The sequence below is a fragment of the Hyperoodon ampullatus genome (assembly GCF_949752795.1).
Source record: "Hyperoodon ampullatus genome assembly, chromosome: 6".
Classification (NCBI taxonomy): Eukaryota; Metazoa; Chordata; class Mammalia; order Artiodactyla; family Ziphiidae; genus Hyperoodon; species Hyperoodon ampullatus.
In genome coordinates, this window is record NC_136919.1 from 85,617,458 (window position 1) to 85,689,546 (window position 72,089).

Genomic DNA, 72,089 nt, shown 5'->3' on the forward strand with positions numbered 1-72,089 from the left:
TTTCACAAATTGCGTAGTGGGGCTTTTGAAAACAAAATTGTCATGCAGTGTATTTCCTTCAGTAAGTATATTCCCCCCTCCCCTGCCATTCTATCTCAGATTCTAAGGCTTGGGGGAACACCAGCAAGAACATCTGTCCCTCCAGACCAGATTTTTTGTGTAGGCCATCAGGGGGAGTGGCAGAGGCCAGGTGCCTTCAGAGAGCTGTGGACAGAGGATTTCCAGAAGGAGGGTGGAGTGGAAAAAGTGCAGACAGGCCTGGTCCTGACCACATGGTGCAGCGATTCGAGAAGACCATTCTGTACTGCAGGGAGTGTCAGTGGGAGGGCAGTGCTGAGTGTGAAGAGGGAACACAGAGAAGTCAGCAATGGGAGGATGAGTAAGGAAGCCAAAAACCTGTGGAGATGGCGTGGAAATTCAGGCAGAGTGGCTTGGTGCAAGCCCAACTGTACTGAGGTCTTGGGGCCTGAGAGGCCCATGGAGGCCTGAATTTATGGGAGGTTGCTGAGTGTTACACTGAGGCTTTAAGGGCACATCAGGGCAAGAAACCCACGAGAGACTCAGTTATAGTGGTTTTAGAGCTGATAGGAACCCTAGTTAAAAGGAACCTCATTTAATAGATGAGGAAAGTAGAATACAGAGGTTCAGTGATGAGCCGAGGCCCATCCCTTCTGTCACCCCACACGTTCATCAGATGCCTTAGTTCTAAGGGACAATTGCCCTGTGAAAAACCTTACTACATAAAGGAGCTTGGTCTCCCAGATGCTCATGAACACATAATCCAGAACCTTCTTCAAAAATATAACAATTGCTTCACAGGAAACAAATATTAGGAATCAGACTGACTGACATCAGTAGGCCCCAAAACAACTCTCTTAGAGGATAGAATTCTAAGGTATTAGGTAATGGCTGTGTCCTGTTCTTGCCAGCAGTGTATATTTTTACTTTCTTTGCATTGTGTAACTGTTTTTTCTTTTTAAACAAAACAAAAATATCAGAAGATTCCTGCAGTAAATAGAAAACTGTCTTAAACTGGCCTAAACATTGAGAACATTAAAAAAAAATTTGTAACAGAGGGAGGGCAAGCAACAGGCCTTCCATCATCAGTGGGCTCATTGTCATCAATAATACTGAGGACAGGGCCTCCTTACTGTCAGGCTGGCTTCCTCATGGTTGCAAGATGGCTGCAGCAGGTCCACGTGTCACATCCAAAATTCTCTTCTGGTATCCCTCTTTTTAGGAGTTAGAAAACTCTTTCCCAGACACTTTGCCTAACTATTTGTGTAAGTCAGCTATTGCCACAATAATGCTGAGTAACAAAGTATCCCAACATTTGTAGTAAAGAAAAAGTATATATATTCATACATAGTGCAACTGTGGTTTGGCTCTTGTAGGCTGGGCAGATCTGCTTTAATCTGCAGGGCCTTCTGGGAATAGCTCTAGGCTGTGGGTTGGCTTCAGGTCTGCTTCACAGGTGTTTGTCTTGGGGCATGGACTGAAGGACAGCTACTACTAAAGACACATCTCTTCTGATGGTGGATGATCTTGAGAGCAAGAGCCACGTCGCACTGTGTATGCACATTTAAGTCCTGTGGCTCACCATCTACTAAATCCCACTGGCCAAAGCAAGTTCCATAGGCAAGGCCCACACAAATGGGATGGAGACGTAAACTCCACTCACAGTGGGAAGAGTTGGGTAGTGATTATTAACTGAGCAATAATCCATATTATTGCACTCCCTCCTCCCAAAGCTGATTTTGTCTCATGGGACTAAGCCAGAATTTCAACTTTCTTTTTTTTTTTCTTTATAAATTTATTTATTTATTTACATTTTAGTTTTGGCTGCATTGGGTCTTCGTTGCTGCATGTGGGCTTTCTCTAGTTGCGGTGAGCGGGGGCTACTCTTCATTGGCGGTGTGCAGGCTTCTCATTGTGGTGGCTTCTCTTGTTGTGGAGCACAGGCTCTAGGCGTGTGGGCTTCAGTAGTTGTGCCATGTGGGCTCAGTAGTTGTGGCTCGTGGGCTCTGGAGCACAGGCTCAATAGTTGTGGCACATGGGCTTAGTAGCTCCGTGGCATGTGGGATCTTCCTGGACCAGGGCTCTAACCCATGTCCCTTGCATTGGCAGGCAGATTCTTAACCACTGCGCCACCAGGGAAGTCACTCTACTTTCTAAACTAATTGCTGAAGAGGGGAATGAATATTACCAATCATGCTTAAACTAATCACCCTGGGTTGTTGGGAGTCAACCCTTATGACCACTAGGGGAATCTAGTGGTAATGTGCTAGGCAGAAGCAGTCCATCAATACAATTCATCCATCATATAGAGACTCACAGTAAATAGAAACACAGGCACAGAGACTTAGTGGTAGCTGGCATTCATTGTGTGTCCTGTGGAAGGATTGAAAGTGTTCAGACATGGAAATCCTCAGGGTCTGCTTGAACCACCCCCATCTCTGGCTCCAGTCCCAAGTTCCTTGCTTTACCTCTGTATCTTCTCTGGCCTTCCCTTCTCTTGTTCTCCATTATTCTATCACTTCCCACCTTCCTTTTGGGTCCATAATGTGCTTTTGACCATGGAACCAAAGGAGTGATCCTGAGAGGCGAGATTCTATAATAACTGTAGTTAATGATAATTAACATTTTCACTGTTTTTTAAGTGCCAAGAACTGTACGGATATTTTTATCTGTATGGCCTTTACTTTTCACAATGACCTAATGAGATGGCCGCTATTATTACTGTCATTTTACGTATGGGGACATTGATGCTTCAAGAGGTCAAAGAAAGTGTCCAAGGTTACAAAATGAATAAAGGGTTGAGTTGGGATTCTAATGCAGGCGTGCCTTTCTCCAAAGTTATTCTCTTAACTTCTAAGCAAGTTTTCTATTAAGAATTTATAAATAAAAAGCACGTTAGAATAGTTTGAAGGTAGGAGAAATAATGTTCTTATTCAGAGTGAAGATCGTAAAGTTTAGTGGTCTTTTTTTTGACAGCATGGATATAGCAGAAGGCTTTAATTGAAAAAAAAATGTCAAAGTATTATTTTATGGAGTTGTTAATTGTTTTATGGAGTAAGCTCATAAAAGTCACAGACCACAAAACATAATTACAGAATGCACTTGACATCAATTACAGGAAGTATCGATTTCATTAACTCACATCTTGTCCAGAAGCTATAAATTATGGGAAATAGGGAATGTCTGCATCTTTCCCTTATGAATGGCTAATCATATATCACTCACTACTGCCTGTAAGGGGATGGTGCTGAGCTGTCATATACCATGTCACATGTCGCTCCCTTTAAGATTCAAGGAAACGTTTTTCTCTCAGAGCTCACTCTTTGAAAGACCACAAAACTCTTGAACAATTTTGCTTTTGTCTTAAGAGGACCTGTTTTTCATATAACTTTGTGATTCTCAAAATGTCTTTCAGGGATCCGTGGCGGTCCCTGAGATCTATTCAAGGAGTCCTGGAGATAAAAACTATGTCCTTCATGATACAAAGATGTCATTTGACTTTTGAACTCCCACTCTCTCATGAGTGTATGGTGGAGTTTTCCAGGGGCTGCACACATTAGGGTATCACGACAGATTGGATGTAGAAGCACATATGAGAAACCAGCTGTCTTCTATTAAGCCAGACATTAACAAGATTGGTAAAAATGTAAAGAGACATTAACAAGATTGGTAAAAATGTAAAGCCCAGTACCAGATTTACAGTCCACCTTCAGCATTTCACTGAGATCACAAGACATAAATTTTGTCGATTAATATTTCCCCGTGCCTTATCTTATGTTTTGCTTATTTCTCTTGTAAATGATTTCATTACTTATTTATTTCCCACACTGCTCCACTGAAAAATGTGGAGTCACAGCTTCAGATAGGTTACTTGGGGCTGTTGGAAATGAAACTGTTGGTGGAAAGGATGGGTTAGTCTTAGAGCATGGTATGGGGATGCAGTATTGAATATTTTCGTATAAACGTGCCCTCAAATTCAAATGCTGCATCTTCGAGACTGCAGCAAGGCTCCTCCTGGTTATTGTGGAAACCATTGCCACTCTATCTAAATGGAGGGTACTTCCGTCCTGGAGTCTCTTCACTCTCTTTTCTCTAAATTTTGCGTATCCTTTTAAGGTACAGCCTCTCTCCTTCTCTCCAGCTCTCCTTTCCCAGTCCAGTAAAGTGCTTTTCCCCTTTCCTTTCTTCTACTTTCCATTTATGTTCTCTATGACCTATTCTTAAAACATATTTTCTAATGCATTTCTTGAGTTCAGAATAAAAGGCTAGTACTCTCAGCATTACCTCATCTTCATCATTAGCCTCTTGTAACTCTCTCTGATGTAAGGGTATTGTACAATACTTGAGCTCTCTGCTAATGTGCATTACATTGGCGCTGCAATCAGTGCACATTTCAAGGGCTTCAGTCAACAACAGTACCCAAAGCTTTGAATTAGAAAAAAGTATAATTACTTTTGCAAATTGATGTCTAAATAGAGAGGGGGATACAATGGGTCTGAAGCATGCAATAAGGCACACCCTTTAACTTTAGTATTGTGTATGATGTACAGATGACTAATATTGAGCATTAGTTCATCAATTGTTACAGTTTTAATTAATGAACTAACATTTTCTTTTTGACCGAACTTGAGAATAACTTATCATCTGTCTCTCTCCTAGTTGAACTGAATTGTAAACCTTCAAAGGGGAAACTAAAACTCTGGTAATGTTCGACTCCTGTGGCATTATCTCCAGTGTAATGGGTAGTTCATTTTGGGAAAGCTTTCTGCACTCTTTGTAGTGGGGTGGAGGTTAGTTAGAGTTGAATTCAGAGGGACTGACAGCCAATTAGCCTTGAGGATACGCCACTAAAGTATGGATGAGTTGCTTGCTTTCCAAATGATGAGTTTCTCTCACTTATCTAAACTTATTTTGATAGTATATAGATGATATGAATGCTAACTTTTTTGACCACAGAATTCAGTGACATAGACCAACCACAATGAATTCATGTGAGCACAGGCCTCTCTTGAGGTCATTTTTGTAAAGATGCAACAAGTCATAATGTGATGAAAAAGAGTAAGCTCTCTAACAGACAACAGAATAACTGTATTGTTTTAAGTTTCCTAACTGTAGTTATTAAGTATTTCTTAGAAAATGATCCCTTGACTTAATACTTACAAAACCTACCACAGAAGAGCTTTCAGACAGAGTGTACTTATGGCATGGAGGAAAAAGTCCCAAAATGTGAGCTTGGTCTTTCAGGTCCTCCGTCTCCAACTTTCTAATCACATGGTACCACTTCATGCACTCTCTTCTATGACTTGCCTGTCTTTTTGTGTGAAATACCTCAGTTCTCTTCTCATTCTCCCTGTTAATATAGAGTAGTGTAGTGGCTAAGAGCTCAAGTCCCAGAGCTTGGCATCTTTGGGTCTGAATCCACTTACTGGATACTTATGAGCCATGTGGGCTTGTTGCATGACCTCTTAAGACTAAGTTCATCATTAATAATATAGGAAAGCAACAGGACAGACCTCTCAGGATTTTTAGCAGGATCAAATGACATGCTGTACATAAGTACTTAGCACCATGCCTGACATGTAATAAGCATTAAATAAGTGGGAAATATTATTATTTCTCCTTTAATATCTTAATTGAATTCAAACCTCTTCAGTGGGAAGATCTCCAGATCTCCTAAGTTGGAATTGATTTTTCATCCCCACTTCTCACGGGACACTTTTCTTGTTTTCCCAGTTTTCTTTGGATCGTGATGGCTTGTGTGCCTGCCTCATTCATTGGAGGGTGTGTGCTTTCAGGACTGAATCTGTGCCTCACTTGCCTGAGAATTTCTCACTCACCTCAGAACACTCAGCAAGGTGCCTTGCCCAGGGGATGAACTAAAACACATTCCCTGTGTGCCCTTAGCACTGTCATTTGTGCATAAAATACAATCACTGCCCTCAAGAAACTTGCCATCTGTTAGGGGAGATAAAGCTAAAACACATTTACCACTGGAGAGAGGAGAGAACTCCATGAAAGCCTGCACTGTCAAGAAATGCTTTCTGGAGGAGGGGGAGCATCTGGAGGGTCTGGATGGACTAATCCAAAAGGGGATATAGAGAGGGATATTTCTGGAAGATGGACCATGTTGATTAGAGTCTCTTAGTGCTGATAAAATTTACATACAGTGAACTGCATGGGTCTTAAAGAGTACAGTTGGATGTTTTCATAAATGTACTTGCCTGACTACCCTCATAGAGATAAAAAAATATTTCCGTGTCTCAGAAAGTTTCCCTCCTGCTCGGTTCCAGTCATTTGCCCTCCCATAGCACTCAGTTTTCTGATTTCCATTTCCATAAACCAGTTTTTCTTGTTCTAGAAATAATATAAGTGGGATCATACACTATGTATTCTTTTGAATCTAGCTTCTTTACTCATCATGTTTTTGAGATTTATCCATGTTGTTTGTCAGTAATTCATTCTTTTTTTTTTTTTTTTTTTTTTTTTTTTTGCTGTTGAACAGTATTCCATTGTTGGAATATACCACGATTTTGTTTATTTTTTTTCTGTTGGTGGATGTTTGGATCACTTTTAGTTTTTAACTATTATGAGTTATGAATAATAAACATTCTTTTCAAGTGTTTTTATGTATATTTTCATTATTTTTAGGGAAATACTGGATATGCACATTTATAGGTGAGATGTGCATTTAACTTTGAGAGACTGTCAACGTTTTAAGTGGTTGCACAATTAAACACCTCTACTAGGAAATGAAGAGAAGAAAAAAAACATTCATAATTATTCCCATATTTATCACTCTTGGTACTCTTTATTCATTCCTATAGATCTGAGTTTCCATTTGCTTTCATTTCTCTCCAAATAATTTTTTAAAACCATTTCTTAGAATTTATTATTTCTGGTGATGAATGTCTTTATCATGTTTTCAGTATCATGAAATATCATACAGAATATTTTCACTTGATATTAAATTCTAGGTTGATAGATTTCCCTCTCCTGTCCTTATTCAGTAGCTAAAAAAAATTCTATCGTTTTCTGGCCTCCACTGTTACCACTGAGAACTCAATATTCATTTTTATTATTGTTTTCCTGTATGTAACATGGCTTCTTTTCCCCTCTGAATGCTGTTATGATTCTTTTTACCTTTCGTTTTCAACTGCTTAACTATGATGTTTCCAGATGTGGTTTAAAATTTTTTTTTTTAATTCTGCTTCGAAGTCCATGAAGTCTTGGAAGAGTAAGTTAATGTTCTTCCAGGCAGTTAAGTTACTGGCTGATCCCCTTGAACTTAGAGAGGCTTGGTTTTATTAAGGTGGGTACATTTAATTTTGCTCTTAGTATTGATAGGGTGAATCCTTTAATTCAGAGATATGTACTTTAATCCTAAGATGTGTCCTTCTTGGGTTTCAATGGAAAGCCCAGGGTGTTTACCAAAACTCTCTAACTTGGAAACTCTCAAACTTCAAACTCTTCCTGCTCTACAGTGGGCAGCATCAAATATTTCTGCTCATCTCTCTCAGCCTTGCAGCTGTTGCTGTCTTCTGGGTTTCTGAAGTCTCCCTGTACAAATGTAGAAAAATCAGCCAACGATTTGAGGGGAGTGTATATATCAGATTTGGTGGGTCCTTCCTTGAATGCTTTCATTTTCTGGATTTCCTTTCTTAATCTCCAGCTACTATGGAGGCCCTGGACTCTGTTCTTAGACACTTCAAGCCAGTAAGACTGCAGTTCTGCTTGAGTTGTACCTGTCAGCATCCCTTGGGCTGAGGAGCTCATTTAAGAGAAAAGCTGTAAAAGTGATGCTCTCACCTAGTTCACGTCCTCCCTTTCAAAGGTTTACTACCCTTCAGTTTATGTATACTTCTAGTTATGCTCCAGGGCCTTCAGATCGTTTTCTATTTTTAATAATTTTTCCAGAGATTTTAATTCTTAGCTGTTGGAGACTGATTCTGATACAGTCTACTGCTCCATGACTGAAACTGCAGCCTCCTGTGTTTGTCTCCCAGTAAGGCTCTCTGATTAGAGATGAGTTTTGTGTGGAGAAAAATCAGTTTGGCTATGTGGGCTGGAGTATATAAGGCCTTAAAGGCTGGGCGATGGATATTTTATATGATGGAGTAGACAATAGGGAAAGGGTCGTGTCTGAATTATAGATAGCTTTTGTTTTTAAATATTAGAATGATGCTGACATTTATTATAATTCATGGAGAGAATTGACATGTATTCAAATGAATTGGTATGGTATTTTCATCATTTACATGACGCAAATGTCAGAACAGAAGTAAGACCCTCAATTTATCCTTGTAATTCTAAGTCCTTCCCTCCCCTTTCTCCCTGCTCTGTCTTTTCCCTCTCCCTTCCCCTCCTCCTCTGCTTCCTTGTCTCATCTTTTCTCTTTTCCCATTTTCTTTATTTTCTTCAACTTTGTGACTAATACATGAAAAAGGTACCAGAGCTATTTGAATATATTTCAGTAGTTCACATTTGGTCTTCAGAAAGAGTCCAAAATATTTTACTTAGTAAAAGCATTTGGTTTTATTTTTTTAATTTTACTATTCCCAGGGAATATTAAAATATTAAAACCAGGGAAATATTAAATTATATTAATAATATATCATTTCAAAAAAACATTGCAAAGCGCCTGCAATTACAATTGATAACTCTGTGTAAGAACTTGGAAAAGTGTTTTTTTTAATATTAATTTATTTTTGGCTGCATTGGGTCTTCGTGGCTGCTCACGGGCTTTCTCTAGTTGCGTCGAGCGGGGGCTACTCTTTGTTGCGGTACGTGGGCTTCTCATTGCTGTGGCTTCTCTTGTCGCAGAGCATGGGCTCTAGGCGCATAGGCTTCAGTAGTTGTGGCACACGGGTTTCAGTAGTTGTGGCTTGCGGGCTCTAGAGCGCTGGCTCAGTAGTTGTAGCGCATGGGCTTAGTTGCTCGGCTGCGTGTGGGATCTTCCCTGAACGACCCCTGCATTGGCAGGTGGATTCTTAACCACTGTGCCACCAGGGAAGTCCTGGAAAAGTGGTTTTGATCAAAACATGATACAAAATTTTATGTATAGTATAATGCAGACTGTGAAAACGTTATACACATGACAAAGACTGGAAGGGAAAACACAAAATGTTAATAGCTGTATGATGATAGGGTTATGAATATTTATTTCCAAACTATTTTCAAAACAGAATTTGACTCTCTTAAAATTCTTTTCTTGTTAGAGGAACTTCAGTAGGAATACATGGGGCAGTATTCTGGGTCCTTCATTTAAACATCAGGATTTGGAGTTTAAATATTCTAGGATTCAGCAAGGTTACACCTTACGACCTACAATTTAAAAAATATCTATCAACCAGGGTCTCCTGGTGACGACTTCCTTTCCCTATGCTTGGAAAGCTTGAACATGTCCCCTGGCTGATACAGGGTGCTGGTGTAATTCTGGTCATTTGTTGCCAACCTAGTGATGCTGAATAGGCAGGAGGTGGTGGCATCAGGATGTCTAGTAGAGCCTGAATCCTTTGATGTTTTTGGATGGAGAATCACAAGGTGCTGAGGGCACAAAGAGAAAAGAGGGGATGCAACCTCAGGATAGAGGGTGAAGTTTGCAACACGTGGCTGATTGATCCTGCCCATCCTCATGCTTTTCCTCCACACTCTGACACTTATGATGTGGTGCTGGGTGGAGGATGAGATCAGAGGACTGTGATGCGCTGTACTGACAGGTTCCTTGTGACGTCTATAAGTTTTGGTATTTATAAAATAAATATAAAAAAATATTTATGTTGGTGGAGGGCATGTGGCATCATAATGCTCACACCTAGGGTTATCGTGACATTTCTAAATATATCTAAACTAGAACCTGTTTTAGGCTGGTGGGGATGCTATTAGCTGGGGTAACAGGCACAAACTGGGATGTACCAGGCAAACTGAACCATAAGGTCAACCTACCTGTAACCCAGGTGGCTTTTGGACTGCACTAGGATAGTAATGTCTTCCAAGTTGGTTTTTGTCTTCCTTTGACCCGAGATCTTGGACCATCACTCTAGGCCATCAATGAAGGAATAGGTTCCTGTCCCAGATGGCACTTCCTAACTCTGGCTTTCCTCTGAGTCACTGAGGATTTTGAGCAGGGGCTGGAATGAGTAATGTGATGTTTCATGCAGAAATGTCTGCCCAAAGAATATAGGATGGACTAGAAGGGCAAGAATTGTGAGTCAGGGAACCCAAGGAAGAGGTGGCTGCAGTGACTCAGCTATTCTGTATAAACAGATAAAAAGCCCAGTTATCAGCACATCCTTTGTGGAGGGAGGGATGATAGTATCCATGCTCTTCCATAGCCTGACACCCCCTAATTTGTAACCCAGTGTGCCTTTTTTTTTTTTTTTTTTTTTTGTGGTACGCGGGCCTCTCACTGTTGTGGCCTCTCCTGTTGCGGAGCACAGGCTCCGGACACGCAGCCTCAGCGGCCATGGCTTATGGGCCTAGCTGCTCTGTGGCATGTGGGATCTTCCCGGACCGGGGCACGAACCCGTGTCCCCTGCATCGGCAGGCGGACTCTCAACCACTGCGCCACCAGGGAAGCCCCCAGTGTGCCTTTTAAACAATGCTTTTCTTTAATGGTACAGATTCATGGAGGACAAATTATTGTTTGCCTTCTTCATCATTTAGAACAACTGTTCTCCCCATGTGGTCTGCTGGCCTCTAGCAACTTGATAAGGCTCTGAGTTGACCTAAGAGCTTAGGTTTATTGTGTCCATTTATTGCTAAGAGCCTGACAATGTCACTGCTGTCACTTCCGGGGTGAAATGATAGTTGGCTTTTAAGCACTGATAAAATGTAGACCAGGTATTTGTGTTTTGTTCAAGGTGTTCCTTTTATTATATAAGCCCTGGTAAATGTTTTCGTGGTTGTTTTTTGCAGGTAGGTGTTCAGGGCAATCTTTTTCATGACGATATAGGCCGGTCAGTACTACTCTACTGAGGAAACTAGAGCCTGCAGCCTCTCAACTAGGAGAAAAATGAAAGTCTTCATCATTACCATTGTTTTGTATGAATATATTTGTTTGTAATGCTTCTTCTGAGGTTCTTGCAACATTTAGACCCATCATAATGCTGAACTGACAAGTATGTTAAAACAGTTTCTTTATACTTTTATAACATTTGTTGGAGGCATGTGTTACGTTCTGACTTCATCTCTTGCTAACTGTGTGATTTTGGTCTCGATTTGGCCTCTTGGAGACTCACTTTCACCATTATCAGTAAAATGAAGTAATTGACTAAATGACCCATCAGGCTACTTCTTGTTCTAAAATTCTATGAGTTTCTTACTTGATTTGGGAATCATCCATACAGATGTGACAATAGAAGCCACAGGCTTGAATGAGTAACCATGGGAGGATGAGAACCAAAAAATGTCTAGCTATTAGTTAGAAAAAGTGTGGTTTAATAATGGTGGTGACCATATTGTCTGACCCAAATTTTAGGGCCCAGAGACTAACAGGTACAAGTACTCTTAGAGCAATGATGGGACCAAACATCTTCAAAATCAAAGTTCTCCTGAAAAATCTACACATATGAAAACTATAGATATGGAAAGTCCACTTAACTGGGCATTGGAAGAAATAGGTTATGGTTCCCAATCTGTCACATTAACTCCCAGAGCTTCAGGGTTGTCGTTTGAAATAAAGGGAGTTGAAACAGATGGCTATCAAGATCCTTTCCTGGCCCTAAACAGTGATTCTGAACTTCCCTGAAAGAAGAGCTTTATTTAGAGTTGTTTAAATCCCTGTGCTGTCCAAGAGAGAATGTGTTCAGGGTAGGAGATGACAGCAAAGAAGAGATGATGTCCAGATAGAGACACACTGAATCTTTTCATCCTTCTTGCCCGACTGAGCTGAGAGGCTGACTAACGGAAAAAACCCTGATGTTTTTGATATATCATCAGATTCTGGTTTTGGAAATTCATCCCAGATTTAGTACGTCACCTGCTATCTTGCTAATTGTAGACAAATGCCATACAAGTGCTTAAGCTCACTGGGAGAGATTTGAGGGAAAGAAGAATACATATAATCTATCCAGTCACCCCAAATGATGTATGAAAAATACTGAGCCCCCTGCTGGTAGTATAAATGTCCCACAAAGTCCCAGTACTCATCAGGTGAAGCCTCTTACTTTGCAATGAACAGATCCTGTCTATTCCCACTGCCTGTCTACCTCCCCTCTCTCCCAAGATCCTTTGTGCTCTAAGACCCTTCAATACTCAGATCAAGGTTGTGCCTTTTCTTTAATGCATTTAGTGGCCCTTCTAATTACCCCTTTGCCTCAAAGGATGGGTGTGGAAATTAAATCAGGAAAGGATATATATTGATTCTCATTGTTCTTAGCAGTTATTTCCTATAAAGTGATTTCAAACACTGAATTAGCAAATCCTGAACTACTGCTCCTAAAGGAAATACAGAGTTAGGTTCCTGTGAGCCCCCGGTTCACATTTTTGTCAACCAGTCAATTCATGTGTTTTGTGTGGGTTTCTGTTTAAAGACACCTTATTTAATACATAGTGTTTGTTCACTGACATTGAACTCATGACCAATGGCACCATAACTCATGCTTGAATGGAGCCTCTCTAAAAAATGTATCTCTCTGTAAGGCATATCACAGCCTTCCTGCCCTTAGGAACACTAGAAAGCACTTCAGCATCATGCTTGGGGGCCATTTTAAGCAGTGAAATCACCAAAAAAAAGTGCACAAAAATGCAAAAGATGTGACACTAAATAAACTGTGAAAAAGATAGCTGTTCACAGTCTGAGAGCTGAAAGGAGGCAAAGCCTCGCCTTGTTCAGCCTCAGCTGGGAAACTGTGCACTGGGTGACTCAAATTTTCCTCCACTCTATGTATGTCTGTGAATGACCACAAAAGTGCCATGAGTATTTATTTTGGGGTTACAAGTAAATTTTAGTGAGTAGGTGAATTCATAATATGGAATCCGTGAATAATGAAAATTGCCTGTATTAATTAAGGACTTTAGAGACTGTACAGACAAATTTACACTTAATTAGGTATTCAGTGCCATTATTGGAGGATTAAAACCAACCAGCTTTTATTAATTACCTAGCAGCTACCAGAGGTAGTGCTAGGCAATTCCATGTAATCTCTCTCTTTTTAACATCAATCCTTGCAAGTAAGTAAAATGGAAACTCAGAGATTAAATTGACTAAGTTCACCCAGTTAATAAATACTTACAACCCCAAAGGCCATCTCTTTAGTTTGGGTAGCCATGGGATGGATTCTCGGATTATTCCTATCACTTAACTCGCATGAGTTTGGATTGGGTAGGGCTGGGAGGAGACAGAAGGATAAACTTGGGGCTTAGTAGAGTTATCAGGATCCCGGGGTCTGAGCACTGCCAGGAGAGAGTGCGTTGTTAAGTAGCACAGCGCTGTGATGGTGTGAGAAGCAAGTCAGCTGACCCTTAGCCTGGAGCCCGGGGGGGTCTTCCCTCCGGCGCAGCCAGAAACAGAGGAAAGAACAGCGGGAGTCCTGACCCTTGGCAGCCCAGCCAGGGGATGAGGGGCTTTGCAGTGACTTCTCTGTGATTTCTCCCTGCTGGGCCTCCCTCTTTTTTAGCCTGTCTCTCTCTGTGCTTGATTTAGATCTTCAAATTCTCATAGAGCACAGAGACCTAGGGAAAGAGGATTATGTTTAGTGCATTCTATGTGTTTTATCTCAACAGCTGAATTGTAAGGGTGCCAAAGTTCAGGGTCATGTGCTATCGTGCTGTGTTTTTGTAGCCTTTATAATACCTGGCATGCTGTCAGGCATACAGTAGATACTGTACTTAGTAAAACCAAGGTTGATTGCCTTCGTTTCTTGCTGGAGGTTTATGGCTGTGAAGTAGGTGTGATTTGGGAGTTTACATCATTGATTTTCAAAAGTGAGGACACCATCTTCTTTGGTCACCTCCTAGCAGCCCGTCTCCTTCAGCACTCTCACATTTGTCCCCGTGTGTTTCTCTCTTTCTGCCTCTCTGCCTCCGTCCCCGTGCTGGCGTTGACAGTGTCTTTCCAAAGCATCAGGTCCCTTTGTCCCCTGATCCTGTTCTTAAACTGAACAAACCCCTCACAAGAGGGCCCCGAGCCGAGTCACTTACCTCTGTCTGCAGAGGAGTCGATTTCCCCTGACAAGATTTTGTCTGGTTTTCGTGGCACAGTTAGTGACAGCCCACGCATGTAGCAGCGTGTGACCAGGCTTCTTGCCTCAAACTGTGTAGTCGTCAGAACTGTCACAGTGTCAGAACAAGTTAATTCCACGCCAGCAGAAGGGCAGGCTGTAATAATACTGAGCCCCTGGAGAGGGGGCTGCCAGGAGGTGTGTGAGCTGCAGCCGCCCAGCTGCTTTGCTCCGTGGGCAGAGATGCATGCTGCCAGGAGGGCTTCTATTCCCAGGGAGCCGGATGGGAGCAGGCTTGGTGATTTCCTGTCGATCCTGTGCTGCTCCGGGTCCTGCCAGCTGTAATCTGGGAATGACAGTTTCAACAGGGACCTTTTGAAGCTTTAAAGGACCTGTCTTTTCCTGGCAGAGGCTGAAAAGTGCTGTTGACCCTTCTAAGTTCTTCTTTTTGCCATTGTGGCTAATGAGAATGATGATGGGGTAGGTGCATATTTGTGAGTTTCCCTGGAGACGGTCGCTGAGGAGCTGTTGGCATTAAGGAGGGTTTTCTCCCGTATTCTTTAAGAAATCCTTGGTTCCGATGCTGGGTGGGGGGCAGGGGCGCGAGTCTGTGTTTCTTAGAGATGCGAGAGCTAAGAGCTCACCCAGTGTATGAAGGGAGAACAAGTACTGCTGTGTGGGGTATTTCTCCACAGCGGAAGTTTGGGGTTGTGAAGGAGAAATGCTGACGAGTATACAGACTGGGGGCTGTAGAAATTCATGGCTGCTCAGACACAAAGCACAGGCACTCAGTTAGCTGAAGTCAGAAGGCCTGGATTCCTGCTCAAGCCAGGAAGTCATAGTTACTTCTTAGATTAGGGCTTAACGATAAATGGGTTTTTTTTTTATTTTAGAAAGGGGAAGAGTAAGGAGAAACACGGAGGACTTTGCTTTCAATTAAAGAGAAGTGAAAACCAAAGATCACTTTTTTTTTCTAATGGTATATATGACACTTGGGGATGTGTGATTCCTGTTAGAACATTTGCTTCTTTAGAGCTGCTGTAGTTTCTCCTGAAGTGATTTTAGGAACTGGTGAGTAAAGAACAGTCTTTCTTCAGAAATGAAGAGTTGTCTTGTCGAAGACCTGGTGCCAGATTTACTGACTCAACCCAGCACCTACATAGACCAGCTCAGTTCAGAGACATATGGGAAAGCCTACAGATTGAGGTAGTGAAACAAGCACGGGATACATTATACCCTGTAGTTTCTACTAGTTCTTCTCTAAAAGGGAAAGCTACTCCAGAGAGAGAGATTCTAAAAGAATCTAAAAGAAATTCACAGTGTAATCCTAAATGGTACCGAGGAGGAAGAAAAGTGAGAAGTGGCTAAGGAAACCAATATGACTGCTTGAGTTATTTTCCTAAAAAGCAAATCTGATCGCGTAATATTATTGTAACAGCTCATGAATTTACATGGGATGTTCTCTTACTTCTGTGCCTTTGACATGTTCTTTGTATGTCAAACTTCACTCATTCTTTATGATTCAGATCAAAACTCCCCTTGTACAGAAAACAGTCCCCACCAACCCGCAGGAGAGTCTTGGGGCTTCTAAAGCATGTGTTTATATATCATTAGTATAGTATTGGACATCATTTGAATGTGCCTTTTTATATTTCTACCTTTTTCACTAGGCTATGTCTCACTGAGTTTAGGAACCATATAGTATTGGTCATTTTATCTGCAGTGACTAGAAAATGTCCAGCACAAAACAGATGCTAAATCTGTGGTTCAAGACTGAAGGAAGGATGCTCTCTGCGCTCTGGTGTGAGAAAGTCATGTCAACAGATGAAAGGTGGAATTTAATCAGGGTTATTTAATCAGGGTGAATTTAAAAGGGTTGATATTTGCAGTAAAATGTATACATGTAATGGTATGAACTCTTAAGAATACTATTAGAATGATTTCATGCCTTCAGTAATATTTCTTACCATAATGTAAAAAAAAAAACGTCCAGACATTTGAAGAATGCTATAGACAGTTAAAAAAATAGGGCTTACTATCAACAAAGGAATGGATAAAAAATATGTGAGATATATATATATAAAATGGAATATTACTCAGCCATAAAAAAAGAATGAAATAATGCCCTTTGTAGCAACATGGGTGGACCTAGAGATTATCATACTAAGCAAAGTAAGAAAGAGAAAGACAGATACCATATGATATCACTTACCTGTGGAATCTAAAACATAACACAAATGAACTTATCTATGAAACAGAAAGAGACTCACAGACATAGAGAACAGACTTACGGTTGCCAGGGGGTTGGGGGAGGGATAGACTGAGAGTTTGGGACCAGCAGATGCAAACTATTATATATAGAATGGATAAACAACAAGATCCTATTGTATAGCATAGGGAACTGTATTCAATACCCTGTGAGAAACCAAAATGGAAAAGAATATGAAAAAGAATATATATACATATAACTGAATCACTTTGGTGTATGCCAGAAACTAAGACAACATTGTAAATCAACTATACTTAAATTAAAAAAAAAATGGGGACTTAAAAAAGCTATGATGAACACATTGATTAGGACCAATGGCATAATGTTAGCCCATGGCAGGGAGCTAGCAGAACTGCCAGAACCTTGCTTCTGTGTACTGTATCAGGGAGCATGGTCTACGAAGACCCACAGAGTCAAGAGGATATACAAGATTATAAGAGAGATGGGGCTTCCCTGGTGGCACAGTGGTTGAGAGTCCGCCTGCTAATGCAGGGGACACGGGTTCGTGCCCCGGTCCGGGAAGATCCCACATGACGCGGAGCGGCTGGGCCCATGAGCCATGGCCACTGAGCCTGCGCATCCGGAGCCTGTGCTCCGCAACGGGAGAGGCCACAGCAGTGAGAGGCCCGCGTACCGCAAAACAAAAAAGATTGTAAGAGAGGGTCTGCCTGCTTTCAATCAGTTCAAGTCTCTGGGGCCAGAACAAAGTCCAGGATTATGAAATTAGTAGGTGATTGTGGCATCATATGGAAGACAAGGGGCCATAGTCTTATTGAGTTCTCCTCATTTTGCAGATCAGTGCAATTTTCTCCAGTCTTCCTGTCGCTACTGTTAGTGTCTGTTTCCCAGTCGGCCATTCACCTCCCAGATTACTGAAGAGCTGAAGCCCTCTCTCTGTCTCTAGAGATGGTTGCTTTTCCCGGGTAGTCTTTGCAGGGACACCAGAGTGATACAGATTTGATCCTGTCACTCCTTTGTCAAGACTGCTGCTGGGACTTTCCATTTCACCATTTCTTGTGGCTGTTTGCCCCTCATCAGTCTTTCCAGGGTTGACTCTCTCCATCCTCTCCCTCTGCCATCCCCTCCCTCCTCTGGAGGTTCCAGCCTTACTCCCCAGCTTCTCAAGTATGTGTAATTTTCTCTGAGTCTTTGCATGTGTTATATTAACTTATTCAAAAATATATTTGCTGAGCCTGGCCCTGTGTTAGGTGTTGGGGGATATAAAGGAGAATAAAAACAGAAAGGGTTGTGGTCTTTATGAGGGGCGATGGTAATTACTCAAATAACTATTAAATAATCAAACTATAACATTATCACAGGGTCAAGGAGAGAGATGGTGTCAGCCAGGTCAAAGGCTTCCCTGGCAAAGGGATGAGGGTGAATAGGCATTAAACAGGGGAAGAAGAGGAAGGAAGCGATCCCCAGCATAGGAAGGAACAAGATTTACAAAGCCCTGTTCAGCAAGGGAATCCCGTAGTGATGATGAACAGACAGGAAGTCAGCCTGTCTGGAAAGGGCAGGGCTGGGTCAGATTGTGCTCAGCTTTGTAGGCTTTGAAAAGGAATATTTGTCTTTGTGCTAAAGGTAGTTGAGAGTCACTGAAGCATTTCAAGCAGGGGCAGCAGGATAAAACATCTGGACAGGATGCTTTTGTCTGTAGAGTGAATTGGGAGAGGGAGGCTAACAGGATGTGGGGAATGCATGTGCGGGGGGTGGGCAGTTGGAGTGCTTCAGGCAGCTGATGCCCTGGTGTGGATTAGGGTGGCTGTGGAGGATGTGGAGAGTAGGGGCCTGTTTTGAGATTTCGGAGGTAAAGTTGGTAGGACTCCGTGGTGGATGAAACAGGAGGTGTGAGAAAGAAGGGCCTGTCACAGAACACTCCCAGGTATCAGGCTGGGTCACCGAATGGCAGTGGAGACAGTCCTGTAGAGGAGGAGGTGGAAGAAGACCAGATTGGTTCACGAGTTTGGTGGACAGTGTCTGAGGCGTCTCCGAGCTGGGCAAGTGGAGAGGTCAAACGAGGTCAGAGGACAGTAAGGGTCAGTGTTCTGGAGCTCAGAGGGGAGGTCAAGGCTAGAGATGAACGCTTGGAGGACAGCGTGCAGAATTAATACATGAAGCCGTGAACTTTGATGCAGTTACTTTGGGAGAGAACATGGAGTGTGAAGAAGAGAGGGCACAGGGCCAAGCCTTAAGGAAAGTCAAGATTTAATGGAGAAGGAGAGAGTGAAATGACAAAAAGCGCTAAAAGTCAGAGTAATAAGGGGACAAGTAGTGTATTGTGACGTCACAGAAGCTAAGGGACACCAGGGTTTCAAGAAAGAGGGTTTGCCAAATACACACTAGTGGCCAAGAAAAATAGAGACTAAAAAATGTCTCTTGGATTTTTTTTCAGAGGGGGATGAAATCTTTAGGTCACAGTGGGAGGGAGAGAAGATGTTAATAGCTGTGCCCTTTGCCTAAAAGACTGTTCCCCTTTCTCTTCATCTGGCTGATCCCCACTCATCCTTTAGGTCTTGGCTGACAGTCTTCTTCCAGGAAGTCCCCTGTGATGACTCTACACTTCATCTTTCTATAGTATCCACTGAATGCTTTTAAAATGTACTTCTAGAGCGTGGAGCTTGCCTGTATAAGCATATATTGTTACACTTTATAATATTTCCTTGCTGCTGCAAGGAAATTTTTTTTTCCTTTTCTATTTTCCCTGCCAGACTATCAGACCTGAGAGCATAAGAACCATGTTCATTTTACCTTGCCTAGCAAAGGGCCACACACTGAGGATGTGCTTAATACACATTTATCAACTGAATATATTAAATACTGTTGATTTTTCAAATTAGATAAGAAGCATGGGCTGCTGAGTTTTGTGGAGATATTTCTCAGATGATAAAAACACATTTTATATAGATGATCTGTGATTACTTAGAGAAACTGATTATTACTGTGAGCCAATTTGGGGTCCTAGAGAACTGGTCGTTTCAAGCTAATGGAAGAATGCTTCTTTTTTTTTTTTTAATTTTTTTTTTTGCGGTACGCGGGGCTCTCACTGCTGTGGCCTCTCCCATTGCGGAGCACAGGCTCCAGACGCGCAGGCTCAGCGGCCATGGCTCACGGGACCAGCCGCTCCGCGGCATGTGGGATCTTCCCGGACTGGGGCACGAACCCGTGTCCCCTGCATCGGCAGGTGGACTCCCAACCACTGCGCCACCAGGGAAGCCCCAAGAATGCTTCTTTTAATAGAGGTTAGGAAGTTTCTAGATCATGGGAATGTCCAGCAGTCACTCATGAGATCCCTGTAGACCCTATAGTTAGGTAGATTCTAAGCTGGCTGTGCAGGCTGGTCCATGGTTCAGTACCAATTTGGGGGGAAAAGTGTTCGGGTCTGCTCTTGGTCTCATTATGATTTGAACTAAGATAAATGGTCCGCAATCTCTATCCGAAAGGCTTGGAGGCAGCTTTGTTTTAGAATTTATAGTTTTTGTGTTTTATAATGGTAGCACAACAAACAGTGTAATATTTCTGCTCCCGTCTCTCAATCACATCAATTTGCTGAAATTCTTAAAAAGAATAATGGTAATAACATAGATAATAACAGTTATAGTTGTATCTCACTTTAAAGTTTCAAAAATGCTACATTTGATCTTCACATCAACTCTGGGAAGTAGGTACTAGCCCCATTTTATGGACTGGAGAAACTAAGGCTCTGAAATACAAAAACTGAACTATATCTTGAAAACAGATTTTTAGTCTCAAGTTAAATGTTCTTTATCTAATTTCATCTAGCCTCTCAGTTCTGAGGTATGTCCCAGGCATTTATATGTCCCTCTCTCTGATTGCATGTCTGTACATAAAAATTGGCACACGAGCTTGGGCAAGTCATTTAATGGTAAAAACCATGTTATATTTGTTTTGTATCCCCAGAGGTTCTAAAACGTAGGTACTCAGTATTTGCTGAATTAATAACCTGTGTATGTTAAGATTTCCTCACTGTGATATTAACCATATTAGAAATTAAAACTGAGAAATTGAAAAGAAATTTTAGTTCATTAAAAAAAGAATAATTTACTCATCACATTTTAATATAAAATATACTTCATGCAGTATAAATATATCTTCCAAAATAAACATAGAGAAGAATGGCATCATTTTATACCTTTGGAAATGTCTTTCATGTCTGGCTTAATAGAAGATGGCTGGATTCTCATATCTGCTTCTACATTGAATGTGTGGCTCTATGTTGTTTTTGTTGAAATATATGAAAAAAAGTAGGCACCACACAGATATGTAGTTGGAAAAGGGGGAGATATTTTAAAGCATTTTCAGGAAACTATGGATATTAATTTTGGATGCTATATTGAAACTTGAAAAATGGTAGTTTCTTTAAGGTTAGTTGTGTGGAATCTGACTGAAATCGTATTAATGAAATTTTATTATTCATTTACATTAAAATCCATTAGTCTGGGGCTTCCCTGGTGGCGCAGTGGTTGAGAGTCCGCCTGCCGATGCAGGGGACACGGGTTCGTGCCCTGGTCCAGGAAGATCCCACATGCCGCGGAGCGGCTGGGCCCGTGAGCCATGACAGCTGAGCTTGCGCGTCCGGAGCCCGTGCTCCGCAATGGGAGAGACCACAACAGTGAGAGGCCCGTGTACCGCAAAAAAAAATCCATTAGTCTGTCTTTCACTTGGAATGAAATTTTTCCCTGTGCATGATTTTGGAACATTATGCATTGTTCATTTGGTTTACTGAGTTATACAGATCTTCCAAATGTTGACACAGTTCATCATACATAAAGGAAAAAAATCACATTCATTAATATCATCACTGATTTTATCAGAAGTCTTTAAGTATTGGGAAGCTATTAATAAGCTCATGGTGGTATATACATATTCTCCAAAGTTCTGTTTTTCATTTGAAAGCTCAAATTTTATCATTGGCTAGTGATTTTAAAAAATTTTCTAAGTAAAAATATTGTTTCATGAGGAAAAGTGGTTGGTGCAATTCAAACACTTGCACATGTGCTCTTCTTTGAGCTAATCATCACACTTGGGCATGTAGCAGAAGTACTTGTATACTTCCCATTTTGTCACACAGACTATTAAAGATGTGTACTCAAGAGTTGAGATTTAATAAAAATAATTTTTTACTGCTTCATCAAGGATTCTTAAGTGAACCTATGTACTCCCCCTACCTCCCTGCCTCCCTTTTGACTGAGTACATGCCTTGATTTATGCTGAAATGCCAGCCACTTTTGCACCATCTGTGCAAATGTCAACATTCTGAACAAGGCAAATAGCATTTTAGTATGCTTATAAAAATGTTCTTGACCTCTTCAATGCCCCTGAAAGGGTGTCAGGGACCCCTTGATGTCCGTAGGCCATAATTTGAGAACTGTTGGACTAACAGTTAAACAGTCCATATGTATTGTATGGTGTTACCTACCTTCTAGTGCTATATCGTGGGAGAGGAAATGGTAAATGATCAAAGTTGGTCAGACCTGACCTCATCCTGTGGCACTGATGCTGTGGCTAGAATATACCAAGCAAATGAACAGCCATGCCTGATTCATTCATATCTCTGTCTCTTTCATCTGTTTTCTCAAATGTCTCTGGTGTTTGTACATCAACCTGAAGCTGGTTGTGACAGAGATGCTAGATATTCCTTACTTACATCCATTGTCTCTTTTTCCTAGACAACCTTTCTTGCATTAGATACAACCATCAGGCTGAGCTTTAACAATAATATTAGTGGAGGGGCTGTGTGTTACTTCCAGGCCTGACTCCGACCCATGCTACTTCATGCTCTTTTCCTCCCACTGGCTGAATGTGGATCAAGATAAAGGCCAATGAGTTGTGGGGAGGGACATTGGAATGATCATGTAAAGGAGAGCTGACTGCGTTCTGAAAACGCCTGAACCACCATTCAGGACTGTTAAGTGAGAAAGAAATAAATTTGTTTTGAACATCACATGGTTAGGTCTATTTGTTACAGCAATTAGCTTACCTTGAACACTGGCTTGAATAATAACCTTTTAATTGGAATTCACGGTGATTCATATTCCTCGATGACATGTAAATTGAAACTGTACTAAAGGGTAACATCATTAATGACTTCTTTTCACAGAGGTAGTCTAGAAAAGGACATACTTTTCTAAATTTATGGCAAACTCTGCTTTTATCCTCTCAGCAAAGATCTATTTCCAAATTAATGGGTAATGCAAGGTGTAACGAGGAACAAATATTTGTCCTTTAATTATTTGGAGGAATACAGTAGGGCATTATTACTTTACATATGCTCCAACCGAAAGTGCCAAGCCTTGGATACCCATGGGTTGTAGACAGGGAATTAAGCAGGAAATTGGAAATGTATTCCATGAAAGATACAATGAGAAAAGTAATTGCAGATAAAGTATTATGAATAGGATGACTCAGGAACTTGAGAACTGCTTTCAAAAAATGGATATAGTTTTTCAAGGGGAAGTAATTGAGTAAATTCCAAATTTAAAACCCTTGGGGAATGGGTTCTTCCATCCTAATTACTGATCCTTTCTCCTTGGTTTGTGAATATTAAGCTAATTCCCCCTAGTGTCAGTTCAATAGAGATGCAATTACAAAAATAATGGATGTGACTCAGGACATTATTAAACTTTTTTCACTTTGCTCTTATTTGTATTCAGTGCAAGTCAGCATTTTAAGCAAATAACTGTGCTATTTACATAAACGTTATTGTAGATCGTGGCACGTGCTATATGGTCTATGTCACATCGAGTCATGTTGCTTCTGTTGATTTTACAATGATCATTTCCTATCTCAGCTGCCGGCATTGATCAGTTTTCTGATTATTTCATCATTTTTAAAAACAACACCTAAATTGGGCTTTCATTAAGTTGATTTAAAAAAAAAGAAAACCTGTAAGTATATGTAATCATTAGTTTAATAAACATTGGAGACACAAAAATAGATAAGCAACTCTTGTGTTTAAGGAGCTCACAGTCCAGTGGGAGTTAACATATTATAATAGCCAACGATGCTAGGTTATGGAACAGTAACAAACAACCCTTCAAATCTCAGTGGTTTAACACAAATCAACATTTATTTTGTGCTTGCACTTCACAACCACGTAAAATTCAGCAGGAGGCAAGGTTTGGAGGAGGTCATCGACGGGTCGTGGCCACTGGTTGACCCTGGCACTTGGAGACTCCTCACCCTCTCCCCTGTCCTTGGAACATACGTTTCACCTACTGTTCCCATGCTAAGCCATTTGAAGGACATGGTCTTGAGAGAGTGAAGTGTTGAGACCATTTGGACCGAATATGTGACTGAACCCTGTTAAGGCTTCTGTATAAACTTTTCAGGTCCTGGCAGGTGGAGATTTACTTGCCTAGCAGCCACCCAAGACAAGCCTCGTAAGTTCCCTTGCTTGTGAAAACCGCCACCTACCAGTCTGGAGTGGGCTGCCTCTTTCTTCCGTCTCTCCGTGCCCTCCGTGTACGGGAGTGCCCAGTTTCAGATTTCACCAGGAGAAGCTCCCGAGGTTGCGAACCAAAGGCTCCCAGGCCCTGAGTGGCTTCATCTTGTCACGTGACCTCCACAGGGTCTCTGCGGTGGCAGAAAGGACCATGGTCAATTGCACCCTGGCTTTTAAAAGCTTCTGCCCAGAGGGGACACATGCCATTTGTACTCATATTTTGTTGGCTGAAGCAAGTCAAAAGACCGTTCCTAAGGGAGGGTGGAAAGTCCAATCCTAACATGTGCCCTGGAAGGAAAGAGAAATGGGACGTTTGTGGACAGCCGTGTGACAGCCACACGTGGAGACAGTTACAAGGTGGAAGGGCCTAGACAGTCACAGCCCCGGGAGATGGGACACCACATTAAGTGTTATGAGGGAGGTCTGCACAGCCTACTGATCTACACTGAGGTGGGTTGAACCTCAGGTTAGGGAGTGGGGCTGAGTGAAGCATCTGCTTAAAAACCCCCTCCCTAAACAAGCTCCCTTGGGCCCCTGGACTCAGGTCTCCCCCTCTCAGCGCATCCTTTCTCCTTTACGGTGCTTTTTGGTTAAGCCTCCACCTCCCCTGACAGACGATCATCTCCATGAGGGCAGGAACTGTGTCACTCTTCTTCACAGCCATGTCCAAGAAGTGTTTGTCGGGTGATAGCACTAGAGGAGCGGAATTTCAGTTAGCAAGGTCCAGTTGGCCCAAGGGTCCAGGAAGGGGAGAGCATTACAGACTGAGGGTCATCCTGCACAGAGGCACAGACACGGCAGAGGCAGGGCCGTTTGCGGAAAGGCAGGTGCTGAGTTTGTGGTCAGCTCGCTGCCCAGAAGAGACCCCTTCCACAGGCGCAGCTTCCATGCCGTTTGAAGAGAGAGGCAGCCGGTGTTCTGCTTTGAAGCCCTCTGGGTGCCTAACCCCACTTTTTCTCTTGTCTCACTGCTTTGATGAGCTCAGACCTCCAGCCGGGCGAGGCTTCTACACTGTGGATAAATGTCCACAAGGGGCTACAACCAGGCCACCAACCTCATTTTCATTTGTGAGTCAAGCCCAAACTTTAACCTTTCTGCAGAGGAGTAGATAATACATTAACACCTCACAGCCCGCCACCAGCTCCCAGGGCGCAGTAGGGTCTGCTGTCTCCTGGGTCTGAGTGGACCTCCCACTTGCTTTGGATGATCACTGCCTGGGAAATTATTTCAAACGGGAAGAAGGGGCTGTGGAGAGACTGATAGGGAAGCATCTCTAATGGAATCGGAACTGTGTTCTCCAGACACACCTTACTTAGGGATGTCTTCCTTTACAGGAAGGAAGGGAGGGCGAATTCCCCCCACCCCTCCTGAGCTATTGTGGCTGGAGTAATAAAAAACTGACCCAAGACAGACGAACTGGAGAAAAAGAAATTTTAATCATGTGCGTGGAAGTCTCATAGAAATGGGACCTAAGAAGTGGCCAAAGCAGGCAGCTTTTACACTTTCTAGACAAACAGTAAATTTATGAGGAATTGACGGGACAAAGAAACTTAGGTTTGGGATACTCAATTAGAGAAGAATCTAAACAGAGTTTGGGCTTGAGGGAGTAAATTAAAGAAGTAACAAGGTTTGTTTATACAGGCTTCTCGGCCTGGAGAATTCCCTGTCTCTGGCGGTAAGGGAGTCCTTCTAGCTCCAGATGCAGGGAGTGCACCTTTCACGTGAGAGATTTATTTCCTGCTTTCAGGGAGACAGAAAGGAGGGCCAGCGTGTCCCACTTGCATTGGCCATTTCTTAAGTAGCTTCAAAATAATCAATATGCCATTGAGGCACATCTTGGGGTGGCCTACCCTGGGCCCCAGCGCAGTCATCAGGCAATTTGATTTGGATTCCAGAGGGGTGGCAGGGGGTCTCCCCTCGCTTCCAGATACGCTCCCAGCAGTCCACCAGTTTATCGCATGGTTGCTGATGAGCAAACTCCCGACAGCTTTGTTGCGGGTTGGCAGCAACATTTTTCTAAGGTGGGAGCTGCTGATTCTTTGTCAGAAGTCTTAAATGGAGGCTTAGCGTCCATGGGAAGAAAATTGACTGTTTGATCGGGGGATGTTCACTTACATCGGAACTGAACCAATCAAACAGAAGCAGATGGTAGGCTTTATCTCTGCCCCTTGAGCACAATGCCCTGGCTAACTCTCCATGACGGTTGATGTCTGCAGCTCAAAGGAGCAGTCTGGGGATGCTACTGAATGTTTCATCTGACAAGAGGATGAAGTGATTTTTTTTTTTTTTTTTTTTTTACAACTTATGGTGATTAAATTAAATTAAATGGTTGCCTGCATATACATTTTATTCATTGCAGCACACTTACTTACTCCTCTTTTCATTTTGAGAAAGTAATAATAACTCTGGACCCTTTCAGTCTGCCCAGCTGGTATACAGAGGGCTTATACCTGCCCTGGTTGCTCCTAGTCACATGTGGCTATTTAAATTTAAATCAATTATACTTAAATAATTTAAGTTGACTTCCTCGGTTGTACTAATCACATTCAAGTGCTCCATAGCCACGTGTGGCTGGTGGCTGCCATAGTGGGCATTTTCCTCTTTCCAGAACATTCGCTGGGTAGCACTGACTGAGACCATTGTTCACTCAAATGGTAAGGCAGCCCGCTGTGATAGGAGAAGAAAATATCAGGACTTCTATTGTATTTATGCCACCTAGTTCCTGGAAGCAGACTTTGAGATGGGGAGTGTGTTAGGATGTGGCTCTCAGGGTTAACTCCTGCAGAGAGAGTGAAGGAAGGAGGGCTGGGGAGGAGAAGAGGGAGAAGCCTGGCTGTGGCACGGGCCCAGCAAAGCCCTCAGCTCACCCACAGGGAGCTGTGAGTCGGGCAAGCCTTTTAGAGACGTCTCGAATTGCTGAGATGGTTCAGCCCTTTGTACTCCTGTAAGTGACCGGTCCTGGATGCAGGCTGCCCCTGGGAAGGGGTGTGACCTTGAGCAAGAGGCTCTCTCTAGCAGCTGGGGAGTTTTTCAGGTCTGAAGCGGAATATGAGTGGTGTTTCAGTGTCTGTGCCATTTGGTTCCCTTGTATTTGTTTTGAACGTTCAAAACTCATCAGTGCAGGGGTAAGTGAATCTAACGTATAAAGGAATACATCAACATCGAAGGGGGTTCATGTTACATATAATTTACCTATCAGGATGCACACATCAAAAAGCTTGGAAATCAACTTGTCTAGACTGGGGATTGGAACCCAGATTTTATGTTTGAATGTTTAAAAAACTCTTTGCAAACTGGTGGCTAGCTGTTCTAATTCAGCAGCAGACTACTTGCTTTGTTCAGAATAGCCTTCCTCTCTCCCTTCCTCCCTCCCTCCCTCTTTCCCTCTTTCCCTTTCTTTTTTTCTTTCTTTCTTTGACATGTGAATGACTTTAGGCTGTGGACTGCTTCAGTTGGCTATAGGGCTGATATCTTACTGTTGTCTTACACTTGGTGCTTTCACACATTTATGTGGCCTATTGGGCCTCTGTAGGCCTTTGAGTTTGCAATCCCTGGTTTGCACAATAGCAGAGGGGGACAGAGTTTCCTGTGCAGAAAGCAGTAGAGGAAAAAGGGAAGGAAGTATAGTTAGGGAGGGGAAGGAACTCAGGGGCGAGGAATGGGAACAAATGAGAATAAAACGTGGAGTGGAGTTGGCTATTGTTTTTAGAAATTAATTCATACACATCACTCTCCCTGCTGGGTGAAGAGGCAAGCTGAAAAAAGTCCTAGGATATTAGAGACCAAGGCCTGTTTCCTAGGAAGAAGGAGGGAACATCATTGGCGTCTATTTCTATTAAACGAGGGGCACTTGAGTGGGTAGGTTACATGTATGTCATTTATTTTCCTTTAGTACCCACTGAGCTAGGTCTGAGTATTATGGGATAAGAAAGATGGCTCCTCCGATGCCAAGGAGATGGTTGGTGGTGAAGCTTTTAGCAGAGAAGCCCTGCAATTGTTTTTTTTCACCTTCGGAAACCTGTATTTTGATCTTGGCTCTCAAAGCTTTTGCCGCAGAGGTATTGCTATGCCAGGGACCACAAACTCCAATGTCCGCTGGAGGCTGGTGGGCAGTGAGAATGTGTGGCTCGGTGTGAGACAATAAGGAGAGATGGAGACTGTGGTGATAGGGAGAGGCCATGTTCCCTCTGCATCAGGTGGCGTCTGTGGCCACAGAGAACAATAGGACGAGTGTTACCAAATCTCTCAGTTTTCAAAGGATGCTGGGCATGTCACTGAATGCAGGAGATGTAGTGAAATGTGATATTAACATATTAGTACTCAATTCAAGAGGACTGTGGGTCAAAAAACCACATCTGGGCTACAAGTCAATTTCTGAGACTCCTGATGGCTGGGACCACTGCCCAACTTTAAGAAGGCAGAGGGGGGGCTTCCCTGGTGGCACGGTGGTTGAGAGTCCGCCTGCCGATGCAGGGGACACGGGTTCGTGCCCCGGTCTGGGAAGATCCCACATCGCGGAGCGGCTGGGCCCATGAGCCATGACCGCTGAGCCTGCGCGTCCGGAGCCTGTGCTCTGCAACGGGAGAGGCCACAGCGGTGAGAGGCCTGTGTACCAGAAAAAAAAAAAAAAAGAAGGCAGAGGGTCGGGTTTGAAAAGTTGGGGAGCCATTCACCTCCTCCTGTCTTTCAGAGGATGCTGACACTGGCGATGTCTGTTCAGAGAGTGGCAAGGACTTGTTAAATACTGGAGAGCTGGCTAGCAGGGCAACTCTGAGCAGGGGAGGCTTGAACCCCTCACTTCCAGAATCAGTAGAAGTTTGCACAGAAGCTGTTGGAGCCCTATTACCGTGATATTTCCTGACTGCTCCTTCAGCTAGTTTCAGAAAACTAAGCTATCTTCAGCCTTCAAATGCAGCCCTTGATGTACTTCTGTAGACTCCTTGGCTGTCACTGAATATAACTGCAGACTTGCAGACTGAGTGATGACTGAAAGGGCACCATCGTCACCACCTGTTAGCATAGTACATTTAGTCATTAGCAATTGATGAGGGGTTTGATCTTTGGCTTGGGAGGGGAGAGAAGCAAGAAGAGGGAAATGGTGAGGTGAGCACACCCACTTCAGGTCCCGCTTTATGATGGTGGCTTTTTTTTTTTTTTTGCATTACGTGGGCTTCTCACTGCTGTGGCCTCTCCCGTTGCGGAGCACAGGCTCTGGACGCGCAGGCCCAGCAGCCATGGCTCACGGGCCTAGCCGCTCCGCGGCATGTGGGATCTTCCCAGACCGGGGCACGAACCCGTGTCCCCTGCATCGGCAGGCGGACTCTCAACCACTGCGCCACCAGGGAAGCCCCTATGATTGTGGCTTTGCACCAGCCTTACCCTGGCCAGAAAGTTCTTATTCAGCTTGAGTTCTCCCCACAGAGGAGGACATGAAAGAGCTGAACAGTTAATTCTCCCTGAAGCAAAACCCCACAGCCCTGGGGACATTCCCTAGAGCAACACAGATCGTAACTATTGGGGAGTTAGTTTGGGGTGGTTATTATTTTGTCCTTTTGAGGAATGGGTGACGGGTGGGGACAAGATTCCAGAGTGGCAGTCTGGGATGTGTCCTCTTGTAACAGCAGCCTGGGAGAATTCCAGAACCCTCTTTCCATTACCATTGTTTGGTGCTGAAAAGAGGGCTTTTTGTGGCAATCCTTTTGTTTGAGGGTTTACTACGTAATACAAGATCCTCATAGTAGTTTCCTCTGTACAATGTTTGTAGTTTCTTAACTGTTTAACAAACTGTTTAGAGTTCCTTCTTTAGTTGTAATTTAGTTCTTCTTGACAGATCCTTTGACCTATCTTTAGAAGCTCAAAAGAGTCTCGCTGGTGTACTTAAAGATAGTTATCTTGGACCGGGTGGACCCAGATGGTAAGGGGAGCTGCCCTACAGCCCGAATGAGTAAAACCCCATCCACAGAACGTTGCCTGAACCATGCCTCTTCCTTTTTGCTGTGTCCCCTGTTACATGTGGCCACTGTACTTGGCAAATTATGCACATGTGGCCACTTCCCTGTTATATCTGACAAGCAGAGGCAAACTCATACACATCGATTCAAATAAGTCAGTAAATATGACCCTTCTACTTTGTGTGGGACAGGGAGTGGGGAACCTCAGGCCGGGATGTTCAGAGTTTGGCAATAAACACCTTTCTTAATAGGCTTTAAGCAAATTGGCTCCTTGGAGGAGAGGAGATGGAATTTCAGAAGCTCCTAAAAAAATGAGAGATGGAAATGGAAGGCTGTTCCATACTACCTTATGACATTTATCTATCCATCCATCCGTCTGTCCATCCTTCTATCCAACCGATATTTGCTAAGTTCCTGCAATAATTACTGATAAACTATAAACGTATCAAGATGATACTAGCATAACCCTGAATTGCAACTTGACTAACCACTTCTGTACCCCACTTACTTTTAGGGCTATCACCCCTCTTTTTGACACCGCTCCTTACCCCATCCTGTCTCTGTTCTGTGTCTCGGCCAGTCGTGTATCCACTGCCCTGCTGCTTCTTTGAGTGCCCCTCTAGTGTCACCTGGGTCGCCTCAAGAGGGCTCTGATATTAGCTGGCTGTGCCTTGTCAGTTCAAATCAAGTCGTGGCAGCTCAAGCCCACCCCGTGGGCAAGTGCTTGACAGCTCTCCTTGTCAGCCCACCGCTGAAAGGCAGGCAGCAGCAGTGAGCGGGAACCAGTTAATTAGCAGTGAAGACTACCAGGTTGGGATTTTTTGTTTAATGCTTAGTTAATTTCACGGTAATTGAATTTAGACTCGGCTTACAGACACGGGGTGAAAAGTTCTAATCGGAGCCCCAGCATCCTCCAGTAGGAGAATGAGAAAGCCTATTGATCTGAGGCCTGTCCGGCCTCTTCTCAGGAACTCTCTGAACGTTTGCAGGCCTGGAATTTCCCACAGGAGGAGCTTCGGGTGCAGGCCAGGCAACGGAGAATGCTGGAGCTCCTTCCTGTGTGAGGGGTAGGCACCTGCATATTTGTGCAAGGAGGAAGCAGCTCATCTTGGATGATTCCTAGGTGCTGGTCACAGGGGTGGGCTCTTCATACTCACATTCTCTCATTTCTGCCCACATCATCCTTGGGAGGTAGGTGGTGTTATTCTCGCTGTTTAGGTGATGAGGGTGAGGTTCAGAGATCCTGGGTAACTTACAGGAACCACAGTTAACTCCTGTGTTAAATCCTGGAGTAGGTCCAGGATTAGAACTTGAATGCTTCTTACTCTGAAACCCAAACTCCTTCCATTGATGCTTCAGAAGAGGAAGGAGAAGCTAGAGAAGTTGTTTGTCCATCTCTTACAGGGAAAAAAAATGGTGTTCAGAGTTTTAACTTCAAGTGGGACCTCTCCCCAGTGTGAGGAAGGATCTTGAGTGATGCTTCTCCTGGACACTCCACTCTTCCTTGTAATGAATGGTATTCATGACAAGTGCTGCAAGATGGTATTCATTCAGTGAAGCCAGCATGCTCGTAGTCTGTGTTTGGAGATTCTACATTCTGATTGTCAAAATGTCCAATGTATTAATCACGATATTTTAGTTGCCACCAGCAGAAACCCAACCAAATACAGCTTGGGTTTACAATGAATGATACCACTAATATGGCTGGGAAAAACACCAGGGTAGCGCACAGACAGGAGAGATCAGCTGGGAAGTTGGGCCTTGGGGCCTGGAGCCATGGGCGCAAAGCCTGGCCATTCAACTTTCTCATCTCTGCTAGGATCTGGTTCTATGTGGTGTCAGGACTGAATGTGTCTGTGTCCCTGAACTTCATATACTGAAGCCCTAAATCCCAGTGTGGCTGTATTTGGAGATAAGGCCTCTAAGGAAGTAATTAAGGCTAAGTGAGGTCATTAGGATAGGGCCTTGAGGTGATAGGATAGTGTCCTTATAAGAAGAGACATTAGAGCTTTCTCCCTCCCTCCCTCCCTCCTTCTTTTTCTCTCTCTGCTCATGCACAAAGAAGTCATGTGAGCACCCAGCAAAATGGCGGCTGCCTACAAGCCAAGAAAAAAGCCTCTATCGTGATTTTTGACCTCCCAGCCTCCAGAACTTTGAGAAATAAATATCTGTTGTTTGAGCCACCCAGTCTGTGGCATTCTGTGTAGCAGCCTGAGCAGACTAATACATGAGTGTTGGCTTATGTTCCTTGTCTACACACTACCTTTCCCCAAGTGGCTGTCTTTCCTGGCCGCTGGAGCTCGAGGCTGCAATGGTCATTTAACAACTTAAATGGAAAGAGATTGGCATCTGGAGATTATCTATACCAGTCAGAATCACTCTGGTATCGCACGCCCATATCCTGGGCCAGTCACTGACTGGGAGGGATGAAATGGAGGATAGATTATGATTGGCCAGGCCTGTTACCACCAAAAAGGGATGAGAACACTGCCATTGTTGACCAAGAGGTAAAAACCATAATGACAGTGCACCGCACCCAGGGAGAAACACCATTTTGTGCCATTACAGAGGAGTGAGTGTTGACTTTGGAAATTACTCAGAGTGATCCCAGTACTGGCTATAGTGACTGATAATTGTGATGACTGCCTGTCACGTCGATGGCCTGAAGGAAGGCACAAGACCAATCCTTTTCATGTTGCTGGCATTGTATTGCACAGCCTCTTCAGAGGGTAACGGTTTCACTTTTTCTATGTTGTTTGAATGGATTTTGGTGGAACCCCACATGTAAGAACAGGGTTGTGATTTTCTAACAGATGTGGAACCAGAAAGAATTCTATAAGCAATTCCAGCATGGACACATTGAGGGGGCAAGTTTGTTGAACTTGCCCAAGAAAAATTCTCCCTTCTCCCCCAAGGTGCAGTGTACATCCTAGGATATCATTATGCTAAGAATCCCTTTTCAGAATGGTCCTGCCCCTGAGGGAGGGTGAGCAGGCCCTCTCTGATAGAATGAAAATACCTGATAAAAGGCTTTCAAATTTTTCTCTTCTGTGTCTCCACAGAGCAAAGTCTAAATGGAACAAAATCCCAATTCCAAAATTGTCCCTGCCACATTTAAATAGGATTATAAACATCTAATTAATGAATTTAATTGACAAACACTGCCGTATATCCTCCTGTTTGCAGCATGTCATTCATGTTTAAAGAAAGATGTTAGCTAATATTTTAATCATAATTGCCATATGGAGAAACTGATTACACCAAGTTCTGTTGATTTGCCTAAGGACCCCTAAGTCAATAAAGCCAGTAGCATCACTGGGAGGGACTTTGAATAGTCTTGCCAGTGACTTAACAGTAGCTAGGTCTTTCAATTTCTCATTTTTGTTTTTTAACTTATGAAAGTGGTTGCAGGTTATAGTTGGAATGCAGTATCTAGAATCAGAATTGGTGATGGGTTTTAGCTTTCTAGAATATTAGTTGTGTAATTTTGGGAAAATCATCAAGTCTTTGAATCTCAGCTTTCCCATCTGTAAATGGAACAATAATAAATTCTTCTTTGTCTACTGACCAGGGTTATTTTGATCAGGGATTCAAAGTAGGTTCTTCTAAGAAAATGAGTGAGAACTGCAAAACTTTTCTGAAATCTACTCCCCCTTACCTTTCCCCTTCCTGTCCTCTTTTTTTCTTCATTATTGGATCAAGGAAGACAATTTGGACAGAGGATGTTTCTATGACATCTTGGCCTTGATTGTGGGCACATGGTTTGCAGTGTGCAGTGACAGAGAGTACATGGCTTCCATCTGTGTATAGTACAAAGTCAAGCTGTGGTATTTGTTCTTCAGAGGTTAATATTAGTTCTTTTTTGTTTTTTGTTTTAAATAAATTTATTTATTTATTTTTGGCTGCATTGGGTCTTCCTTGCTGCGCGTGGACTTTCTCTAGTTGTGGCGAGCAGGGGCTACTCTTTTTTTTGTTTTTTTTGCGGTACGCGGGCCTCTCACTGTTGTGGCCTCTCCCGTTGTGGAGCACAGGCTCCAGACGCGCAGGCTCAGCGGCCATGGCTCACGGGCCCAGCCGCTCCACGGCATGTGGGATCTTCCCGGACTGGGGCACGAACCCGTGTCCCCTGCATCGGCAGGAGGATTCTCAACCACTGCGCCACCAGGGAAGCCCAGGGGGGCTACTCTTCATTGTGGTGCGTGGGCTTCTCATCACGGTGGCTCCTCATGTTGTGGAGCACGGGCTTCAGTAGTTGTGGCTCATGGGGTCTAGAGCTCAGGCTCAGTAGTTGTGGCGCACGGGCTTAGTTGCTCCGTGGTGTGTGGGATCCTCCTGGACCAGGGCTTGAACCCATGTCCCCTGAATTGGCAGGTGGATTCTTAACCACTGAGCCACCAGGGAAGCCCAATATTAGTTCTTTGGAGACAACATGTTTTGAGTTTGTGAATCTGTCTTGAGGTTTTTATAATTTGAGACTTATTTTCATTGTTTAGTTAATAATATAAAGGACACCATTATGAGAATAAAATCCTGTGATAAAAAAGTCAGTGTCTATCAAGAGAAAGAGAGCTTCAATCCTCACTGAAGGGACAGTGGCTGAGTTTTTGGGTGGACCTTGTGGTGATCCTCCCAGTTAGCACTGGGGTGCCCATCAGTAGGGCATTCAGTACAATCTCTTGGGAAATTGGAAATTGGAAATCTTAAGGCAAATTAGGACCTGTGGCTATTCTCCCATCTTTCTGATCTTCCACAGATTTCACATCTATAGAGTGGAGGCGAGTCTCTTTGAGTTTTAAAAATCTGTAAGATTAAAAAATTATTCAAGGAAGAAGTTACAGCCAAAGGCTAGTCTGCTTATTAACTCTTGCTCTCCAGTATATGAGGTTTTGCAGAATTCTTCTGCGAGCTCTTTTGATTTCTTATTATAGTATCCTTTCCTTTCATGGATTCAGTAGGTTCTGTTATCTCTTTGAAGATATTAGCGATAGCTTTAAAATGTTACATTTAGGGGCCTCCCTGGTGGCGCAGTGGTTGAGAGTCCGCCTGCCGATGCAGGGGATACGGGTTCGTGCCCCGGTCTGGGAGGATCCCATATGCCGCGGAGCGGCTGGGCCCGTGAGCCATGGCTGCTGAGCCTGCGCATCCGGAGCCTGTGCTCCGCAACGGGAGAGGCCACAACAGTGAGAGGCCTGCGTACCACAAAAAAAAAAAAAAAAAAAAAAAAAAAAAAAAATGTTACATTTATTTTCCCTGCAAAGTCTACATTTCTTCTAAGTTATTTTTGTTTGTTTATTGTGTTCTCTTTCTCCATTTTAAAGTCTTCCTTTGCTCTCTGGTAATCCTTGGTTGCTTGCTCATGATTTATAGTGAGGGACTGAAAAATATAATGGAAGCTTTGAGCCTGTGGGAACTGGGAAACTTGACTTTGAACTTCACTCCAGAGTGATGTGGGTGAATTGTTTGCTTTGGAACCCCTGATGTCATTTCCTTTAGGTGTTTCCTCTGGGTAGGTCAGGTTCCCAAAGAAATACCTGTGGATCTTTTACCTGTTAGATAAGAGCCTGGCTACTGATGCTCCTGTGGGGTGGTGCTGGGAGCTGGTGGGAGTAGGCTGAAGGTCTCACTTTTACATGCATGTGATAACTAATCTGTGTACATTTGGTACAGTCTCCAGGCCTTCAACTGTGCCTGGCATCCCCCAGTTCAGAGACCCTTTGTTTCACACAGAGAACAAACTTGGAGACCTTTGTCAGGGATGGGGAGGAGTGATTACCTACTGGCATCGGGGAGGAGGTGGAGATCTAGGATCTAACTGATTTTCAAACAAGGGTCACCCAATCCTTCTCCTTATAGCATCCCCTCCCTTCCCAACTCTCAGCCTCCCATTCCAGAAGTAAGTGGTGCTGCTTGTTCCTTAGATTTTTGATTCTGCAACATAATTTGGGTTTTGGAAGGAAACAAAATTAGATGATAATTAAATCAACCATCTTAACACAGAGTGCTGTATCATGAGTTTTAATTCTTTGTTTTTTTAAATGTATTAAACATTAAGTATATTAAACATTCTATATATTTTATATTTGAGAATTCTAATATCTGAAGTCTTTTTGGGCCTGCTTGTGTTGATGGTTGTTTCTGTTGATTCTTGTCCATGGTGCCTTCTTCCCTTGTGAGTTTTGTGAACTTACTTGTGAGTTCATGTTAATTGGAGCTTGGAGGGAATTCCTTGAGGCTGGTTTGACAGATGCTTCTGCCAGGGCCCTAGGAGCACTCTCAGCTTGGGTCCACTTAAGTTCTCACTTTGATTCTTCTGCCCATACAGCGAGTGTAAGGGCTGGCCTGTGGGCACAGAGGCTCAGCTGCATGTCTCTGCAAAACAGGCTTTTTCCATCAGTTAGCTCTTGTCCAATGAGTGTGGCCCTTTGGGAGTCCAGCTTCATAAGGGGGCGCCAGTTCAGTTCTTTGTCTGGGGTAGGCCCCAGGTTTCACTTTCTGCTTCTAAAATGTGAAGTTCCTGAACACAGAGTTCTGATCCCCAAGATTGATGTCTGGTATGCAGGGCTGGCTTATCTTGCTGGCTGCCTCTCTGGCTTTATCTTTGGCCTCAGAATTTCCCCTGCACACATGTTCAGATATGTACTTCGGAGTGCGTTTACAAGGACTGGGTACCTGTCTTCTTTTCTACACTTTTGCACTGTCGAATGGATTGAGCAGAGGAAGTTGTCTTTGTCTGATGGCTCTACCCATTGCTGCCGAGGCTCCCTGGCCCAGGTTCAAGGTCAGCATCAGGCAGCCTCTTCAGCCCGTCCCCAGCCCCTGCACCCTGCTGCAGACCCCATATTTCTGTCCCACTCAGAAACCTGTGGGGCTCCCCACTGTCATTCACGCTCCTCTTCTCCATCCTGGCTGTTCCCCTAACAGGTCTAGTTCTTTGTTCTTTTATTCTTGCATTGCCCTCTCCTGGGAACACGATTGCTTGCCCACTTTCAAACCCCTCTGTCCCTGCTAATTATTGCTACCATGGCAATCATATTACTATGTATCAATGTATCAAATCAGCATGTACACCTTAAGTTTATACAATATGTCAAATAGATTTAAATAAAAAAATAAAGTTAAAAATGGTGATATCACCCATAAAAAGCATAAAGATGTGAGAACTGTGGCACTAGAGTGCAAAAAGGACTCCTGTCTACAGTATGAGAGCTGAAACAAGAGGGCAGAGCATTGGCTTGTCTGGCCTTAGCTGGGAATGGATGTGAGTGATGGAAATTGCACTCCCTTCACATGCATGTCCACAGATGAATGTGAAAGTGCTGCAAGTATTTTCTCTTTTTTGAAGTATAGTTGATTTATAATGTTGTGTTAGTTTCTGGTGTACAGCAAAGTGATTCAGTTATATATATTCTTTTCCATTATGGTTTATTTCAGGATACTGAATCTAGTTCCCTGTGCTATACAGTAGGACCTTGTTTTTGATCAATTTTATATATAATAATTTTCATTTGATAATCCCTAACCCCCAATCCATCCCTCCCCCACCTCTCCTCCCCCATGGCAACCACAAGTCTGTTCTGTATGTCTGTGAGTCTGTTTCTGTTTGGTAGATAAATTTATTTGTGTCATATTTTAGATTCCACATATAAGTGGTATCATATGGTATTTGTCTTTCTCTGACTTACTTCACTTAGTATGATAATCTCTAGGTCCATCCATGTTGCTGCAAATGGCGTTATTTCATTCTTTTTTTATGACCGAGTAATAATCCATTGTATATATGTACCCCCAGCTTCTTTATCCATTCATCTGTCAATGATCACTTAGTTGCTTCCATGTCTTGGCAGTTGTAAACAGTGCTGCAGTGAACATTGGGGTGCACGTATTGTTTCGAGCCATGGTTTTCTCCAGATGTATGCCCAGGAGTGGGATTGCTAGATCACATGGTAGTTCTATTTTTAGTTTTTTAAGGAACCTTCATACTGCTTTCCATAGTGGCGGTACCAATTTACATTCCCACCAACAGCATAGGAGGGTTCCCTTTTCTCCACACCCTCTCCAGCATTTATTGTTTGTAGACTTTTAATGATGGCCATTCTGACTGGTGTGAAATGGTACCTCATTGTAGTTTTGATTCGCATTTCTCTAATAATTATAAGTGCCACAACTATTGATTTTGTAGTTGCAGATAAATCAATAAATACATGTAGGTATATTTGCAAATATGGAATCCACAAATCGTGAGGATCGATTGTAACCTACTTGAGAACAGGCTCTATGTGCTACTGTTTCCTATTTTTAGTGCTTAGCATATGGCGAGTAATAGATAACAGTCGGGGCTTCCCTGGTGGCGCGATGGTTGAGAATCTGCCTGCCAATGCAGGGGACACGGGTTCGAGCCCTGGTCTGGGAAGATCCCACATGCCGCGGAGCAGCTGGGCCCGTGAGCCACAACTACTGAGCCTGCGCGTCTGGAGCCTGTGCTCTGCAACAGGAGAGGCCGCGACAGTGAGAGGCCTGCGCACCGTGATGAAGAGTGGCCCCCGCTCGCCGCAACTAGAGAAAGCCCTCGCACAGAAACCCCAACACAGCCATAATAAATAAATAAATTTAAATTAAAAAAAAAAAAGATAACAGTGGAATAAATAAATGAAAGAAAGAAAGCTTAAAAAAAAAAACCAAGCCCCCAAACCCTTGGTTCTAATCTTTCCTTAACATTCCCTCTTCACGTGTGCTCACATGGGATCCTCCACTTGGCATGTTTTCACTTTACCTGCCCTATTCAGCTGTTCTATATCTCAGCCTTCATGGCTTGATTCTAAAACCACCTCCTCCGAGGCTCCTCCCAGGAGCCTGCCTTGATCCTCCCACCAAAAACAAGCTCTCCTCTGATACTTTCTAAATTCCACTTACTGCTTTGTACCAATTCAGAGTAGTACATACGTGTTTGCATATATGCCTTCAAATTCTGGATGCTGGGAGGTGGAAATACTGTACAAGGGAGATTCAGAAAAATGTATTATCTTAAATACTTAAAGAATCAGCTAAGTTGAAATTAATCTAAAGAAGTCTGCTAAGTATTTTATTTATTTATTTTATTTTTAGCTGTGTTGGGTCTTCGTTGCTGTGCGTGGGCTTTCTCTAGTTGCGGCGAGCGGGGGCTACTCTTCACTGCGGTGCTCAGGCTTCTCATTTTTGTGGCTTCTCCTGTTGTGGAACACAGGCTGTAGGCATGTGGGCTTCAGTAGTTGTGGCTCACGGGCTCTAGAGCGTAGGCTCAGTAGTTGTGCAGCACGGGCTTAGTTGCTCCGCAGCCAGGCCAGGGCTCGAACCTGTGTCCCCTGCATTGGCAGGCGGATTCCCACCCACTGCGCCACCAGGGAGATCCCTGTTCAGTATTATTTAACTTTCTCTCTATATATGTATTTAACAGTCACATTGTTTTAAAATTTACATATAGGAAAACGTATACATTTTAAGCATAAAGCTCCCTGAATTTTTATGTATATACCTATGTAGCCCCCACTCAGATGAAGATAGGAAATTTCCGTCATTTCAAAAAGTTTCCATTCATGTCAATAGCCTCCTCCCTCCCATCTCAAGGTAATCACTTCAGTGGAAAATAACAATTAAAAATCTAATCTCAGCATCTGTTTCTTTGGACTGTAGAGTTTATTCTATTTACTTTTGTAGCAGTTAAAAAACATTTGGATTTATTCTACCATGTAATAATAATTTTGTGTTCTCTATTTACAATGCTTCTTCTATTTTGAAGTCCTTTTCTCCCTTATATTAGTCTAATTTATTTGCTATTTGAGAATTAAATATGCTATTTCTATTCTTTTGATGAAACAACTGCCACTCGCATACTTTACTTAAAGCCTAGAATTAATCAATATTTCTGTTCTCTTCAAAACTATAAGATCTTAGAATGCTTTAATTCCAGTATCTTCCCTGCATTCTTTCATATTATTTATATCTAGTTTAGTTTCACTTTAATAAAAACTTCTTGAATTAGTAAATATTCTTAATTTTTACCAATCTATTCCTGCTTAGTTTCTAACTTTTTTTTAAACCAATTTTTTTGTTCATTGATGCTTCTCACATCCTCCTCCATATGTTTAGGATCAGTTTTCTTCTTGCTCATGTACATCGTTTCATATTTCTCTCAGGAAACACCTGTGAGTAGGAAATTCTCTCATACTTTTGAATGAAAATGTATTTGTTTTACTTTCACTCTTGAAGGAGAGTTGAGACATCTAAATTGACAGTTCTTCTTCCTCAGTGCCAAGCCAGCAGGATTTTTGTTTGTTTGTTTCTGTTTTAATTTCAATTTCACAGATGGAGCAGCCTTTCAAGGCTCATAGCATTTTCAAAGTGATTGTTTCTGGCTCTGGTCAAAATGCATCCAAAGCCATGTTCTTGTCCCTGGGGTGGCCCACATCTTTTCTGATAGCTTCTGGACCACCGTAGCACCACCTTATTGTTCTGGCATTAAATAACTTTACAGATTGTGCAAAGAGAGTGGGTGCTGTGTCCTTTCATGTCAGCCCTGCCCATCATGTTGCTGGAAGTGTCTGTCATGCCCTCATCCTGCAGCCTTACATTTGCTTTACCTGCCTAGCCCCTGAAGGTGTCTGAGTTTATCTTGAGTAGCCTTGGAGTATATCTTACGGTACTAGATCTACAGTCATTCTGTGTATGTGTTTGTTCATTCATTCCAATATCTTTTAGGCACCTACTCTGTGCAAGATGTTGGGGATAAAGCAGTGAATGAAAGAGATGTAAATCCCTGATCTTGTATGGCTTACATTCTAGTTGTGGAAAGCATACAGTAAACAAATAAGATCCATTGTGTTTCAGTCAGTGGTGACTGCTAAGGAAAATAGTACATCAGGGGAGTGGGGTACAAAGTGCTGAGGATGGGGTAGTTTAAATAGGTAGTCAGGGGAGGAATTCCTGATAGAGTAACACTGGAGCAGAGACCCAGGGCGGGGAGTGAGCGCGCCTTGTAGGAACTTGAGGGAGGAGCCTTCAAGTCAAAAGGAACACTAAGTGCACAGGCCCTGAGGCAGGAGCATGAAGGCCAGTATAACCGGTGTCAGAGTCAGGGTGAATGGTTGCATGTGAGGTCAGAGAGGAAGCCAGGCTAGCAGAAGCTTTTAGAAGGTAAAATGGAAGAAGTCTTGGTGCTTCAGTATAGGAAAATACACTCTCATGAAATATTTGACAGTTCAGGGTAAAAGTAAGTTTTACCTGAACCATCAATCAAACTAGGAAAATAAAACCTTGAAGGATGTTGGAAGATCACTGATGCCCTATTTCATCTCAATCACTTGAGCTGTAGCTTTCCAAAGCACGTGGATGTTTTTAAAAATCTAATAAAAAGGAACTTGAGAGAAGTGGTCTTGCTACCTCTTAGGAAGAACAACTTGAATAAGTTTATTATAAAACACTGTTTTCTTTCATGAGGCTGTTAATATGTGGCCTTAAGTGTCCATTATTTTTTATTTCTCTTTTGCTCACCATGAGAGCCTATTTTCGTGGGTGCACTGACAGCCAAGATTTAATTACTTACTATTTGTACAATGTACAGAGATGTCTTAGTCCATTTGGGCTGCTATAGCAAAATACCAGAGACTGGCTTATAAACACAGAAATTTATTTCTCACAGTTGGCTGGGAAGTCCAAGATCAAGGTGCCAGCAGATTCGATGTTTGGTGATTACCTATTTCCAGGTTCACAGACAAGTCATTTTTTTGCTGTGTCCTCACATGGCAGAAGGGGCAAGGAATCTCTCTGGGATCTCTTTTATAAGGGTACCAATGCCATTCATGAGGGTTCTATCCTCATGACCTAGTCTCCCCTCAAAGACCCCACCTCCAGATACTCTCATTGGGGGTTAATTTCAAAATACGAATTTTGGGGTGACACAAATGTTTGGTCTACAGAAATAGAATTATCTGCTTATAATCATTTAATATGTGTAGTATTCTGCTGCTGTTAGTTAATATACCATAGCTCACTCTACTGTTGCCTCATAATAACTGTTCTCTTTTCCATGTTAAACATCTTGGGATTTGAATGTGACAAACTCAGGGAATCTCAGTGCTGAGAATTTCTTTTCATTGCTATTACTGATGATATTGATAATGATTATCCATTATCTTTTAAAAATATTTATTTTAGTTTTGGCTGTGTCGGGTCTTAGTCGCGGCGCACGGGCTCTTCATTGCGGCACGTGGGCTCTCTAGTTGTGGCACATGGGCTCTTCATTGCAGCGTGTGGGCTCTTTAGTTGTGGCTTGTGTGCTCAGTAGTTGCAGTGCACAGGCTTAGTTGCCCTGCAGCATATGGGATCTTAGTTCCCCGACCAGGGATCAAACTTGCATCCCCTGCATCGGAAGGCAGATTCTCAACCACTGGACCACCCTCTCCATTGTCTTTTATTTAACTACCATCACCTAGGTGCTCCACAGAGTGTTAGATACACACACACACACACACACACACACACACACACACACACTACTTACTATTGAAATGGATAAGTAAGCAAATTGGTTTGAATTTACTGTGTCATTAGTAAATCCCTGGACACACATAATAAAATTAAGAAGAAAAAAGTATCAACTAGATTAAATAAGACATAGGCCAGGTTGGTAAAATCAGCCTAAAAAAATGCGTGTCCGTTTCCCACATTTATCTGCTTGAAAAATTGAGGGGGATTCATGCTTATTTGTATATTTTTAAGTTTCTTTCTAATGTTACTGAAGCTCCTCATAGAAAAGAGCCAGTTGATGCAGTTCTCCTTAAAAGTCTTCCCTTCTCCTGTTACAGAGAAGGAATGCCAATGCATTTAATTTGTTCCCAGAAGAAAAATTGCCTTTACGAAAGTACAGGTAGCAGAATGAAGGTGTGAAGGTAGCTGTGAACCAGTTTCAAAGGAACCTAGTCTACCTCTGTGATTCAGTTCAGTTAAAATCTTTTGAACACCTGCTGTGGAGTAATCATAATTTAATTATGGAATTGTAAGATGGATTCATTCTCACGTAGTTTAAAGGCTTGTTTATTAGATACAATATGATTCATGAAGAAAGAGCCATGCACCAGAAAATAAAGTCAGCTGATACAGTGAATGTAAGAGACTTAGGTTCCATCAGAAGGGAGGAGGAGGAGCCCTGTGTGGATTAGAGTGCACAGGGAAACTGAGGGCAGGCGTTAGTAGGACTCAGTGGATGGATGGGGTTTTGATGGCCGGAGGAGAGGGGAAGGGACAGTGCAAGTGAGGAAAACATATAAAAAAGGCCTCAGGCAGGAATGAACATCACATATTTAGGCAACAGGAAGGAAATCAACTTGGCTGGAATGGAGAGTTCTGGTTATTGGAGGAGGATGAGGAGGAGAAAATAAATTTGATTAGAATATAATTTGGGGAGAGAGAGAATCAAATTAAGGAATTTGGATTTTTGGAATGACTTCAATGAAAATGATAGAATAAAGACCTCCATAATTCTCTTCTATCATTTTTCCATGAGAAAACTGGAAAAAAAAAAATCGCCAGAATCACCTTTTCAGAACTCTGGAAATTAACCAAAAACTTGTAGCAATCTGAGGAGCATTTATTCAGGAAAGTCGGCTGACTCTCACTAAGAACAGTGATCATTGTGGTGTTTAATTTGCCTATTCCCATTTTCCTCACTTGAGTTTTATGGTGGAGTTTATTTTTCTTTTTAACTTTTTATTTTATATTGGAATACAATTGATTAACAATGTTGTGTTAGTTTCAGGTATACAACAAAGTGATTCAGTTATACGTATACGTGTATCTATTCTTTTTCAAATTCTTTTCCCAATTAGATTGTTACAGAATATTGAACAGAGTTTAAAGGCAGCAGCCCATGATCGCAGTGAAAACCTGTACCCAGGAAGCCACCAGAGGGCACAGAAGGGAGTTTGAGTTCTTTCAAAGCCTCATTCCTAGAGAATTGTTATTTGACTTGTCTGGCGGTTCCCTGGAGGACCCCAGTTGCAAGGCTGCCTTTATTCTGACTCAGAGCTCATTTAGCAATAAAAGTCATTTTCCAAAGGCACTTTTCAAAAATATTTATAGTTTAGCTTTGAGGCTGCCTGAAGCGGGGGTAATAGGGCAAAAAATTGGGTAGCCAAATGCTTAAACGAAAAGTTGAGGAATGAGATCTCCATTAGGGCTTTGAAAAACTCTGACATATTCTTGAGGATCTATAAGGCCACACACAGGTGTAGGCTGTGTGCATGCTGAGGGCTCTGTACATGGTTAGTAAAAACCTAAGAAGACCCTAAACTCTCACTCTGGCTGACCTCGAGGCTCTGGAAGTGAAGGCTAAGGCAGAGTTGTCAATTGCCTGGCTGAGGGGAGAAGTCATGCCCCTTGGACACTGAAAACTATAAAACATTGTTGGAAAAAATTAAAGAAAATGTCATAAATGGAAAGACATTCTGTGTCACAATGAGGTACCATTTAATACCCACTAGGTTGTGGGAAAAGATGTGGAGAATTTAGAACTCTCATGCATTGTTGGTGGGAATCTAAAATGGTGCAATCACTTTGACAAACAGTTTGGCAGTTCCTTAAATGGTTAAAAATATTTACCCTGTGACCCAGCAATTCCACTCCATGGTAATATCCAAGAAAAATGAAAACATACACCCACACAAAAATTTGTTCACAAATATTAATAGTTTTGTTCAAAGTAGCCAAAACGTGGATACAACCCAAGTTTCCATCAAGTGATGAATGGGTGAATAAAATGTGGTGTAGCCATAACATGAAATATTATTTGGTCATTAAAATGAAGTACTTATACATGGTACAACATGAATGAACGCTGAAAACATTATGCTAAGTGAAAGAAGCCAACCAGAAAAGGCCACATATGATACAATTCCATTTATACAAAATGCCTAGAATACGCAAATTCTGAGAGACATAAAGTAGATTAGTAATTTTGAGGGGAGGGGGAATGGTATTGACTGCTAGTTGGTGCGGGGTTTCTTTGCCAGGTTAAAAAAAGTCTGTAATTAGACAGTGGTGATGGTTACACAACTTTGTGAGTATAATGAGAACCATGGAATTCTCTCCTTTGTAAATGTAAAATATTACATATTTTATGTAATATGAGGTGTGTGAATTATACTGCATTTAAAAATACAGGAATCTTTGAAGACTTTTCAACATCAAAATATCATATACTTGCCTAAATAAATAGCTAAACAGTGATAGATAAGGTCAGAGCCCAAAGAGTTTAGAATCAGGAGAACCCCAGTTAGAAAAGAAGATTACATCTAGGCAAAAGAGCACACGACCAGTAGTCCAGACAGTTTCAATGGTTATTTTATGAGATTTTCTGCTCACAGGCTTCCAGTACCTAACAGTGCTCGGCCATGAAACACGTCAAATGCATTTTTATTGAAGTTTAAGTCGAAAGGCCTGTGTTGTAATCTCTAGGATTGTGTGTGTGTGTGTGTGTGTGTGTGTGTGTGAGAGAGAGAGAGAGAGAGAGACTTCGTATACCGCAACACAGTAAGTTTCCTCCTCTGTAAAACAGAGAGTCTTTGTGGTAAGAGGCAAATTATATCCATGTATAAGAATATGATTTTTTAAAAAGCCCGATTCATTTATACGAAGTACTCTCAATAATAAGCATAACAATAGCAAAAATGACAGTCAAATAATAAAGGAGACTGTACATTGATAACTCCAGTTCTAGCAGATTGGCTTGCCATTGAAGATTTTTTTTTTTTTTAGAGGTGAAAGCCTTTGCTCTTTTTCCAGCTTCAATTTTATCTAGTTGACTTTACATATATTATATATTGGATATTGTATATAATGGGTATTATAAATATTTTAGTTATTATAATATATACTATCCAATATATGTTGCATGTTTTTTTTAAAGATTTTTTTTTGATGTGGACTTTTTTAAAAGTCTTTATTGAATTTGTTACAATATTGCTTCTGTTTTATGTTTTTCGGTTTTTTGGCCCCAAGACATGTGGGACCTTAGCTCCCCAACCAGGAATCGAACCTGCACCCCCTGTATTGGAAAGCGAAGTCTTAACCACTGCACTGCCAGGGAAGTCCCGCATATTGGCTGTAATATATATATATATATATATATATATATATATATATTATTTATTTATTTATTTATTTATTATATAATTATATGTATATACATGGATATGCTATGAAACTTGGAGAACTAACATTTTGCTTAAATTTGGTAAGAGTCTTATCTTACCCAGTACTATTTAAAGATGCCCACCTATTGAATATGTTCCTGATTTCTTTATGTGAAAATATAAAAACCCCTCTATGAATAGGAAGCTAGTTCAGGAATGAAACTTCCTCTCTTGCTTAAAGGGCTGTGTTTCCCTATGCAAATGCAGCAAAGCCCAGAAATTAGCAATGACTGCTAAATTAACACACTTGAAGAGCTTGGCTTGTTCTAATAGGCAGTCAGATGGTCTTGTTACATTGTAATGGTGCCAAGCTAATTGAAGTGATTACTGTTGCTCACGAGCAGCCTTTTTGAAGTAGAAGTCTTTTAAATTATCCATAGACGTTAAATGTCAGACACTATTGTGTAATTATACTTTGTAAATGCTGAATGTCATAAGGCATCAGAGGTAATTGAGGTTTACAGAGAAGAGCTTTTTCTAAACCTAATTGGGCATCAACTCTTTGTCACTTTTTCGAAATCTAATTGGGCATCAACTTTTTGTGCCAGGGGACACTCCACTGCCTCACAGCCTCCCTTTCCCCGCCCCCCCACCTTCTCCTGCTAGACTTACTTGTGGGGCCCCGCATGTCATGATGGTTCCAAATCACTGAGCTTAAACACCTCTCTGTCTGTATCCTCTGTGCTCTCTGGGGACTGTTACACTGGTTTGGGATATCATGGGCTGCAGCTTTCTGGGGAGCCAGGTGTGGCTATCTGACGGCAGAAGGGGACCATCTGAATGGACTATCAAGTCCTTTGAAATCTCCAAGTGAGCCCAGAATATTCTGTGTGTTCTGGGATTTTCATTTGTTGTTGTGTGCGAGTGATTTTGAAAAATATCTTTTCATGATATTAGAAATGGAGGTTTTCATGGTCCTCCATGGAAATTTCATGGTGGAAGTACCCAACCATATCTTGTCCTGTTTTTGTTGCTTAGGTCATATTAGAACACATGTTAGGATTCCAATTTTAAAACAATTCATAGAAAGCCATTTTCTTCTTGCCTTTTGTGACAGTAATGTTTATTATTAACCAAACTTTGGGAACCTCAGATGTCTTGCCTGTGTCAGCTATACACTGAGAGTGACCAAACAGCCAAATAGGACTTTTGAATACAGACATCAAGATGGCCTGCTGTTGGCTGTGAATCTTCCAGCTGGGTTCACTGTGAATACGGTCTCGATTTCTGACATAGTGGCTGGCAAGAAATATACAAAAAGGCATTCTTATTGCATAATTCTTAATATGTGTGTTCAGTTGGTCACCGGGTTTTATTAAATAAAACTGTGATTTTATGACAGGGCCCTTATTGTGTGCTTTCAGCAGGTAGCAATTTATGAAAGTCCTGGCTTATTTGTGAAGCTGTCTTTATCTGCTCTTTTTAAAAACATTCATTATTCTCTATGATAAATTGAGTTCTGATTAAAGTGTTTTCTGCCCCACATAAGGAGACTATGGGAGAAATGTCAATGCGTGTAATAAAAAGAGTGTGTGGATGTTTTCAAGACTGTGAATACAGAGGACTCAAGTCAAGTCGTGTTGAGTATGTTCTGCAGAGTCTGCTGATTTCTGAAGATGGATGCAGAGATGTTCGCAAATGGTCAGGCCTTATTACAGGCTTCAAAGATGCATTCCTATTCTTTGATGATGAGTTTTTTTCGTTGTGTTATTGAAAAGGCAAATTAAATGAGTACTTTTTATACATTACAAGTAGTGTACTGATACTTGTCAGAAGTAACACTAAGCCGTAAGTGTAGTTTTTCTAGCATCACTTTTGAAGATGGCTTTTATGATGTGCCTGTCGGAGAAGAATCAGGTTCAAGGATATTATTAAAGTTGTTTAACAGTTTAAAGCAATAATGTGCAAGGTGCCACAGAAAATGTTGAATTAGACGTGGTTTTCGCACAAGGAGCTTATGCATGTCCTCTCATTTTGCTTCCCTTCTGAACATATTCCATCCCTCATCATAAAGTTCTTACCCCTATGGCTTGGTAGTCTTGCTATTGCTCCAGGTATAACAGGGTGACTTAAACTGGAGGCCAGAGCATCATTCTTACTGATGTGCTATTGATGGCTTAGGTGTGCAGGCACTCAGGATTAGCCACTGTTTTGAAGAGGTATTCAGTTCTCATATACTTTTCTAGCAATGCTCAAATACAGTCAACAAAGTGGAGCTCTTCTTTGTGCATTGGCTTTGAATAGAAGCTCTGCTGGGCCCTATCCATTCAGTCGAGGATCCAGGCAGCACATCAGGAAAGTAGCCACCACTGTCTGCTCCCATGCTCCAAGGGCAGGTTTAGCATTCTCAAGGTCAGGTGCTGCTGGCTTCATGGGGGTGGTCATCAATGCTGTTCATCACTTACTTTCAGCTCTTTGCCCTCAGGCACAAGGTGGGCTTGTGTTTCCTTGTGGTTGGGTTGGGGTCATATGACTAATTTTGGCCGATGAGTTGTGAGTAGAAGGGATATGTGGCATTTTCACGCTGGAGCATTTAGTTGCCAGTGGGAGACCTCTTTAGAGTCCTTGTTCTTCTTGTAATTGTGACTGGCATATTTGAGATGGTGGTTGTTCTATCAGCCAGAGCTAAGAAACCTGGAGCAGAGTCCTCAGCTGACCCTTAATGGACATGTAGGATGAACAAGAAATAATATTTGTTGTTATTGGGCTTTTCCTTACTGCAAAATAACTTAGCCTACCTGACTGATACATTATCATTAGGTCATACATTTACTTAGGGCCTATATCAAGGATCACAAATGGGATCGCCCATGAGACCCAATATGAGTGAATGAGGAGAGTGGGACATAAGAAAAGACATGGGTATGCTTCGTTTGCATGTTGAACATACAGGCATAGTCCTTGCTTTTTCAAAGGCGTATTTTCTCTATCCAGTTTTTTTGAAACAAGTAGCCTTTTTAGTCTATCTCTTAATTTCTCTCCTTTGAAAGATTGAAAGACCCAGAAGCCATTTCTCTATTAGATGTAAAGCAGCAGTCTAGTATGACAGTAAATGACTCCTGACACCTATCCTAAGTGTTGGGGACACCATAGGACACCTAAGTGTTGGTGACTATAGCAGATTGGACCACACAAACCCTGTCTGATGGAGGCAGCTGGTTTTATTTCTCCCAAGGCAATTTCTGCAGGAATGTGAGCCCAGCATTCCTGGGCTTCTAAGAGAGATTTGGAATTCATATTTTATGTGAAGTGTCCTAATTTTGAAATAATGTTCAATTAAAAAAGTAATTCTGGGGCTTGCCTGGTGGCGCAGTGGTTGAGAGTCCTCCTGCCGATGCAGGGGACACGGGTTCGTGCCCCGGTCCGGGAAGATCCCACATGCCGCGGAGTAGCTGGGCCCGTGAGCCATGGCCGCTGAGCCTGCGCGTCCGGAGCCTGTGCTCCGCAACGGGAGAGGCCACAACAGTGAGATGCCCGCGAACCGCAAAAAAAAAAAAAAAAAAAAAAGTAATTCTGGAGGATAAAAAACCTTGGCCTATATTCCCCACAGCCCGTGATTTTCAAGCTAATTAAAAAAAATCTTCATTTGAAGAGGTTACATCTTAAACACAGGGCAAGCATATATCAATTGGCAGTGTAATGAGGACAGCGTAATAACAAGTAATCAGGAAATAACTGTTGATTTCCTCCTATATGTTCAATACTGTGTTAGGTGCTGTGAGAGATACTGAAAGAACATAAAGGATTGGTCATGACTTTGGGAAATTCACAATCTAATTGGGGAAAAAATTAAAGGAAATAATATAAATATTATAAAAAGAAACAAAAGAAACTGTTAGGGATCTCCAGAGAAACAGCCAATCAGAGCTATCTCTACATCTATATGGATGTATATATAGGTATACACACATGTATGTGTATATGTGTATGTATCTAAGGACACTTATGTGTGTGTGTGTATATATATATAATACCTATCTATCTAGAATATATATTTATCTAGAACATACACATACATATATCTAGAAAGGGATTTGCTACAGGAATTGGCTCCAACGTTATGGAAGCTGAGATGTCCCACTGTCTGCTGTCTGCAAGTTGGAGACCCAGGAAAGGTACTGGTGTACCTAAAAGCCAGGGACCCAATGGTAGAGTTTTCAGTCTTAATCTGAGGCCTTTGAGGACCCCTAGCACCGTGGGCAGAAGATCAGTGTTCCAGCCCATGCAGTCAGGCAGAGAGTGAATTCAGCCTTCCCCAGCTTTTTCATCTGTTCAGGCCTTCAGTTGATTGGATGATGGTTACCCACAATGGGGAGGGCCATCTGCTTAGTTCACCAATTCAAATGCTGGTCTCTTCTGGAAACATCCTCACTGACACACCCAGAAATAATGTTTAACTAGCTATTGGGGTATCCCATGGCCCAGCGAAGTTGACACATAAAATTAACCATGACAGACACTGTCTAAGAATGGATAGTTAATGGCCACCCTGTGCAATAAGGACTAAAGTGTCATTAGAGGAGAGAAGGGGGCGTTGGGAGTGAAATAGTCCTAGGAGGCTTGGAGAGAGAAGTGGGGATTGAGCAGAAAGTTGAAGAATGGGTGGGGTAACTGGTGCGGTAGGGAACAGAGGATATTGCATGTGGAGGTGACGACACCTGAGGGAAATGCAAGGAGGGCTGCTCAACTGAAGTAGAGGGTGCCCAGCGGAAGTGGGAGAGGCGTGACTGGAGAGAACTGGGTTGCAAGGTACCATATTAAGAAGGACCTCAGAAGTCAGGCAAAGGCATGGACCACGGATGCTGTCAGAAGCAGAGGCTCATTACTGCAACCAGGACATCAGGAGGAGACTGGAGACTAGAGTTGAGGCCAGAACATAGACTCAAGGCCAGCTCTGTATCTGATTAACATTAGTTGTGTGGCCTGGGACAAGCTGTTTGACATCTGTTGTCACTGGTTTTCCTGTATGTAAGATGAACCGCATAAGTGTTGGACTTATATATGAAGCTTATTAAAAAGAAAGCTGATTGGGAACCCAGCGCTCCAACCTTCTGAGGATGGGGATTTTGAGTTCTACAGAGGGTATTGACGCATGCTAACACTGAGGAGTGCTGTGCTGAGAGATCCAGGGATTGGCTGAAAAGAGGGTGCTGAGCCCATTGAGCTGATGAGTAAGACGAAATCAGGGCCCGGGGACGCTTTGTCTGGCCTTGTCATGCAGGTCAAATTAGAGCAAGAAACAACCAGGGTCTGATTTCTGACATGCCCCCTCCCCCGATCCAAGCCAGGGTAATCTACTAACTTTCTCCTCCATGTGGCTTCACCTGATCTGTCTCAAAGATCTTAATTTGGGGCCACTCTGAGGTGTGTTCTTGTGTAAAACATGTCTTTTGTCTGTGTGAGAGAGAAGTTAGTTTGACTTGCCGATCACACTGTCATCTCTACTTGCCTCTAGTGCTGTCTTGGTTTCTGGTCCTAGATGTCCAGGTTGCAGTAAATATGGGAACAGAACCTCAAGCAATGATTGGTAGAAGATGAACCACATCCCAGGTTTAGGCCTAAATTTCGAGTTGATTCTCTCCCTCATTCTTCCACGGATGCCTTCGTTCTCAGTATTCTTCATCTTAGAGGCAACTGTGTTTGTGTCCTTGACTGGAATGCGTTCCAGCGTGTTGTCAGAGAGAGATTTCTGTCTCCCATGCATGATTGCTAAAATAGCAAGAATCAAAATTACATCTGATAGCGGCGCAGTCCCTAAAGGGCAGGAAGAAAGACTTTGCTCAAGGCAGAATGCACTAATCCATTGTACTAGCAGGTTGCCAGAGCTGTCCTAGCCAGTGTTTACTTTTGTCAGAAGCAGGAATAAGGTAAAACACATGGGAGAAGTTTCCAGCATGGAGAAATTAGTGCTAAATTAAGATGCAAACAACATGTCCTGAGGCTAGAAAACAATTTAGGGAAATGAAGCAATAGGTAAATATTGTTTGTTACATTGATAAATAGGATTTGGCAGCCATCCAAAATTTGCATTTAATTTGAAGCCAAAAAATACCTTTTGATTTGACAGAGCAATTTCATGTGTGCTAGTGGACATATCCTCCCAGGCAGGCAGCTGGTGATGCATGTGGGTAGAAAGATTTTGAGGAATATCAGTATGTTGATGTAGTGACCCCCTCAGGAAACCAATGTGTGTGGTGTATGTGTAGTCTATCAACCCTTATATTTAAAAAGGAATATGACAGGAGTTCTGAAATAAAAAGGAATTTGAAATTTTTATTCTGAGCTATTTTTTTCATGATCTTTTCCATTTGCGCATAAGTCAAATCATGCTAATGGTGAGGAGGGGATGAGAGTAGATATATTATTGCAAATCAAACTAAGTCGGCATTTTCAAGCAACATTTTTTTTCCAGGACCTACTGTGTGGGGCAAAGCGCTAGGTTTTCTGGAAGAAATGGGAAAAAGTTAAGACGTGGTCTGGTCTTCAAGAACCTTGTGTTTTGGTTTTCTAGATCACTTTTCTATCTAGCCAGGCATAGGTTGGTTTTTAGAAGTCTGCAGTGAAGACTTACAGAGTGGCTGGGTCGTGGCCAGAGCTGGGTATGTAATGAGAATAACCCTGCCCGTGCTCAGCCGGTCTATCCCCACTCCAGTCCCATGCCTGACATGTAGACCTTTATAAGAAATCCAGCCAGAGCATCACCTGAGTTTGTCTCTTCATCAGAAAATATGTGAAATGGGCAATACTATTCTTAAGATTCCTCCCTGTTCTAGAATATATGTTGCCTAAGGGGTTGATGAATCTTCTGCCCTCATTGGAGCACTGAATGTGAGAGCCAGGAAAGGCCAGACCAGACCACGGCCCTTACCACTAGAATTTATGCCTCCTATGTTTAAGTCAGATGTTGACACACCTGGAAAAATCTTAACCCGTGGCAAAATCTGACTTAAGAAAGACTGAAGACTTTTTAAAGTAACAATAACAACAGTTAATATTTATTCAGACCTTATTATTTGCCAGGCTCAGTCCTATGTCATTTGCATTATTTAGCTATTTTCAATCCACAGAACAATGCTATGAAGTAGGTGTTCATATTATCCTGATTTTCCAAGAGACAGCTGAGGCACAGAGAGGTTAAGAAGTGTGTGCAAGTTTGCACAGCTAGTAAGTGGCAGAGCCAGCCTTGGAACCAGCTGGTTTGACCTCAGAGCTCACATCCTATTGGATTCACCCTCACATCCATTCTATCCAAGAACAGGAGAAATAATTTATTTTGTTGCTTTCCATCAAAACACTGCTGTTTCCCACCCGCTCCCCGCTCCCCTTCCTCTCTCTCTCTCACCTTTTCCTAACTCCACTTCATTCCTCGTAATATAATCTATAGCATCTGAAGTGGGAGGACACTGGAGGCTATTTAACTCTCCATAATTCTGACTATCTTTCTTTTTGTGGATTTGTAATAATGATACAGGAATGTTATAGGAAGGGTTCCAAATAGGAAAGCAGCTATGTAAACTGTGAAACACACACCACAGTTCTATTGCAACTAAAATCATACTTTTCATCATGATATTGAGCAAAACTAGAAAAAATCTACCAGCCCTATCTCAAGGAGAGGCCACCTATTACAATGCTCTGGGTGAAGTGATAGGGACTTGAAATGAAGGGGTTTGTAGAGAGAGATCAGGATGAGGTCATAAAGACTCAAGGACGTATTTTTCTTAGAGTGAAAACTCCCAGTTTGTAATCTCCACTTCTCGTTGTTTGATCCTTCCTACCTCCAGCTAGATTTCCTTAGTATTTCTCAGAAAACTTCCCAGCATTCAAGCATTTGAAGAAGAATTAGGATTCCAGCAACCAGTGCCACTTACTATAATGTAAAAGCGATGCAAAGCTCAGTCCGCCATGAAATAAAATTTCAGAGTAAGTGTGAACCCATGGTGTGTTGATTAGAGGATGGAGTTGTTATCAGGTACAAATTTCAGTTACATTAAAGGCCTTCTCTAACTAGGAAACGGAAGATCATTGGCCAAGAACCCTATACCACATGTGATGGCTCCTGGAAGGAATACTGATGAATGTTTTTTCTGAATGCATTCTAAAAGTATTGATGTGCTATAATTACAAAAAGATATTGGCAAAAATGTTGGGAAATTCTCGTAAACTCGACATAATGGGCAAGCCGATAGATATTTCTGGTTTTATCTTTCAGAACTGGTGTCTTTGTTTAATATTTTGGTTTTTAATTAAAAGCAACTGCATTCCTGAAACTTTAATTCAAGTAATACTTACTGACTATCTACTGTGGGTTGGAACAGAGAATAACTTTGCAAAAGAAGATAATCAGCATTATATCTGTTCAACAGACTGAAGAAACACAGGGGCTGAAGTTATTATTTCTCCAAGATCAGCAAAGTCAATACCGACTGAAAATGACACTCTCTGCTTTTTGGTCATTTGTGATTTTCCTGTACAGTCGGCCTTTCACATCCAGAATTTGTGGATGCAGAAGGGCCGACTCTACTACCCCATTTTATAGAAGGGACTTGAGCATCCTCGGGTTTTGCTATCTGCTGGGGTCCTGGAACGAGTCTGCTGTTCTCGAGGGACGACTGAGTTTTGTTTTCTGGAGAAAGGGCTTACCATGAGAAGAAACTTTTCATTTTTCAGGGCTGAAAGAGAAATCAGAGCTTCTGAATGTCTCAATTTAGAGTTGAGGAAGTTGCGGCAGGGAAAGGTGAAGCAGCTTCCCCATGGCTCCCCAGCAGGTCCGTGGGAAAGCTGAGGGTGGATCTAGAGACCACTGATCATTGATCACTGCGTGGACCTCATTAATCACTACATTTCCCTCTAAAGTTCCAGGCAGGATGTTGAATTTTAGTAGAATGTTTCAAATATAAAGTCTTCTTTAGAAAAGTTCATTGAGAAACTTCTCTAGGAATTTATTGAAAAAGCAAAGGAGGAAAAAGGGGAACCACGGTTTGTTAAATTTTAGTTTTAGACATGAATAAAAAAAGGCCGTGTGCTCCAAAAGCAGCCAGATGGCCTGCATTCCATTCAGTTTGTGGCCAATCTAGAAGCCGATCTGGGGGAGGATCCAGGAGGCAAACCCTAACCCCGGGAGCCAGATCCCTGGCAAAGCTCAAGCAGCCTTGTCTGCATCCTTGGTTTATCCTTCCTGTTTCCACACTTATTAAATATTTATTGTCAACAACGGGCAGTTCTGTTTGCACACAGTGTGATGGGGTAATGAGATAGTTAGGTTTCCTCCTGTTATTGATGGGGAGTGCTGATGGCATGAATAATTTCCTCTTTTCATAAATGGGAATTTAATTATTGATGTCTTGTTAAGGCAGCGACAAAGGTGTTACCAACACACACTGCAGTTGGAAGCCTTGGCAGGCATGAGGATCTAGGGTTCGTGGGGGGTCTTGAAATAAACTTGATTAATTGTTTAGGAGAGCAAGTATCTTTATCCATATTTATCAATCTATCTACATCTACATATATATATAAATATATGTAATTATATATATTCTATATATGCTCTTTGAAGAAATTTTTATCTAAAACACATCAGGGAAAACAAACCTCCAAAACCTTATCCTAACAAAGTGCAAGCAAATCAAATCAGTGAGAAACTAGTCCTCTCACACTTGCAAAGAACGTTAATTGAATTCTTAGCCTCACTGGTGGAATGTTTATTCATAAAAGCAAGGGTTTTTGTGGACTGACAACTCACATTAGCTCTTAAGACAAGATAAAAAGAACATGAGGTCTCGAATGTAGTGTGCTAATTTTATGACTTTCTTCGAAGGGATTCAAGGCTGTCTGAGTATCTGCCTCCACCCCACACCAAAAAGAAAAGAAAGGCAAAACACTGCAACATATTTCTCAGGGAAGAGAAGTTTTCATTACTGCCTTTTTTTTCCCCCTCAAAATCCAATTAATGTTTCTGTTTCATTCTTTTTAGCTTCTTGGGGAAATTGAGTGAGGAGTTGGAGCTGGTGTCTCTTTCTATGGTAGAGAGAGAGATGAGGAGGATTTCAGAGGAAGCAAATCTCAGAGTCAGGGAATCCTTTGCTGATGTGGGAAGTAAGAAAATCCTGCGATTCAGATAGGTAGGAATGTGGAAACGCCGGCATCTCAGATGTAATGTGCCCATGAATCACCTGGGATTTTGCTAAAGTGCAAATTTTTGTACCGAAGGTCTGGTGTGGGGTCTGAGACTCTGCGTTTCTGACATGCTCCCAGGTGAAGCCAGCACTGCTGGTCTATGGACCACACTTTGAGTAGCAAGGATTATTGGACCAGACAGCAAATTTTAGAGGTACTGAATATTTAAGATAGGTTAACAGTAGCTATGCTTTTATAATTTTTTTTAACATCTTTATTGGGGCATAATTGCTTTACAATGGTGTGTTAGTTTCTGCTTTATATCAAAGTGAATCAGCTATATATACATATATCCCCATATCTCTTCCCTCTTTTGTCTCCCTCCCTCCCACCCTCCCTAGCTTTTATAATTTTTGATCCTTTACACTGTTTTTTTTTTTTGTTATTAGAATGAGTACATTTTTACCACTGCCTGAAACAGCTTTTTGCTGCAAAAACTTCATTTCTTTTTAATTTTTCTGAGTTTTCTGATGATACTGGATACTGATTTAAAGTAGCTGGGACAGGTGGGCCTCAGATAATTAAAACAATCTTTTTAAGATTGGAAGCCACCTTAGAAAGAGTTGACAGCTCAGTTATAGGCAAGGGTATTAAGTGCCCTCTCAGCCTCCTTGGCATATTAGGTTATCACACCCTCCCCAGTTTGACTCCTTCATTTGAAGCCTCCTCTTGCCCCTCTTAACTCTTCAGCCAACCTATTAACCATCACGGTTTCAGGAAAAATGTATTTTTTTCTCCAAGTGATGGTTCATCTCGTCTTCCTCAGTGTTGTCCGTTCTCTAGAACAGACCCTATTAGCTGTGGCCAACAAGCTCTTCCTGTGTCCCCCAACTTTGTTTATTCTTCTTCCAGTATTAAATATTATGCAGTTTTAAATATATTAAATTGCTAAGTGCTTCTTCTGTAAGGCAGCTGGGTCAGTTATTCCAGTAAATGAGAAGAAACAATGAAAGCTGAGAGAAGGAAAAAAAATCTCAATATTGGCTATTCTAGTAGTGTCAAGATTGAAAACTGCTGGAGATTGAACTGGGCATGGTGTACGTATGTAAATGATGAATAAACCATACAGAGAAACCAATGCCACCACCCCCACCTAATTGTTCCCTGCACCGTGCACAACCCAGGAGGATGACAAAACTTTCTGAAAAGGTCAGCTCTCCCTCTACCCAGCTCCCCTGGGCTCCCCTGAAATAAAACAGAACGAAAAACAATGTAAGGATGCTTTGGAAGAGCCCTAATAGAAAGCTCATTCTCACTTCCCCTATGATAGTGTAATGCAGGTCTGAACTGGCAAAGGATGAGCCACAGTTACCTTCCTCCTGGGTGCAGTCGACAGTCCTGACACCTTCTAGAAGGTTCACAGGGAGTGGGAGGTGAATGATCTTCCTGATCACGGGCTGAAAGATCAATAATTATTTAGGAAAAAAACAGGGAGTGAGAGATGGGAATGTTAGAGAGGGAGGAAGGGATCTCAGACCAATTATTTTTCTACAAAATACTTTGTGTGACAACAGCGGCAGCCCCCAAAGGGCAACATGCAACAACAGAGCCTAATTAGAATGATGTCAGTGTAATCATTAACTCGCATCTAACACCTACGAGAGTATTTCTGTTTAAACTAAAACATGACCTGCATGGTGGAGAGGCCTTGTAAACTGTCTTTGAAATAAAATATGTGACAGGAAAGGTCAGAGCTGCTCTCATTTGAATTTCAAGTAGGGAGCTGGCTCTGCGGTGGCCAGTGTAGCAAGCCTGGCGACTTCCCTTTCCCAGGCCTTCCTGCCAGGAGTAGCAGTTGGAGAAATCCTCTAGGACTAATTACTGGGATTGCAAAACAAGGATTTTTCTTCTCTTGCTTCTGCCCACTTTCCCTTCCCCTCTCCCAACCAGGGCAGGAAGAAAGGGTCTTTACTGATGTTTGGAGAAAGAGGTGATTTCCTTTGTTGTTGCTATGAGACTGAAGGTCACCCCTGAGTGGCCTGATCTGCCTGATCCAGACACCTGCCGGCTGGCCCCTGGGCCAGGCCTAGCCTAGTCTGGCCTTCCTAGCATGTCCTCCTGCCAGCCAAGGAGAGGAGGGCTTGCTAATAAAGTCTCTTCCCAGCAAGAGTGATGCCAAGGCATTGCCTTCCGCTGGGCTGCGTAAAAGTAGCTATCAAATCAGCAAGATGCAACTTGATTTGCAGGTCTCCGGTGAAATTTAAGAAGGCGAACTGTAAAACGTTCAGGGAAAAGGAAGCATGAAAACATTTTTAAGGAGAGCATTTAAAAAGTCAGAGACAGACATAATAATAAAAAAAAATTGGCAGGGAAGGTTTTATTTATTCATTTTGAAACGTTGCAAAGAGCTCTGTTAGCAGCGTTTATCTGCCTTTTTTTTTTTTTTTTTTAAAGGCAGCACCAAAAGCAAGCGAGTTGATTTCATTTCCTTTTTCCTTCTGTGACTTTTAAAAGCATTATATATACTGAGATCTTTTCTGCACTCCTGGGAATTGATAAAGCTGTAACATTTAGTCCATAAGCCTTACTTGTCCAAACCTTCCTTTCTCTTCTCCCTCTCCAGTCCCTGCTCTCCGCTTCCTCACTAGCCTTTAATGCAGGGTCTCTCTTTGTCATGTATTCTAATTTGTCCTTTCCCCTCTGCTTCTTTGTAATATTTCCTTCATCTTTAAAATTTTGTTTTTCAAGTCTTTGTCTTCTCTTTAATACAAAGAACTGAAAAGGATGAGGAAATCCAGAATGTACTTGGCAACAGTGAAAGAAAACAGGCTTGGGAAAACCACAGACACACAGCATAGAGGCAGCTGTTCTCTTTACCATTCAGCATTGTTTAAGTCAGAGCGGTTATTGGGGTTGTTACCATTTCAGAGAAATTATTCACTGGACCCTTGTGATGGCAAGACAGATTTTATGCAGGACTATTGCGATAGGAATGAGAGAGAGAGAGACAGAGACAGAGAGACAGAGAGAGACAGACAGAGACAGAGACTGAACTTAACTTCAAATACAAAGACAGAGGGAGATTTATAGCCAGATTGAGGGCGTCCGTAGATGGAAAATAAGAAGAGATGCCAAAGGTAGGGGGTTTCTTGCTAAACTGGACCAACAGGACTCTTGCTAAAGTCAGGTCAAGGATTAAATATCAAGGGCGGGGGATGAGGAATTTGGTTTGATGAGGGTGGGGGATTCTCCCTAAACTGATGTGGCAGGATTCTTGCTAAAAGCAGCCCAAGGTCGTGACCTCATCCAGAGGGCTCAGAGGAGCCTAAGTTAAGTTTGGTTAAGGAGGGAGTCTTAGTACAGTTGACCCTTGAACAATATGGGTTTAAACTGCATGAGTCCACTTATATGTGGACTTTTTTTCACTGAATACCTACTATACGACTACACTATCTGTGGTTGGTTGAATCCGAGGATGTGAAACCTTGGCTACGGAGGGCTGACGATAAAGTTATACATGGCTTTTCAACTACACAGAAGGGGTGGGTTGGCGTCTCTAACCCCCCTGCACTGTTGAATAGTCACCTGTACTTCTCCAGCCAAGGTGTGCTCAACCCACCAACTTTGACCCAATAGTGGAAAAAATTACATAGAAATGGACAGATTTGCACTACAGAGACCTGTGTATTATAATTCCATAGGCAGATCTTAATTCCTGAAGCAGACTTAACGCTGCTGCTGCTAACCCTGGGAAAAAGTGATTCCAGAACATCTGATTCACTGTAGGTTTAACTACCTCAACCGTTCTTGACTTCTGTCCGCACGGGACTAGAAAGCTCTCTGCCATTGGAGTTGGAAAATAAAGTTCAAATTCTGACTTTGCAAACCTCTGTGACCTTCACTCTAACCCACCTATTGGCTGGGCTGACTCTGACAGGGTCCAAGTTGGAAAACACTGTTTTCCTGTTTTTCTCACACAACGTTTCATCAAGTTATGTGGCACCCCACTTTCTCACCCCAGGATCCTACAGCTTTTCAATGCCTTTCAATTGTCAGAACTCATTTTGACAATTAAAGCTCATTTTCAGGCATTTAAACATTCCAGGCCAGTTCCTTTTAAAATCTGAAGCTCATGTGTAACCAGATGCTTTTCTCTTCTTCCTCATCCCTACTAGCCCCCAGCTCAGGCCAGACCTGCAGTGGGGAAGTGGGTGTGGTTTCCTATATTCCCCTGCTTGCTTTGTTCCTTATCCCTCCCTGTCATGTGGAGCCTCCAGAGTTGGGACAGGGGGAGCAAGGTAGAAAAAAGAGACCAAAGTCTCTACCTGGCCAGTACTATTTGCAGTTTTCCCTTGGCTGCCATGGCACCTATCATGTCCTCCACGCCATCTGAGGTAAGCTCCAGACACCAGGAAACAAATGGCCAGGGCTCCCTAGCATTCTCGAACTGCACCCCACTGGTGTGGCTGCACCAGGATGGGCCGATGAGTTTCTTTGGCTCGGCCAAGGACCAGACCCTCCAGCTCCCCATCCTGCAGACCTCCCGGTTGGGCTGACGACTCTCTGACCTGTTCTGCTTCTCAACCAGCTTCCAGCTCTGGTACACAAGCTGAAAGGTATGGTGGGTTCCACCACTGAGCACGAGCTATGGGAATGGGCCCAGCCACTTCTCTTGAGGATGTGGGGTTGACCACAGCCTATTGTCATTAGCTTTAGCTGCCCTTTTGAGAAAATAAGGAAAGTATAAAATAATCTCACCCCAGAGACAAACCAAGTGATCTCTCTGAATCTGTTTTGTTTGTTTGTTTTTTGTGTTGTTTTCATCTGTCAAAGGAGAGGAAATAAGCCTCTCTTGTTAGGGTTGTTACAAGGCTGAAATGAGGTGATCTGTATGGAGGTGAGTCATGTTCAGTGTCTTTGTCATCTTCCCTCCCTTTCTTCTTTGCCGCCTCTCTTGTTTAGTTTTCCCCACTGTTATTCCTCTTCCCCTAGATTGATAGGCTGGGGAAGGAACATGATAGAAGTATTGGGGCCTCAATTCCGAATTTCTTAAAAAAGCCCATTTCATGGATGGAAGAAGTAGAAGCTGTGTAGGAAGATTCGGGACTGGGACCTTTCTAGGGCCACTCAGATGTGAGAGTGACGTACAGAGGAAGGCAAGACTTTACTTAGTAGAAATCTGCTGAGGGCTTGCCCTGCGCCCCCAGATTTGTGTGTGTGGTGCAAATGAATTCCCAGACAAACTGGGAGATAGTGCCCGTCCACGCCACACACCCCCGCCCCAACCAGGCAGGCAGGTGCCACTAAATGCCTGCTGCCTTAGCCCGTTGTTCCTGAACAAGCTCCCGATTTGTAGCTTGCAGGGGGTTGGGGGAGGCACCTCAGTGAATGGAGGCTGCGAGTCCCTTCGGTGCTGGGTCCCTGCCTGCCTATGGTGCTTCTGATGATGGATGGTAGTTGGGATGTAATATTTGCTATGATGGATCACAGAGGAGTATGAAAATTCATAAGGCAGCGTTAGGTTGTATTTCACAGGACTGTGTGTGTGTTTTCTTTTTGTAGCCCCATTAGCACTCTCATTGATTACATAGAGTTAGGTCATTTTCACAATGTGCTGTTTTCTGTCTGCTCCATTCTTCAATGCATGCATCAGAGGGAGACAGCTGCTTGCCCGTTTGATGCACAGCTGGTTGGCCAACACCCCTCTTCTTGCCCTGGAATCTTTGCCTCTCACTTTTCTGGATGCAGCCTCAGCTGCCTGAGGGAGTGTGTGTGTGTGTGTGTGTGTGTGTGTGTGTGTGTGTGTGTGTGTGCGCGCGTGCGTGTGTGTGTGCGTGCATGTGTGTGTGTGTTTGTGTGTGTTTGGCTCGAGGGCTCTGCCATCATCCATCACTGCCCTTGCCACTCTGGGAAGTTCTCAGACTCCCAGGATGCTGGATGCAGCTGCCGTCGAGTGGTGCTATTCCCTGAACCTTTCAGAATAGGTAAGAGGGCAGGGGCAGGGTACAGATAATTTTGGAGAGTTTGTTTAAGAGAGCAGACTATCAATGGATTATGGAAACATGCAAAGTTTTAATCCTGTCAAAGGTGAATGACACCAAATACTTATAAGCAGCACCCCTATTGTACTATATTATACTGGCCTGAGCATGTTCTGGTGGTGGCAGCTGGGGCTACTGCTACTCCTGCTTCTTTCTTTTCTTCTCCCCCCTATCTTCCTCTCTTCCTTCCCTTCCTCCTCCTCCTCTTTCTCCTTCCCCTTCCTCTTCTTTAATTCGAATGGGCTTCCTGGTATGGTGGGGAAAAGCCACAGAATAAGAAGATGTAGTTTGTGTTCCAGGTCTGTTCCATTTCATCAGATGACCATGGCTGAAAAACTCATTCTTTCCCAACAAAAAGTGAAGTGATTTGATAGGAAGGCCGCTGCCCCAGTACGAAAAGGCTCAGTGGTTGGAGCCAGTGGGACAGGGCCTTCCCTGTTGGGAGAGGCCGTGGTGGTGGGGAGTTAAGATCCCTGGAATTCTGGGTGCATGTGTGTCAGCCACTGGTCCTAGGATTCATGCTTTTGGGGAACAGAATGATTTGACCTGGAAGTGCTTGTCACCAGCTTTATGGGAACCAGAGAAACTCCTCACTTCCAGATCCCTGATGACTTGTGGCTTGGCTGGATCTCCAAAAGCTCTTTCTTCATCTTCAGCTGCATCTTGCACCTGGCTAGTTCCTGGGACCAACTCCCTTGAATTTCTGGCAGGCCTGGTCGGAGTGATATAAAGGATCCAGTGAATTGGTGGGCATCTGGCAGAACTTCAGCGATGCTTAGCTCCAACAAAGGGAGCTCGCTCAGGTGGTTGGGATGATTATTAGGCAATAGCTGAGGGCCACTTCCCTGTAATACTGCAAGGAGGAAGGTGCAACTCTCTTATTTTCCTTCTCTACGATTTAGAACTTTCCACCTTTCCAACATAAGATACTGCCATTTACCCTGGCAGGTCACGGAGGGGTGCTGGACCTGCTGATGGGTGAAGGGGCTCCTGCTGGGGACATCCCTTTGCTTCATGTGACAAGGGAAGCCAAATCACTTAAGACACCACTTTAAGTTCTTTTCCATTTTCTCAGCTCCCCTTGACTCCACACGGGGTTCTGTATAGAAAGCAAAGGTGGAAAAAGCCCCTTGGCTTAAGTGGAAAACCACGTTTGCCGATTCCTGCCAGGCCCACGCCCAGATGCGGGAGCATGCAGATGTCCTTATGCTGAAGGCGGCTTGCCAGAAACATTGAAGAGCTTGATGTGATGAAAAAGGAGGAAAAAAGCTTAAAATAGAGCTTTCCACGTATACTATTTTTTTTTTTTTTTTTTTGTGGTACGCAGGCCTCTCACTGTTGTGGCCTCTCCCGCTGTGGAGCACAGGCTCCGGACGCGCAGGCTCAGCGGCCATGGCTCATGGGCCCAGCCGCTCTGCGGCATGTGGGATCTTCCCAGACCGGGACACAAACCCGTGTCCCCTGCATCGGCACGCAGACTCTCAACCACTGCGCCACTAGGGAAGCCCACATATACTATTAAATGACTACTTGGCTCATTAGGAAAGGGTTTATAGACATTGCTACCTTCTTTGTAGCCATGAGTTCATTAAGAGCTAATAATGGTAATGGTAGGCACTAGTTACTGAGAGCCCGCTCTTACTGAGGCATTACAGATGCATTGTCATTGAATTTTGGCAGATACCCTATGAGGCAGTTTTGTTTATTCCCATTTTATAGATGAGGAAACTGAGGGTTAGCAGCTAAGCTGCCAAAGTCCCACAGCACCTGTGGTAGGCAGAATAATGTCCCCTCTCGACCCACCCACCCAAAGATGTCTGTGTCCTACGCCCTAGACCCTGTGGATTTGGTAGGTAACATGGCAAAGGGGAATTAGGTTTGCAGGTGGAAGGAAGGCTTCTAATAGGCTGACCTCAGGAGGGGGAGATTATCCTGGATTGTCTGGGTGAGCCCAGTATAGTCACAAGGGCCCTTAAAAGGGGGCGAGGGAGGCAGAAGCAGAATCAGGGTCAAAGTGATGTGATATGAAAAAGACACCACTGGCATTGCTGGCTTTATTGATGAAAGGGGGCCATGGATCAAGGAATGTGGAGGACCCTAAGCAGCTGGAAAAGGCGAGGAAATGGATTCTTTCCTAGGGCCTCCAGAGGGAACGCAGCTCTGCTGAGACTTGATTTTAGGCCCCTGAGACCTGCGTCAGACTCTACACCCACAGGGCTGTAAGCTAGTACATTTGTGTTGTTTTAAGCTTTTAAATTTGTGTTAATTTGTTACAGCAGCAGCAGGAAACTTAATACAGCACCTAAGGGGCAGAGCCATGACTAAAAACAGAATCCAAGGTTTACCCTCTTTGCACTATGCAAAATAACCTCAAATTGCTTGATATATCAAAACAGAACGAGAAAAACCCTACCCGACTTCCTAAGCTATTTTCTCTCTCCACTTTTTCCTCCTTTTCTCTTATGCTCAGTCCATGTGCTTCCTGCCTCCCTCTCTCTTTCCCTAAATTAACAGATTCTTGCTGTAAAAGAAATGGATTCTTCACTCCAAAGTAGGTCATTATAACAAAGGTTTTAAATCACTTGGTCCTCCCATTTGTGAAATATAGACTTCACTTTAATCTTCTGTGCATTACTAGCAGTAAAAGAAAGGGCCCATAATTTGTGAAAAATGGGATTTTTTCCCCCACCATCAATCATCCAAGCAGAGATGTAAGTTTTTCACTCCTTTTTCACCCTCTGACTCACACCTGGAAGTCAGAAGGACCAGCGTTCAGTCACACAGACAGAATACCCTCATTCTGCTTATACTTCCAGGACCAAATTTAGAAACAGAATGAAATATTTGCTCCCAATAGCCAAGTTGGTAGGACTCCCTGTTTCCTCTCCTCCCATTATTTCTTTCACTCTCTAATGCTGTCTTTGAGCTCTTTGTATTTAAGTAACTCTTCTAATCTCTCAAAACTACTGAGTTTATTTTGAAAAACTCAAGCTAAGCTTGTTTTGTCAGAAAAGTGTTGGAATAGAATTTGTGTTCTGTTCCTTTTTGTCCCCAGATGTGTCAAAGATTGCCTGGGATTGCTTCTACACTTTAGAAGATCACCTGAATAAACATGGTAGATCTACTCTAATCCAGGACATGTATTGAATGGGACAGTTATAAAGATGAATAAGATACTAGTGTTAAACTCTGAGTTCTAAGTCAAGTGGCTACAAAATAGGGGCCCTTTGCAATGATCACACTGTACTGTAACATCTTTCCTTATCGCTCTTCCTCTCTAGATAAGGTGTAATCTTTGGGCATGCAGGGACCATGTCTTATGTTTTCCATGAATTCCTAGCTCCCAGTACAGGGTACTTGACATAAAACTTCATATAAACTTTGGAATCTGTCAGGCCTGGGTTCAAATCCTGGTTCTGCCGCTTGCCCTTTGTTTAATTACTTCGTTTTTCTGATCTGTATTTGTCTCATCTCTAAATTGGGGGTGTGGAAATCTACAGTGCTATGAGGATTAAATGAGATGATAAATTTAAAGCACCTAGCAAAGTCTTAGCATTGCACATAATGGGAACACAATTTTAAAATGTAGTGTTTAAAAATGTGCAGCCACATATCCCAGGTTTGCCTTCTAGCTCCTCCTTCAGTAGGAAAATTAATGTCTCTATTCCTCAGTTTCCTCTTCTATAAAATGGGTATAATAATAGCATTTGCTTCAGAAGGAAAAGTGCCCAGATCAGGGACTTGCATACAGTAAGTACGCACTACATGTTATTTATTAGCAGCAATAAATAATAACATCTTATACCCTTCTTCTGATATCCATCCCATTTTATTTTATTTGCTCCCCTTTTTGGTCCTTATATAGAAGGGAAAAGTGAGTTGATTCTAAGGATTATTCCAGAATCCTTCCCTGCTCTCTAAAATGTTGTAATTTTTGTGAGCAAAAGATCCAGAGCCAGTTCCCCATCCTCATATTGCCTTGGGGTCCAAAGGGAGAGAGACTGTAATTTTGAAAAAAGGCAAGTTCCAGAGCTCATGGAAGTAAGACTTCCTATAGCAGAAAAAGTAATTTTTCCCCCCACCCAATGTTTGTAACAAATAGAACTGCTGTGGGCTTTGCACTTAAAACAACAGCAACAACAACATCTTTGTTTGAAAAATTATATATACATATGTTTAGTTTTCTAAATGACAGCATCACAATATGGTGTGTCAAATTACAGCCAGCTCTCAATTTTTATCCATTGCAAAGAAAAATTTTGCATAACCTAAAACTGTACTTGTGTTGGAAACCAGGATTGTCACATAGAATTTGAATTGTTGATTCTGTCCTTTTTATGTCCCAGATGAAGCACCATATTTTTTGTGTGTGATGCTTTGAGCTGCAGCCTCTCATTAGGGGCCATATCCGTGTTGGTAAATGAACAACCTTCTCAGTCTTCCCTGTTCTTTCATGTAAGAGCCAAAGTGAGGGTAACATCTCCCGTTCCTGTCAAGTTCCTTTTCCCGTCAATATCACGGCATGTTGGAAGGTTTAAAACAAAGCTGTGTTTGAGTTATCCAATTACAAAAAGCATCTGAAGAATGTCTGAGCAGGTGAAAAACACTGCCTACCCCTTTACATGCTCTGCTAACTCTGAAACGTCTGAGTGCAATTTGAGCTGAGAACCAGCATGCAGAATCATAGAACAAGTGGTAATTGTTTTCAGCAGGTCAGAAGCACCTAGAGTCCCTGTACCCTTGACCAGCACTGTGCCCTCCTGCTCAGTACCCAGAGAACTAGTTTTCGGAAGCGATTTTCCACTTGACTCAGAGTTCCACATCTGAAAGCTCCCCACATGGTTGCTTGAAGTTCTTCATGGAACATGAGTGGAGGACAGTGAAGGTACTTCTTGAAAGGGAGTGAGGTGTAAACTTAGATGGATGAAGTTCAGTGACTCAGCTTGTGGAGGCTTCTCTAAGGACTAAGGTTATGGCCATATGGCTTTTATACTTTTTTTTTTTTTGGTTACCTTTTTTTTTTTTTTTGTGGTACGCGGGCCTCTCCCTGTTGTGGCCTCTCCCGGTACGGAGCACAGGCTCCGGACGCGCAGGCTCAGCGGCCATGGCTCACGGGCCCAGCCGCTCCACAGCATGTGGGATCTTCCCGGACCGGGGCATGAACCCATGTCCCCTGCATCGGCAGGCGGACTCTCAACCACTGAGCCACCAGGGAAGCCCGGTTACCTTTTTTTTTTTAACATCTTTATTGGAGTATAATTGCTTTACAATGGTGTGTTAGTTTCTGCTTTATAACAAAATGAATCAGCTATATATACACATATATCCCCATATCTCCTCCCTCTTGCATCTCCCTCCCATGTATACAATGGAATATTACTCAGCCATAAAAAGAAACAAAATTGAGTTATTTGTAGTGAAGTGGATGGACCTAGAGTCTGTCATACAGAGTGAAGTAAGTCAGAAAGAAAAAACCAGTACTGTATGCTAACACATATATATGGAATCTAAAAAAAAAAATGGTTCTGAAGAACCTAGGGGCAGGACAGGAATAAAGACACAGACATAGAGAATGGACTTGAGGACACGGGGGAGGGGGAAGGGTAAGGTGGGACGAAGTGAGAGAGTGGCATGGACATATATACACTACCAAACGTAAAATAGATAGCTTGTGGGAAGCAGCCGCATAGCACAGGGAGATCAGCTCAGTGCTTTGTGACCACCTAGAGGGGTGGGATAGGGAGGGTGGGAGGGAATGAATGGCTTTTATACTTGAACAGACGTTTGCCATGGCACCTGACCTCGTGGCCTTAGAGCTTAGAGAGCGTTAGAGCGAGAAGGAACTTAACCACTAGTCTGGTCCTCACTTTACACATAAGGAAGCCTGAAGGCCACAGAGATGTAAAGGTCACTCCTGCTGCGTTTATTGTCTACAGTTGGCCTCTGGCAGGAGCTGAAGATTCCTGTCTCTGACCCCTCCCACCCTGCTTTCCTCCTCTCTAGGGTGGGTCAGGGTCCAGGCAGTCACTTCATTTACAGGGAGAAGAGGCAGTGATGACCAAGTACCGAGCCGTTGAAGTGTCCACAGCTCTAGGGGAGGGACTGCCTTGGCATTTTCCTTAGACGTTTTCTCTGGTCTAGAAGCCTGGGGACATGAGAGGGCCTTACATCCGTCCTCTCCCTTCCCTTCTCCCCAAAACTTCCAGAAATTGCTATCCATCCAGAAGAGACCGGATACAGTTGCTTATACCAGTTCCCTTCTGTGCAATGGAAACCAGAGAACTCTTGTTTATCTGTGGCCTCTAAAAGTGTGTGGGTGTGCGTGGGTGTGTAGGGGGATGGGCTTTGAGCCCCACCTCTCTCCAGCCAAGTCTGCACCAGAAGTTTAAGTTTTGGTTTGGGGGAAAAGGAGGCACAGCTGCCTTTGATATAGTTTGGTTCTAGACCGCTTGTAGCTAGAGGCTGGGCCACAGGGGTCCTCTGTGGACTCCAGCCTAGTTCTCTAGAGTTCCACACTGGGGCCTGAGCCCCAGGTCAGACCCACCTCAGCCTCGGTGTCCTGCTAACTGCAGCCCAGCCAGTAATACAGTGCTACCTTGCTTGGTCCTTTGTGTGTTTCCTTCTGTGACCTTGTGGGGAGGTGTGACTGATGGAGGGAGGGTGATAGTAGGATTTGATCAGGAAGCGCAGCGCCTTTGTTCTATCTTCTAATTCTTCATCTCTGTTCATCAGCATCCCATTTTGGTAATACCTATACTAATCATGCCACTAAGTTTTTTTTGTTTTTAATTAATTTATTTTTGGCTGCATTGGGTCTTCGTTGCTGCACGCGGGCTTTCTCTAGTTGCGGCGAGTGGGGGCTACTCTTCGGTGTGGTGCGCGGGCTTCTCATTGTGGTGGCTTCTCTTGTTGCGGAGCACGGGCTCTAGGTGCATGGGCTTCAGTAGTTGTGGCTCACAGACTCTAGAGCGCAGGCTCAGTAGTTGTGGCTCACGGGCTTAGTTGCTCCGCGGCATGTGGGATCTTCCGGGACCAGGGCTCGAACCCATGTCCCCTGCATTGGCAGGTGGACTCTTAACCACTGAGCCACGAGGGAAGTCCCGCCACTACATTCTTCTGAATTATAACACTGGCAAACCCAAATAACACATGTTTTGTGGCAGGCACCATTTCGAAGGGTCTATATATAATAACTCATTTAATTCTTACAACCCACCTTTGATGTAGGTATGGTTATAATTACCTTCTGACAGTCTGGGCCACTGAGGCACAGAGAAGTTGAGTGATTTGTTCAAAGTCACACAGCTAGTAAATGGAGGAATTGGGATTCAAATCCAAGTAGTCTGACCCAGATGAAATGCTGGTAATCACTTATAACACTACCTACATGGAGAAGTAAACTGGATTGTAGGATATATGTATATGGCAGTTAGCTTGGTAAAAGGTACCTAGTAAAAGTTTGCTTATGATACTGATGATTATGTGTTTGGATTTGGTGGCTATGGGAGCTTAAGTGACAGCCCGAAAGAGGTGTAGTAAATCTTTTGGGGACCAGGCACTTCTACCAACAAACTGAATTGGACAACTTTCAAATCAGGGGAGGGAAGAGAGTGTATGGATGTACTTGAGCTGCTCAGGTGACAACTGAAGACCGATAAGTGAGGTGCACGGAGGGGAGAAGGTACATCACAGGACTGGCAGTAGCTGCCTTGACTTTACAGAGGTTATGAGGGCCTAACCTTAGTTTAGTGGATGGAACTCCTTGTATTGAGAACAAAGAGATCTGACCCAATGACAGACCAAGAAAATTCAGGATGAAGGAGAACTTTGGATGATCCAAATTTCTGGCCCATGGGCCACATGAAATAGCTCCCAGCTCAATTTTGACCAATAAAAATGTTTTATTAGTTGCCATATTAAAAACCCCAGTGAATACACATCAGCTCTGTATTTCCAGATTATCTGGAAAGATGGGGAAATCTGGCAATATGGGACATCCGTTCTCCCTCGTCAACAGTTGTCTTCACTGGATAGTGGCTCCTCTCTCTTTTTTTTTTTTTTTTTGCGGTACGCGGGCCTCTCACTGTCATGGCCTCTCCCGTTGCGGAGCACAGGCTCCAGACACGCAGGCTCAGCGGCCATGGCTCACGGGCCCAGCCGCTCTGCAGCATGGGCATGTGGGATCTTCCCAGACTGGGGCACGAACCCGCGTCCCCTGCATCGGCAGGCGGACTCTCAACCACTGTGCCACCAGGGAAGCCCCAGTGGCTCCTCTCTTTAGATGAGGCATTTAATACTCATTTTCTAAAGTTCCTACCATTTCCTACTGCCACTCACTCACGTGAGCTGCCTGTCCCTGTAAGCATTTGAGTGGACATCCCCCTTATTTTATAAATGGAGAAGTAGAGGGTTTGAGTGGTGATTGTGAGATTTAATCGCTCCTTTTTGAGTTGCTGTGTGAGCATCTCCCCAGACACTTAGTCTGTTTTGATGCCCAATTTCCTTATGTCATAACGTAGATGTATGTGGCTATGACTTGGACCATCTGGGCTTTGAGTGGTATGGCTAGTTGATGTTACAATGGTGCCTTGAGACTGGTTTAAAAGCAAAAGCACCAGACATCAAAGATTTCAACCCTCTTAACTCTTATGAAGCCACTTGTAGCTGTGGCTGATGCCTTGAACCTTGAAGCATCAAGATGGGCAGTGATGCAGGAGAGCCTCCAGTGGGAAAGAGAAGACTTGCCCTTAAGAAAAGTGTAGCCACAGCTACTGTCACTGCTCCCAGCGCCCTTCCCAGGAACATCCACCTTGGTAAAGGGGCTGGACCCTTACCAGATAATTCCCAGGAAATCCTTCTATTCTTTTGCTGAAATCCATCTGCCATTATTCCTCAAGCCCTTGCGACCTTATATTCCATTCTGATTTTCCATGCTTTTCCCCATGTCTAAACCTAAGTCGTTTTCTTTGTACCTGATGACTTCTGCTACCACCACTTAGAGCACGTGCTGTAAGTGCAGTGGTCCACAGTGTAGTCTGAATTTCTTAATCCCCACTCAGAATTTTCATAGAGGGATGTGTAGTTTTCTCTGGCCCAACTGCAAAGAATTAATTTGTTTTCTATGGAAGCTTTTCCAAATCAGCCAGCTCTGAGTTTGCTCTCTCCTCTGCCACTTTTACAGCCCTCAGGCGAGTTACTTAACCTTTCTGATCCTGACTCATAAGCGCTGTAAGATGGGAACATTTGCTGTCTTGCACAGTAACTCTTGAGGAATAAATGATATATGGAATGTGAAGTATCTACAACAGTTCCTGGCACATCATTGGGTTCACAGATTTTAATTCACTACCTCTTTTATGACCTTTTTTTGATCTGATGGGGTATAGCTGATTATGGATTGGACAATTTATAGGTGCTGTAAAGTGTTCTCTGGGAAACCAAGAGAATGGGTGCCTGAGAGGGACACAACATTGCAAATGTTGCTTCAGTGGTTAGAGGAAGGTGCTGGGGTAGAGGAATTCCGAGTAGAGGGCAATGGAGAACAAGATGGAACTTTGACTAGTTAAAAAAAAAAAAAAAAAAAAGGCAAAAAAAAAATGCCCTTTTCTTCCTTTGTCTGTCCTCAGGAGGGCGCCAACTAACTTTTCAGAGTGGACACTCAATAAGTGTTGTTGACTGACAGGCCAGGGAATGTTATAAAAGGTTTGCAGGGCAGGGAATATAATATTAATATCCATGTAATGTTTTTATGTTTTAATTTTGGTGGAGGAAGCCTGAAGCCTGGGGCAAAAGCTACTATTTTCGTTTGCTTCACCTGAAGTTATATTGGCAGAGACCCTCAGGGTAAAGA